The sequence below is a fragment of the Aethalodelphis obliquidens genome, unplaced genomic scaffold (assembly GCF_003676395.1).
Source record: "Aethalodelphis obliquidens isolate GAN/ISIS:26980383/991018 unplaced genomic scaffold, ASM367639v1 scaffold28, whole genome shotgun sequence".
Taxonomy (NCBI): domain Eukaryota; kingdom Metazoa; phylum Chordata; class Mammalia; order Artiodactyla; family Delphinidae; genus Aethalodelphis; species Aethalodelphis obliquidens.
Window position 1 is genome coordinate 16,313,005 of NW_020837972.1, and position 72,089 is coordinate 16,385,093.

A 72,089-nucleotide genomic window follows, 5' to 3' on the forward strand; every position below is an offset into this window, starting at 1 on the left:
AAGCCCACCTACCCCAGGAGTTTTAAACTACATGAGTCAATAAATTCCCATTTTTGCTTAAGTTAGTTTGCAGTTGGTTTTCTGTCATTTACAATCAAAGGTCCTAACGGACAGATGACACAGAGCTGACTGACAGAAAAGCTTTTCCACTAAGCTCCCTGCCAGATGATAAGCTGCCTACACCTTAAGGCTCCCAACCAGGCCAAACTGTCAGGCAGCTGCAACTCCCCTGACAGCCTTCACCTTGATGGTTTGGCAGAAACAAGAACTTCCAAACTCATTTTTAATTTCTTTTTTTTAATTTTAAAGGAAAAAAAATCAAAAACAGGGAAGGAAAGGGCTTAAGAATAGGATGAAATGAAGGAAAGAAACTGACTAGTACTTTTAACACAAGCATCACATCACTACCGTGGCAGCCATAGTAGTTGTAGATACAGTAACAGTGATGACTAGTCTTCTTTATTGCTGGCCAAGTGCCAGGCGTTATTCTAAGCACCTTGCATGTATCACCTCATTTAACCATCACAATAAACTTATGAGTTAGTTACTATTATCATGATCTCACCAATGAGGAAACTGAGGCACAGAGAGTCTGAGTGACTTGCCCCAAATCACACAGCAGTTTGGGAGGGCACAGGTGTGAAATCAAAGGCTCCTAGAAAGGGGGGCACATCGTGATCAGGGGTACAGCCCTTCTCCTTAGCTGGTGACCTTGAGGATAACAATACCTACCCCACCTACCACACAGGCCCCTGCACACAGCAAATGCTCCCTAAACAGAAGCTGTTGCCAAGAAAGCACTTCAAGGGCTATCAAATTCAAGCCCCTCAATTGGCTTTAATTTACATTAAAATAAAATTTTTGTTTCTAATCACAACCTGCCAACTTAACTCTTTTCATCTTCCCTTCTAATTCTTATCCATATGCATCACTTTCTACAAAATTAAAAGCAAAGTGTGCACATAATTTCGCATCCTTATTTGTGTCACAAGAACTTTGCACGCACTCTCACAGCTTTCATAATCAATGCACTAGGGCTCCAGAAGGAGTGGCTGAGACCCAGGGAGGTGAGACAACCTCTCCCAGGCAGCCCAGCAGGTTCTAGGCTAGGCCAGGGCATGACCCCTGACCCCTGCAGTGTCCCCTTCAGCCCTGGATGCTGGCGGAGCAAGAAGCTCCACTGCCTTAAGAGTTCCTAGGGAGCTACTGTTGGGTCAATCATGAAGTATCACGGAGAAGCGGCCCGCATCACACACCCGGTACCTAAAGCCAGGTGTGCACAGGAGGCCCCTGCCTTGAAGAGCCAGTAAGTGTGAATGGGTGAGTGTGGGTGTGGATGTTGGGGGTATTTAGAAAAGGGAGGTGGGGACCATCATACTTCCTTCCTCTTCTCCTACTGAATCCATCCCAGTCTTTCACTGAACCTAAGGAAGAGGCTGGGAAACAACTGAAATTTCAATTTTTAATGAAAAGAAAAAGACTTTGACTCCAACATTCTGTAGCTTGACAAATCAGAGAGGGAGGGGGCTGGCTGGGAATCCACAGGCATCCGGGCCTCGCCCACTCACAGCCCTTCTCCTCCTTCTTCCCTGCTGTTTGGAGGTGATGCTAAATCTAGCTGCTCCCTCCCCAGCCTCCAGCACAAAGCAACCCCAGGCAGGGCCAAAGAAGGGCTGGGAGCTGGCTCCCGGGGTCCAACCCTGTCCCTGACACCTGTACCCAGAGGGCAGGAGAACTGTCTGGGAAGAATCTAAATAAAATCTCTTTCTGCCAGAGGTCTTAACGGCAAAATCCCAAAGTAGCTTGAGAAACCCATAAGGGAGGTGTCCTTTCCTCCACACCCTGCCCACCACCCAAACCACTGGTTCCCCATTTAAACTTCTCCAGCAGAGGCTTATCTCAGCCACCTCCCACAACGTCCCTTCCCCACCCACTCCCACTCACTTCCTACCTCATGCCCAAGCAGAGGGGCAAGACCTTGGCCTCTCCCCCCATTTCCTTGGGGGACCATCAGTCGCTCCTCTCCAGGTTGGAATTAGCATTTTTATCTCTGCAACCGCCATCTCTCAACTATTTACAGAAGCCAACGGGATAAAAAGGGACAACATAAAAATAGTTGCTCAGCAGCTTTCAGGATGGGGTGAGGGTAAGGGCACAACAGACTCTTCCAATTTTCTTTCTCTCCTTTTCAAAAGGGAAAAATGCTACAATTGTTCATCTTTTCCAAAGCGATCCCCAACAGTTCCAGACCCCTCACCCAAGAGCTCCTAAGGGACAAGGACCAAGTCCCAGTGTTCCTCGGTTCCCAGGGCAGGGCTTGTCACCAGCCCCTCCCAAAAGTGTGGGTTCAATGAAAGATCATCAGGGTTCCAGAGCCAGCGGCCTGCTCTGTCCCGTTTCCATCACCTCCTGGTTCTCCTTCCAGCCGTCCAAAACCATGAGCCAGTCAAAAACAAAACAAAACTTTGGGTTTTTTCTCTATCCTTAAAATGGTTCATAATTGAGGGGGAAAATTCAGCAGCAACACTACGCACATGACTGAAACTGAAAACACTGGCAGCTAAAATAGTTCCTTCACCATTTTTGTCACTAGCATGCCCCAGCAGGGAATGCCAGAGCCAGAGGTCTTCCCTATGAAGTCTAACAGCGCTCACCTCCTTTTAAATATGCCCCTCTTTTTGGTTTTATCGGGGAAGGGATCCAATCAGGGAAGAAAGAAAAAATAATCATTCAAAATCTTATTTTCCTGAGAGCACAAGCATTTGGAAATCATTTCCACACCATAACCTCCTGGAGAATGTGGATTCCACTCCATGAGAAAACGGGCACCGTTTGGCATCATAAGGAGGCCGAGGGAGACGTGAGAGCTCAGGATTAGAAGGTATGTCAGGAAACTATACAGATCTCAGGGGACTTGGGCCTTGATTTTCTCAGCTGTAAAATGAAGTTGCAGCAACCCACCTAAAGGGCAGCTGTAGAGTCAATCTTCTATAAAAGTGCCCAGCACGTGGGCTTCCCTGGTGGCACAGTGGATGGGAGTCTGCCTGCCGATGCAGGGGACGCGGGTTCATGCCCCGGTCCAGGAGGATCCCACATGCTGCGGGGCGGCTGGGCCCGTGAGCCATGGCCGCTGAGCCTGCGCGTCCGGAGCCTGTGCTCCGCAGCGGGAGAGGCCGCAGCAGTGAGAGGCCCGCGTACCGCAAAAAAAAAAAAAAAAAAAGTGCCCAGCACACAACATGGCTCATAGATGGTGCTCTCTTTAAAAAGACCATGTTCTCCCTTCTTCTCTGCCCTCCACTCTTCCCAGCCATCAAATGGGAGGGGTTGAAGGGCTGGAATTTTCTAGACTTCCTCCTAGTTCAGTTTTCACGCTGCTCCATTTCCACGTCCTTGGAGGGCATTCCTGGCAAAGCTATCAGGAGACTGAGTTGACTCCATGCCTGGCCACAGGGTTCAAGCACCAACTGTCTGGTGAGGCCTTCTCTACTTCATGGATTTACTTACCTGGAAAAAGGTCTCACAAAATATATACCAATAAAATCACATGGGACCTACATTTAACAGAAAAGGATGAAACTGAATGAAATCCAGGCTCTCCCTGAAAATCACACTTGTAATACCTGTGAGGTGATCTGGGAGGCGATAGGCTAAGACGGAAGCTAGGATTCTCGTGGAGGAGCAGGTGGGAGCGGCGTTAAGGGAGTCTCGAAAACCTTGTTCCAGGAAGCTCGTCTCCAATTGATTTTGGAGAACCTTCCTTCCATCACCCTCTCCCTGCAAATTCAGTGACAACACAGTGTTTTGTGCCCAGAGGTTTATTAGTTGGGGGCTGTGGAGACAAAGGAATGGTCAAAGTGGCCTTAAGAAGCTCTTATGGCAGAAACAACCCAAATGTCCACCAAAAGATGAATGGATAAGCAAAATGTGGTATTATCCATACATGGGAATATTATTCAGTCATAGAAAGGAAGCACTGATATATTCTACAACATGGGTGAACCTTGAAAATATTATGCTCAATGAAAGCCAGACACAAAAGGTCACATATTGCTAACAGGTCAGTAAAGTTGTAACAAGCACAGCCTGAAAGAAGAAAAGTCACTTCCAAAAGGGAAATGCAATTTCCTCAGTCTTCCAGGAAAGAAGGCACAGAAGTGAGGCTGAAGGCCACTGCAGCACCATGGAGCCAGTGAACCCCACATCTGGGCTCTCTAACCCAGTCCAAAGAGGAGGAGCTACTGGGAAAGCAAAACATCTGCGAAAAATAGCAAAACAAGGCCCTCTGACCAGAAGGAAAATCTGAAATAGCATTTGCCCGAAATCCCCGGGATCAGGAAAGGAAATGGGAACCATATGCTTCTCACAACCCAGAAGGCGGCATGTTGTGGAGGTCACAAGTGATCCTGAACGAGCTATTTAGCTTCTCCAAGCCCTTCCATAAAATGGGTTCATGATGGGGTAAGGGTGATTCTGCGGCCCACTTTAAAATCTGAGCCCAAAAGCCTTGAAAACAGGCTTGGCCTGGCCCTCCCGCCTATCCCTTCCGCCTGAGAGAGGTGCTTCCCCACCCACCAGCCCATCTTGGATGCAGTTCTCAAGGAGGGCATTCCAGGTCACTCCAGAAAGTTCCCTCTGCTAGGTCATCCTGTCCTAGTCCCTTCCCTCCTACTCCCATCCAATCTCCACTTTTCAGCCCATCCTTCAAAATTCAGTACAAACGATACCTCCTTCAGGAAGCCTCCTGGATTCACACCTGCCACAAAGGATTTCTCCGGAACCCCCACTGCCCTTTGCTTCCTCACTCCCACAGCGCTTATTCCTCCTGGTATTTCTCAACAGGAGCACTGCTGGCATTCAGGGCAGGGCAATTCTTCACACCTGCTGTGAATCTGGCCTGCTTGCAGGATATGCGGCATCCCCAGCTCCTGCCTAGCAAAAGTCAGGAGTGCTCAGCGTCATTTTGACAACCGAAATTCGCCCCACACTTCTCCAAACGCTCACCAGGAAGGTGGAACCACCCCCGATGAGAACTACTGCATAGTTATTAGTGAATATATTTGTCTACCAGCCCACTAACAACCTGGAAACAAACACAAGCCCACGTCGATCAGCCACACCACCATGGCTCCTTAGGTTGTTTTAGCAAACATTTGTGGGCTCCCCAGGAACCTGAGGGCAGCCTTGCAAAGGCCTCTGCTCTAAAACAGGTGGTAAAGTGCAAAGGCTTTAAGACCTGACATGCCTGGGTTGGCTGTGTGATCCTGGACAAGTAACTTAACCTCTCTGAGTCCTTCTATAAAATGGGCTAACTCCTAGCAATACGGCAGGATTGTTTTTAGCCTCAATTTCCTCACTTCTCCGATGGAGATAAAAATCTCTGCGTCACAGGACTCTGGTAGGCAGTAAATGGGATAATGCCTGCAACACATAGCACAATATCTAACACACAGTCAGAACTCAATAAATGTTAGTTATGAACATTATTATTATTATCATCCAAGTTAGGGCCCCATCAAATGATGGCTATTACTTTTTATTACAAAAACACATTGTGTGCTTTCCCTACAAATGGCTGCTTTCTATACAGGAAGAGTTTCAGACCAGCAATCTGGAAAGAAGTTACAGGACCCACCACGAAGCTGCATTTTGCATAGCATGCACACTGTTTATTCTTAAAGTGTATGCTTTTGTGAGGTGGTTTGTGGGGGAGGGAGGGCTATCTCCCCCAAAGGCCTACCCTTGTTGCTGCCCCTGCCTCCCCCTAGGAACAAGGGAGTCTTTCCGGACAGAGCTATCTTACTCTGTCTCCTGGGGGCAGAGCCAGGGGAGGGGGAGTGGTAAATGACAGCAAAGCTCTAAGGCACAAGAAGTTTCTGTCTCCAGGACTGTGGGACTTCCAGACTGAGGAAGGTAAAAGTTGCCTCACCCCAGGCCAGCGTGCCCCTCTTACTGATGGCACTGAGATCCCCGCCCCCCAAGCACCATCCCTCTGCCCCAACCTTCGCGGGGAGATAGGAGGGGCTTCGGTGCAATCTCTTCAGCGCCAAGTGAGAGAAGCAGGGCCGCTGGCAGAGCTGTGAAAACACCCCGCTTCCCAAACTGGTCAGTGCAGCGGGTGGGGAAGCCAGGAAAAGCTCAAGGCTGGAACGGGTGGCACCCCAGGCACCAAGACCCAACGCTGAGCGGGGCCGGGCCCAGCATCCCCGCGAGCCCAAGAGTCAGGCGGAGGGTGCCGGTGAAGGCAGCTCTCCGCGTTCACAGTAGGCAGCGGCCCCGAGGTGAATTTAGGTCAAAAGGACCAAGCCTGTGAGGTTCCGGCTGAGAGAAGGGGGCGGGGGCAGAGGGCCGACTGAGGCGAGGCTAAGGGACCCCGGTCCCACAGCTGCTGGTCTAGGGTCCTGCCGCCAGGTGTTCAACCCACCACGGCCCAGGTGTGCCTCCAAGACAAGAGGGGAGCGGGGACGGGGGTGCGCAAAGTCCGTTGGCCCTCTCCTCGCCTGCGCGCCCTAGCTTTCCCCACCTGTCAAACGCGAGGAGGTGGGCCTAGGCCGCCTCCAAGATCCTTGACTGCCCCGGCCCCCGGTAACAATGGTTCCAAACTCCGGGACCGACCCTGCCCGGCCCAGTCGAGGGGGCCACCCCCAGGACCCCGGTGCCCCGAGGACGCGGGGGAAGGGGCGCCGGGGGCCGCGTCCCCACGTGGCAGGGCGTGGGGCGGCGCACGTGGGGTCCCCTAGGTGTTGGGAACCTGGAGCCGGCCTCAGGGCTTTGTCTGTAATCCTGGCCGTGGTTCCGCACCCTGAGAGGGCGAGGGCTCCGGGGCTGCAGCGGCTGCGTCCCCCGCCCGCGGCCCAGCTCCCGCCAGCTCACCTGGGCTCCACGCCGCCGCCGCCGCCTCCCGCGCTCTGCGCCCCCGGCTCAGCTCCGCTGGGCTCGGCACGGCCGCGCGCTCCTCTCCGCGGCCCCGGCGGGTGCGCGGGGGGCGGGGGCGGGAGGAACCGCGGGGTCCGGGCTCGGGCGCGACGCTGCCGCGGGCTGCGCAAAGATTGGCTGCTGCCGCTGGGAACCTCGGCACGGAGCCGCCCGCGCCCGCCGCGCGCCCCCGAGGGCTCGGCCCCGCGCCGGGGAGGGGAGGGAGGCGGGAGCGGCGGAGACGAAAGTAGCGGCGCGGCAGAGGGAAGGGAGAAGAAAGGGGAGGAGGCTGAGGTGGGGGGGAAGTGAGGCCGGAACGGGAGCGGGGTCGGAAGAGGTAGCGGACCCGCGAGGAGGACAGAGACCTTGCTGGGGCGCAGGAGCGCGGGAGACTGCGCTGTAACTTTGCCCCCGCCCGCGGCGTCACCTGCCCCGGTTCTCCCCGCAGCGGCCGGGGCACCCTTGGGCAGGCCGGACGCGCCAGCTGCGCTCGCTTTGTTTAGTCAAATGCAGGGACTGCAGGGCGGCGTCTGAGCTGCGGGAAGTTCCCCAAGCCTGCGAGTCACCCGTAGCCCCGCCTCGAGGCCCGGCTCCCGTCTCCCGGCTGCTGCCCCTCCCAAGCCTGCGAGTCACCCGGGGCCCCGCCTCGAGGCTCAGCTCCCGTCTCCTGGCTGCTGCCCCTGCACCAGGCGCCCGGCGGTGGATGCGGCCTGGATTTTGGGTCACCACCCATTCGCGGAAACCCCCTTCCGCACCTGCCTCCCCATAGACCGCTGTTCGGGGCTCGCCCTAAAAGCTGGGAACTGTGTTCCTTTCCCAGCGCCCTCTCCACCCGGATGTACCAAACTACAGGAAACCCAATGAAGTTCTGGCTTTCCTGAAGACTACTTAGATGCTTTTTTGTGACATACATCATATTCTTCCCAAACATTCTACCCCTTTGCCGCCCTACTTTGCTGGAGCCCTTAGAGTGTGTTTAGTGTCCCAGCTGGGTAACAGCACTCGGAGGAGGGGCGAAAGAAGACCTCACAAGGGCTGCCTGACGCCGCAGTCCTTGGGTGGTTGCAAAGCTCAGTCCTGAGTCAAGGGCCAAATTAATTAAAGGTTCGAAGTCCCTTTCATGCTGCAGGGGCGCTCACAAGCAATTCAGAGTGTTCCGCTAAGATGACCGCCCCTTCTGATGTTTTTCAACATGGAAGCATGTGTTGGTAATAGTAAAAACCTGGGAACAACTGTCTTAAATGTTCATCAGGGGAATGGATCAATGAAACGTGTTATAGCCATTTGATGGGATATGATGCAATAGTTTAAGTGAATGCATCATATCTGTTTGTACAGACATGGGGAGAGCCAAAAACAAAATGCTGAGTAAAAGAGTAAGTTGCAGAATACAGTCTATACTGTTCACAGACCAAAGCTTCCATACAAGGGCTTTAAAAGTCAAAGGGGATGAGTGCAAATGACAGTCTGCCACAAAGACAAGGAAGAATAGAGATGGGGAGCATAAGGAATGTTGTAAAGTTTTATGCCTTTCACTGGTAAATGGATTTGAAGCAAATGGCACAAGGTTAATTAACAACAGTCAATTCTGACTAGCAGATGCAGACTTCTGTATTTTTCTATATTTTTCTATTTTCTCCAAAAAATGTATTTATTGTGGCTGATGGGGAGCATTTTGAACAGGTCTGACTCTGTGACAGGGGTCGGCTAACTTTTTCTGTAAAGGGCCAGATAGTAAAAATTTTAGGCTTTGCAAGCCATACTGTCTCTGTTGCAACTACTCAACTGCCATTCTAGCAGCCACAGACAAAAATAAGTGAATGGGCATGGCTGTGTTCCAATACGTATTTACAGACACTGAAAGTTGAATTTCATGTAATTCTCACATGTCACAAAATATTATTATTTTGATTTTTCTTCAACCATTTAAAAATGTATAAACCATTGTTAGCTAGTGGGCCATATAAAAATAGGTGGCATGCCAGACTCAGCCCCTGGGCAAAAGTCTGGCAACCCCTGCTTTAAAGAAACCAAAACAGATACTGATCTTTTCCTGTTGCTTATTAAAATGCGCAATTCTGTATGTTTACATTGTTACTAAATTGCCTGTTTTATTACAACACTGTAGCTAACACAGGCAGACACTTAGATATATTGATACATACAGCTATGTAAAGAAGCCAGTTATGTGAGAAAGGTTAAGAAAGTGTCCATTCAAATCCAAACTCAAGCCCAAGACCCACTGCTGTCTGGAAGAATTTCCTGAAATGCTGTGACTAGGCCCTCCTTGACCTCTCCCCTCTCTGAGCTCCTACAGCAAGGACTCTTCCACTTATTTGATGCTCAGCCACCTTGTCTTCTTTAGTCTTTACTTTTCACTCCTGCATTGACTTGCCAATAGAGTTATTCATTCCTGGAATACAGATAGATACCACACTGAAACATTTGTTTACCTTCAACACTGCGGTAGAAAGCAGTGACTTTGGAGTCAGACCTAACTGAAATCCCAGCTTCGCTAGTTACCAGGTCTGTAAGCCTTGGATGAGTGTCTTTGGGTTCATCAGCTGTCAAATGGGGATAAAAACCGAGCTCACAGGCTCGTCTTGAGGTTAAATACGATACTGTGTGTAGGGTCCATTGATGGATAAATGGATAAAGAAGATATATTTATACACAATGGAATACTAGTTGGCCATAAAAAGAATGAAATCTTGCATTTGCAACAATGTGGTTGGAAGGTATTATGAAGGTATTATGTTAAGTGAAATAAATCAGAGGGTGAAAGACAGAAACAATATGATTTCACTCATATATATCTAAAAAACAGAAGAACAAAACAAAACTCTTAGACACAGAGAACACACTGGTGGTTACCAGAGGGGAAGGGGACTGGCGGTGGAGGAAATGAGTAAAGGGGACCAAGTGTATGGTGATGAACGGTGACTAGACTTTTGGTGATGATTACCGTGGGATGCACACAGACGTCAAATCATAATGCTGTACACCCGAAACATGCAATGTTACATAACAATTTTACCTCAAAAAAAAGATAATACTTCAGTGCTGGCACTTAAGCACTCAAAGGTGCTAACTATTAATATACTTTGCACAGAGCTAAAAACCCCATCAATTATGTGCCTTTCTTATTAAAGTGAATTGGAACAAAGCAGAGAAACCACAATTGCCTTTCACTGACATTCAGCCCCTCTTAAGATAGGAGTCGTCCCATTCAAGGGAACCGTTTTCTTCTTAGAGATATGAAAATAAAAATTGGCTTTGCTTTTTGAGTTTTTCTCCTCCAAGAACACCAGAAAAACCTATTCTAGGCAAACAGCTCTTGTTCTCTTGACAACACAGATTGCCAAGAAAATAAGTAAACAAAGCATCTGAATCTTATTTTTAAGAAAACTTGGATAGCACGGGGGGGGGGGGCGGGGGAGGATGAAAAGCAAGGCTTTCAAATTATCTCGCCCACTAGCACAGCATCATAAACTCCTGCCAAGACTTTGTCTTTTCCTTTCTGAACTGTTCTGTGTTCTACTCACGTTGTCCACTGGAATGTTCCACCTCCCAAATCTTGAACACCCGGATAGAGACAGCAGGATTAATCACACCAATGTGATTTATTCGTTGAATTCGTTCCCACTCAACAGGACAGTAGAAAATTGCTGGGATAAAAAAAGAGAAAGAGAGAAAGAAAGAAAGAAAAAGAAAGAAAAGAAAGAAAGAGAGAGAGAGAAAGAAAGAAAGAAGGAAGGAAGGAAGGAAGGAAGGAAAGAAGGAAAGAAAGAAAGAAAGAAGGAAGGAAAGAAAGAAAGAGAAAGAAGGAAAGAAATAAAGGAAGAAAGGAGGGAGGGAGGGAGGGAGGGAGGAAGGAAGGAAGGAAGGAAGGGAGAAAGAAAGAAAGAAGACCCTGAGAAGTTTCTTGTTTCTCCTCAACAGGCAGTGAGATTAATATGTTTGTTAGTCCCAAACATAAACAGCAGCATAAAAGATGTCAGCAGGAGCACAGATGAAGTTCTTCATTTGCCTTCGCTGTATTATGAGGAAGAAAAAAATCAGTGTGACCACCCCAAAATGACAAAGTTTAAAACACTCTAAACAAGTAGAAGTGTTCAAGATACATAGGTGAACACAAAGGCAGCCTGGTGATGAGAGAAAGAATGTAGGTTGAGGAAGCTGTCACACCTGCACTGAATCCTGACTGGTCCTCCCTGCTGAGGGGGCTGACAACTGATTTTATCCATTATATTTTCAACAAACAAAAAGAATGTTCCCCCAAACAGTAAAGTACTTTTGAAAACTCTGGGAGCAGACAGCTCTAGGGTAATGCACCAGCAAGGTTGGATTCCCAGCCCTGCAACCTACTAACAGTGTGAGCTTGGGTTGTGAGTGACTTAACCTCCTTATGCCTCAGTTTCTGTCTGCTAAATGGGATTATTACTATTGCCTACCTCTTAGGACTGTTATGAAGATTAAATGTATTAATATTTAATGAAAATAATTTAACACTCTGTAAGTGTTAAGCTGTTTGTTCCCACCTGCCCCAGGACTGGAAACACTCAACACCCAACCTGCTGGGGAGGGTTTCCATCACGGCAAGCCACTGGCGTGGGTCATGACCCCACTCCTCTCTTCCCCTTTGAGGATCTATCCTCAGGCCTCTGGTATAGACCCAAATGCCCATTGGTTATTTACTTTTAGTTCCCTCCTCACCAAACCCCTTCTCCATTTAACCAAATCATTGATTCTTAAACCCCTACATTAAACCACCCATAATTACACTGTTCTGATTCTTCCTTCTCCCACCAAATGCTCCACCAGGAAAAAAGATAATTAGCTGTAATCCAGACAGTTATGAGTTTTTGGGTCACTCTGATGTTTCCAACTTTCCATTTAACCCACTATTCCTTCCTGAAGAAGCCAGGCTCCAGCCAACAAATCTAAGTCACAGATGGCAGGGAGCCTCAGACTCTTCATATTAGCTTTGGATGCAGGCCTGGCAGGGCGAATGTGCAGCAAGCTGAGAGCAGGGTCAGGCAGGAGACTTCACGGGCATGCCAACTGTGCAGTCAAACAGGGCTGTGTGTTTAGAAGGGCCCCGTACCTGGTTTAACGCTCCACTTAATATAGGCCTCGGGACTTCCCTGGTGGCGCAGTGGTTAAGAATCCGCCTGCCAATGCAGGGGACACGGGGTCGAGCCCTGGTCCAGGAAGATCCCACATGCTGGGGAGCAACTAAGCCCGTGTGCCACAACTACTGAGCCTGCGCTCTACAGTCCGTGAGCCACAACTACTGAGCCAACGTGCCACAACTACTGAAGCCCGCACGCCTAGAGCCTGTGCTCTGCCACAAAAGCCACAGCAATGAGAAGCCCGGGCACCACAACGAAGAGTAGCCCCCGCTACTCCACTCGCCCGCGGCTAGAGGAAGCCCGCATGCAGCAACAAAGAGCTGACACAGCCAAAAATAAATAAATTTTAAAAAAATTATATATATATATATATATATATATATATATGCCTTGTAATTTTACTTTGCACTGGGCCCCACAAATTATGTAGCTGGTCCTGGTCAGGTGTAATGATGTTTAGTTTTTATGTCACCCCATCTCTTGAACTTTCTTACACTGAGGCAGAGTAAGATCACTTCTTAGACTGGAAGGAGCTTAAGTACATTGACCAAAAATGACATCAGATTAGAGAATATATGGGAAGAATCGAAAGAAACTGATTAATAATGGTTACTTCCTGGGAGGAAGAATTACATCTTACTATACAGCCTTTAACAATATTTAATTTTTACCATCTACATATATAACCTTTCAAATAAATGTAAGGAAAGATTTTTAAACATCAACATACTAATTAGTGTCTTTATCTCCACACTGAGTCTCTTATTTTCAGAGCAGCTGTCTTTGGCCAGCAAACGCACCCTAATGAGTGGGAGTTGTTTTACACTGTTTCGAAGAGCTCTGGGGATAAATTATTTCCCATCCGAAGGTTTAAATTTAACAGAGAAAGAGCCACTGATAGAAGCTGCAAAATTTGGTTGGTTCCTAGTTGCTGTTTTGGATTTGAAACACGGGGATTTTTCTGTGAACACTGAAGGGTAAGATAAATACACAAACAGAGCAATAACTGGCTTCTGCAGGGTTGAGATATGTAAATTAGTGTATATTTGAGTGATAGCATCCACATACCTCTGAGCTTCAGACCCTTTCTCAACTTATAATCACCTCGTTCATGATGAATTCCTTATCATCATCCCTGATTTATTAAGTATAGAAAAAATATACCCATGCAGAAGATATGAGAAAGCCAACACCCAGAAAGTGACTGAAACATGCTTCTTGTCATTGGTCCAAAAACCATAAAAAGATCTTTCCCATCTTAATCTCCAGTCAGGGACTGACATGTGCTTGCAAGTACACACAGACCCAACCCAAGCACCAGTCCAGCAGAACAAAACAGGGGAGCTTCCAAAGGAAAATCCAAGCCTCCGAAAAACCTGCACCAAACCCCTCAAGAGATCTACCAATACCCAAAAGAGCTCTTGTCTGAGCATAGGTGCAAAATGAATTTACACACTGGTGGAGAGTGTGCACAATTGCTAATAAGATATTGGCAACTTTGCCCAGAGAGAACATAATCTTTAACACTTGCACTAAGTTATTAATAAACCAGCCACTTATTAACAGAATGTTGGTATCCTTTGCTATCAAAAGAAATAAAAGGGAAAACAAAAAACAAATATGTATATTTTAGCAACAAAATAAGACAAACTAATCAGAATGCAGTTTATTGATAAGACAGATATCAAATACATCATTTATATGGAGGGAGGGAGTATGAACAAGTCCAAAATCATCTAGTCTGCACAGTGGTCCAGTGGGGATGTTTTCACTAGAGAAGATTTATCAAGGGCACCCCATGAAAGGGCAGGTCCTGATGCAGCTGCCGGAAGAGCATCGCACACCGGTTCCTCTCCTGGGTCTTCCCCAGGGTGTGGTAGAGTCTGGCCTGGAAGTAAACGACGTCTCTGATCTGCTCTTTGCAGTCGACCTTTGCAAAATAGTTCTTGGCTTCACTGAGGTTCTCAATGGCAGCCTCAAGAACTGATGGAAAATGGGGAAAATACCACACATATTTAACTCAATGCTTCACATATAGTTTTCAAAGCTTAATATCTATTTTTATTGATTTAACATATACCAGAAACTTTTACATTCTACTCTTTGAGAAGAAACAAACAAACAAAAAAACACCACTAAGTCTTTAGTACTGATTTCCAGCCTCACACCTAGTTCTGTAGGGTTAAAATAACAATTCACTTGCCCTCAACCTTCATGCAAGTATGCAAGTGAAAGCACTTTAAATGCTGCATGAAATTATAACATATATTTGTGAACACTCAAAACTTAAATACTGTCCCAAGTTTAATGTCTTTTCTTCTTCTTTACAAGTTTTCTGTAATAGTATTACCTAACAATCTTTGTATGGTTTCCTACCTGCTGCTTTCTTCAGTGGCTCATAGGAAGCTGCTGAAGCCACCTGGCACTTGGCCACCAAGAACATGGCACGGCCTTTGTCCAGGACAGCCCCGTCAGCCAAGATGGGCTCAATGGCCATATGGAGAAGACTTAAGGCCTGTTCTGGGATTCCAAGGATGAGCTGAAAAAGAAACATCATGGTGCTATACACACCCACACCCACTGCCAACTACAGGAAGGGCTTCATTTCTGGCTCTTCTCTTCTGAACGGCAATGTCTGGCTTACTTTCTCCCTGACATGTACTATCTTTAATGTGCACCACACTCTTAGAAAACATAATGTGTGACAATCGGTTTCAGGCTACAATAGATAAGGGAGGGAGTAGTTATTTACATTATAGAAAGGTTTCTGTCTTTACAAAAATCTTTTACATTGATGATTCAAAAAGGTTGAACTAGTTGTATAAGAATCACTAGGAGAAAAGGAACTACTTTTAAAAAATTCAAAAATATATAGTAAAATAAACAAGGGTACACTAGAAACATCCATTTAACAGAAAATAAACAGTAATGGAGGAACAAGAAAAGATGTAAGACATATAGAAAAATATAGCAAAATAGAAGTAAATCCTTTCAAATCCATAATTAAATTAAATGTAAATGGCTTAAACTCTTCAATTAAAAGGAAGAGATTGGCAGAACAGATTTTTGCAAACATGATACAACTATATGTTATCTATAAGAGACTCACTTTAGATTAAAAGACATAAATAGGCTGAAAGTAAAAGGATAGTAAAAAAAGATATTCCACGCAAACAGTAACCAAAAGAGAGCTGGACTGATTATACTAATATCAGACAAAATAGACTTTAAGTCAAAAACTGTAATAAGAGACAAAGAAGGACATTATATACTGATAAAGGGCCAATTCATCAAGAAGATACAACAATTATAAACATATATACACCAAACAACAGAACCCCAAAATATATGAAGCAAAAACTGACAGAACTGAAGGGAGAAATAGTTCAACAATAATAGTTTCAGAGTTCAATACTCTACTTTCAATAGTGGATAGAAACTTAACAGAAGATCAGCAAGGAAATAGAAGACTTGAGCAAGACTATAAACTAACTAGCCCAACAACAGCAGAACACATATTCTTCTCAAATGTACATGGAACATCTCCCAGGATAGACCATATGTTATGCCACAAAATAACACTCATATTTTAAAAGGTTTAAATCATACAAAATATCTTCTCTGACCACGTGAAGTTAAATTAGAAAACAGTAATAAAAGGGAATCTGAAAAATTCACAAATATGTGGAAATTAAACAACACACTCATAAATAGTCAAAGTGTCAAAGAAGAAATCACAAGGGAAATTAGAAAATACCTTGAGATGAACAAAAACACAACATACCAAAACTTATGGGATGCAGAGAAAACCTATAGGATATGGTGCTCAGAAGAAAATTTATAGCTGTAAAAGCAAACATTAAAAAATAAAAGAATCTCTGGGGCTTCCCTGGTGGCGCAGTGGTTGAGAGTCTACCTGCCGATGCAGGGGACACGGGTTCGTGCCCCGGTCTGGGAAGATCCCACATGCCGCATAGCGGCTGGGCCCGTGAGCCATGGCCGCTGAGCCTGCATGTCCGGAGCCTGTGCTCCGCAACGGGAGAGGCCACAGCAGTGAGGGGCCCGTGTACCGCAAAAAAAAAAAAAAAAAAAAAAAAAAGAAAGAAAGTGAAAAGACAACCCAGAGAATGGGACAAAATATTTGCAAATCATATATCCGATAAGCGTCTAGCAACCAGAATGTATAAAAACTCTTACAACTGAAAACTAAAATTAGACAACCCAATTTAAAAACGGGTAAAGGACTTGGACATTTCTCCAGGAACATACACAAATGGCCAGTACTCACATGAAAAGATGCTCCATATTATTACTTATTAGGGAAATGCAAGTCAAAACCACAATGAGATATAACTTCACACTAATAAAATGGAAAATAACAAGTGCTGGCAAAGATAGAGAGAAAGTGGAACCTTCATACATTGCTGGTGAGAATATGAGATGGTATAGCCGCAGTGGAAAACACTTTGGTGGTTCCACAAAAAGTTAAACAAAGAACTATATGACCCAGCAATCCCACTGTTAAGTATACCCAAGAGAAATGAAAACATATATCCAGAAAAAAACTTGTACATCAATGTTAAGAGCTATTTATAATAGTCAAAAGGTAGAAACAACCCAAATGTCCATCAACTTATGAATGGATAAACAAAATGTAGTGTATCCATCCGATGGAACAGTATTCCATTAGAAGGAATCTAGAACTGACTGACACATGCCACAACGTGAATGAATCCTGAAAACATGATGCTAAGCGAAAAAGCCAGACACAAAGGCCGCACACTGTATGATCCCATTTATATGAAATATCCAGAACAGGCAAACCCATAGAGACAGAAAATAGATTAGCGGTTGCCAGGGGCTGGAGGGAGGAGGAAGTGGGGAGTGACTGCTTTAGAAAAAATGGGCCTGGGCTTTCTATTTGGTGTGGTGAAAATATTCTGGAATTAGACAGTGGTGATGTTTGCAAAATAATGTAAATATTCTAAAACCACTGAACTGTATACTTTGTGTGTGTGTGTGTGTGTGTGTGTGTGTGTGTGTGTGTGTTTTGCAGTACGCAGGCCTCTCACTGTTGTGGCCTCTCCCGCTGCAGAGCGCAGGCTCAGCGGCCATGGCTCACGGGCCCAGTCACTCCGCGGCATGTGGGATCTTCCCGGACGGGGCACAAATCCATGTCCCCTGCATCGGCAGGCGGACTCTCAACCACTGCGTCACCAGGGAAGCCCTGAACTGTATACTTTTAAATGGTAAATTTTATGTTATGTGAATTTTATCTTAATTAAGAAAAAAAAATCACTGGGGAAGCTGGTAAGGAAAATAGACTCCTAGGCTCCTCCCCTAGAGATTCTGACTCTGTAGGTTTGAGGCAAGGCCAGATATGCAGATAGTTTTTAAATCTCCCCAATAATGCTGATGCATGGTTTGGGGAACCTCTGCTTTAGTTAGTAAATTCCTCCAGTAAGTTCAAAATTCATTCATTCAATAAATATTTATTAAAAACCTACTATGTGTGGATCCTATTAGGTACCACAGGATATAGCAGGGAAAAAACAGTCCCTTCTCTCATGGTCTTTACATTCTACAGGGGGAGACAGAAAACAAACATAAAATACAATTTAACTTCCAAAACCTTTCAATGAACACATGACTTCCTCATTTCCTTATTCATTCTCTTGTTAAATCAAGCACAGCTCTGGGCAGCTAAGTCATTAATATGATGCAAATGTCCTCAATGAAGAGGCGCATCCTCCTTAGTAAATACACAGCTCGGTAAAGCCAGCACCACTGGGAGGTGTCAGCTTGTCACCAAGTTCACAACTCCAGACTTCCATGGAAGGCTTGCACAGTGACACTACCTTCCCAGATTTCAATGTTATGAAGCAAAAGCTCATTACTACGCTTTTCAAAACCAAAGAGTAGTAACAGACTCACCAGTTCTTGAGCACAAATATGTGCTATAAAAACAGAGATCAGCTTACCTGGGCAAAAGCCAAGTTCAGCACTGTTTCAGAGGCCAAATGCTGCAACCGGTACTCCTTGGAGAGAGCCAGAGCCTGCAGGAGCACAGGCAGCGCGATGGTAGGGGAGGAAGATCGCCAGTACAGCTCTGCCACAGACAGCAGGACACTGCCACAAAGAGGAAGACATGGGATGACAATAACCAGCACAAAGTACCACCTAGGTAAGATGCACAAAAGCCCTCCCTTACCTGATCACCATTTCTGTATTCCTGATTTTCTGACAATGAATCAACAATTTTTGTAAAAGCTTGTGCGCCTCTGACATTTGGTTCTGAGCTTGTAGTACAGTTGCTTTTCTGACACAGAAACAAAATAAACACAAATGGTTATGTGATGTTTTGCAAGGGTTGTAAGTAGAGTCACTTTCAGGTTTAGAATCTCTATTTCCTCAATTAGACTGTAATTGTAACCTCCCAAGGGGAATAACTGTGTCTGATATAATTTTTCTTAAAAGAGAAAAAAAATTGTGTGTATGTGTGTGTGTGTGAGCACATGTGTGCACACACACACATACATGTACACAAGAAAAAAATCTGGAATTATAGATAGCATGTTAGTGATTATCTCTGGGTACTACTTAACTTTCTCCATTTTGTTTATTTGTATTTTCTAATGGTCTGTAATAAATAGGTAATAAATAGAAAAAAAAGGTTTTTTCCTAAGCTAATCAATTAAGTCACACACAAAACAAATAAGAATAAAGCCATTTGAGAACTACTTCATTCTGGGGTTGGAGTTTTCAAAAATTCTTACCTGTATACACCCTCTATGCTATTAAGAGCTGTGATTCCTGTAACAATTGAATCAGCCAAATGATATTTGCCATCATTCATTGCTCTGTCAAACTGTATTTTTTGATCACACAGCATCCATAACTAGTAAGAAAAAAAACACAGTTAAGAACAGAATGGCAGGGGCTTCCCTGGTGGCGCAGTGGTTAAGAATCCACCTGCCAATGCAGGGGACACGGGGTCGAGCCCTGGTCCGGGAAGATCCCACATGCCACAGAGCAACTAAGCCCATGCACCACAACTACTGAGTCTGTGCTCTAGAGCCCGCGAGCCACAACTACGAAAGCCCGCGCACCTAGAGCCTGTGCTCCACAACAAGAGAAGCCACCCACCGCAAGGAGAAGCCCGCGCACCACAACGAAGAGTAGTCCCCACTCCCCGCAACCAGAGAAAGCCCGCACGCAGCCAAAAAAAAAAAAAAGAACAGAATGGCAGATGTTCACCTCATTATTCAACAGAAATATAAAAGTATTTTCGCTTGCTTAACAAATATCCTTACAATTCACACACTTTTTTTTTAGATTAAAAAATTTTTTTTAAATATTTCAAGTCTGTGAAAAAGCACTAAGAATAAAATAACAAAACATGTATAGCAACCATCAACTTTGTCAAATCACAACATTTTGCTTTACTTGCTTTGGATACTATTGCACATTATCGAGGTACTTTGCAAATTCCATTCTCCTCTTTCTGTTCTCAAAGGAAGCATTTGATTTGTTGGTTATCATTCCCATTTTTTTTAAGAATTTTTTTTAATGAGTGATCTATGATGATTGATTATTCATTCATTCATTTATTTACCGCACGGCATGTGGGATCTTAGTTCCCCGACCAGGGATTGAACCCACACCCCTTGCATTGAAAGCGAGGAGTCTTAACCACTGGACCACCGGGGAAGTCCCCCAATCATGTTTTTATACTTTTACAAAATATTTACTTATCCTTAAACAATATATAGTATGAAAAAAAACAATATATAGTATGATCTTACATGTTTTTAAACTTTGTATAAATAAATAGCATCATACTGTATGCATCCTTTGACAATTTGCTTTTAAGCTCAACATTATTTTGGGGAGGCTTACACATGTTAATACAAGTAGTTCTAGTTCATTCCTTTTCACTGATGAATAGTTTTCAATTGTACGAATATGCAACAACTTATCTATTCTCGTGTTGATGGGTATTTAGGTACTTCCACTTTCTCACTCTTCTGAACAGTGCTGCAGCAAACACTCCCCTACATCACCCCCTGTGCTGTGCAACAGTTACCCTGGGTGTACAGCAAGCCATGGGAAAGCTGGGCTGTAGGACATATGCACCTTCTCCTTAACACAGTGCCCATTTGTTCTCCAGATGGGTCACACCAGTTTACACTCCCCGCCGGTGGTGTATGACATGACTCATTGCTCCACACCTTCACCAACAATTGGTGGTGTCAGATATGTTACTTTTGGCCAGTCTGATGAGTATGAAATACCTCCTTATTTTTTCATTTGTATGTCCCTTGATCAACAGTCAGGCTGAGCATCTTTTCATCTCTTTATCAGCCATACATGTTTCTTCTAGAATGTGAGTTAAATTGTGTCTTTTTTTTCTTTTTACTGTGCACCTTCTTAAAACATGCCTAGAACAGTAACCGAAACCGCTCCATCACATTAGCACTACCACAGAACCACGCGTAATTCTTTTTCCCCACAGCATCCTTGGGTGCTAGCTTCTATTTTGTTCGCTTACCACCTTTCCGTCTGGGTACTCTGAATTCAGATCACAGCCAGCAGCAGTGAGATCCCAGCACAGCTCATAAGCAGACGGGCATTCACACCATATCTAATGAGGTGGGGCCAGCAACCCATGTGAACGGAAGCCCCCCCACCCCTGGCTCAGGGACCAACAGTAGGAGATTCCCAGGCCATGGTCTCTCATGATTTCAAATTCCCTAATTTAGTTAATACTAAACTTGGTAAGGGGAGGAAGAGAAAGAGGCCCCTCGTAATAGTTTTCTTGGCCCCATCAGAGATGGAAATTGGTGCAAAAAGGAACAGAGTGCCTAGGACTGCTTTATAAAGTTCATTCCCTCTGCATACATCTTGCCAAAAGGTTATTCAATTCTGGGAGGAAAAGGTTAGAGCTGCCAAGTAGGAGAAAACAGAGTGACAAAACGGAGACCTAATTCTTGATCTATCAAAGGACACTGACGATTTCTTTGCTTATTCCCATACAGTTAGAGGTATAGGGAATACTAATTTAAAACCACGAAGACAGGAATGAAAAAAGTACCCTACTTTAATCTTTTCTCAGAGGTTATTCCTCAGCCTTCTGGAACGCAGTTTACAGAGTCTCCTATGTTGACCTCAAAGCACGGACGTCACAGAAAGGAACCAAGACACGAGAGGCTGAGGGGAGACTCTAAAATACCCTATTTTGACAATAATACAGTAAAAATGGTATTTTCAAAAATAAATCGATGACACACAAAAGGCAGGTTACCTGGGCATGCTGACTGTTAGGTGGGAATCGCTCCTTCAAGTGCTTTAACACTTCTGAAGCTGCAGCGAAACAGCCCTAAAATAGAAAGCCACGATTTGTTTAGCACGCCTGTGCTGACACCACACCTGCGATCCCACTCACAGGACATGAGTGTGACTCACCTGTTCTTGGTGCAGCAGCCGGATGACCCTAGGCAGAGACTGTCAAATATCAAGGGGCCATTTTTCTTAGGCTCTAATGTATTTCACTTGTACATTAAAAAAATTGTTTTTTAATTACACCTGTAATACATGTTCACTCTAGGAAAAAAACTTACGAAATACATGTGAACGACGAGAAAAAGGCAAATTACTTTTAATCCCACCAAAGATAATCACAGCAATTTCTCGGCACATATCCTTCTGAACTTCTCATATTCACATGAATATAAAACATATAAGTATTCCAAAAATAGGTATACATACCATTTTTGTAAATTGCCTATTTACCACATGGTAGGTACTCAATGAATGAATGAATCTTTTCAGTGTCAACAAATAAATCTATACATCACAGTATTTTATTAGGTAAATAAATTACAGTCCAATCAAAATAATCTCCGGGCTTCCCTGGTGGCGCAGTGGTTGAGAGTCCACCTGCCGATGCAGGGGACACGGGTTCGTGCCCCGGTCCGGGAAGATCCCACATGCTGCAGAGTGGCTGGGCTCGTGAGCCATAGCCGCTGAACCTGAGCGTCCGGAGCCTGTGCTCCGCAATGGGAGAGGCCACAACAGTGAGAGGCCCGCGTACGGCAAAAAAAAAAAAAAAAAAAAAACTCCTAGTTTGTGATATTTTGATTGTTTCCAATTTTTTCCATTTTAAAAATGCTAGAATGATTATCTTGGTGGATACATCTTTGCATACTTGTCCAATTATTTCCTTAGGATAATACCTTAGAAGTAAAATTGCTGGGCTAAATGGTAGGCACTTTTAAGCTTTTTGATAGGTATATTATGAAATTACCATACAGAAATGTACCAAGTACTCTTTTTTTTTTTTTTTTTTTTTTTTTGCAGTACGCGGGCCTCTCACTGTTGTGGCCTCTCCCGTTGCGGAGCACAGGCTCTGGACACGCAGGCTCAGAGGCCATGGCTCACGGGCCCAGCTGCTCCACGCCATGTGGGATCTTCCCAGACCGGGGCACGAACCCGTGTCCCCTGCATCTGCAAGCGGACTCTCAACCACTGCGCCACCAGGGAAGCCCATACCAAGTACTCTTATACCAGCATTCTACACCTTTCTCCTCCCCTGATATTTAGCTTCTTTGCCTATTTGTTTGATGAAACTGGTTATTTCACTGTGTTAATTTGAATTTCTTTAATGACTAGATTGAAATTTTTTCATGTTTTATAATCATTTATGTTTTTTCTGTGAATACATGTTCATGTCTTTTTTATACTCTTATATTGCTAGAATGTCTATCTTATTAAGCCCCCAAAAGCTTTTCAATTTGTCCCTATCCTTTGGTCAGGTAGTATATCTTCAGTCTATACAGAAGCTCAGTTAGACCACAGGTGAACTTCTATTTGAAGTGAATTAAGTCGAAAGTATACTGAATTATAATAAAAGATCATTAATCTTTTTATTCTTGTGATTTTAACTGGCCAGTCTTGCCAATTATTTTCATGACTACCATACGGAGTTGGGCGTGTGGATCTAGATGGCTGTCAAACCTTCAGGCCAAGTAGAGAGAACAGTGCACACGGCAGCACTCCCCCAAAACATTCCTATTGTGACCTGCCATTTCCTGAGGCTGGGAGAGGAATGTGACACGATGAACCAGAGTCATGCAGAAAGAGTAAAGGGGGCCGGATCTCTTAGCACTTCCTCTGGGCTGCAGGAGGAAGCTCACAAACAGCAGTTCAGACCCCATAACTTCCTTCTAGGTTCACCCAAGCCCCAGTCACTACCACAGCAAAGTGCAGCATCCAGTTTATCTAGAGATCAGTTTCAGGACACAACTGGAAGCACAACACAAAGGAAATAAAAGAGCAAATAGAAATTCATGATAAAACTGCCTTCTCCGCAGTTGGCCAAGCTTAATTTCATAGGTGTAAGTCTAACCTGTATAATTGAAAATGCGACAGTCATCAGCTCAGTGGGTTTATCTACATGGTCAATGTTCTGACACTAGAAAAGTCTTTCTAAGGCAGGTTGAGAAGAGGTGGGGAAAGAGACTGAATTGAAATAAAGTGGCCACTGACTGTCTTCTAGCTGTACAATTAGAGGTCTCCTAGCACATCCACTGGAGCCAGGCAACAATGGCGTCAGCAGGTCTTTCACATAAGCCCGGAGATGGAAAGATTAATACAGACCCAAAGAGCATGGTATTACCCCCAGAAAAAATCACAGAACTATTAACAACTGAACTTGGAGAAAGCTAAGGCTAAAGAATTGAGCCAAGACCAGATTTTTGTAAAGCGGTTCTCCATTCCAGGAGATGAAGAAATAATTTCTACCCTACATCACTCAAAGAGAACCAAAGGGAAGTTATTCCACTCTTTAAGCTTGGGGTCAGTGGGGAGAATCCTACTTGAAAAAGTCACAAGGGGACACTTTAAGTGGGTGGATTGTATGGCATGTGAATTCTATCTCAATAAAGTTGTTGGGGAAAAAAAGTCAACGTGAGGCTCGTACCAAATGCCTCACTGAATGTTCACTGACTCATTATCACAAACGCTCCACTTAACCAAGGCACCAGCAGAGGAAGAGAATCCACGTTAAAGAGGTTCCAGAACCATTAAGAGGGGGGAAAAAAGACCAAGAAAGTGATTAATGTGCAACATTCCTGGAGGAAAGCAAACAGCAAGAGCAGCTGGTCTGCTGTTTTAATGTCAGAGAGCTCGGGCGCTGCTTCCCAGATACAGGAAGATAGCAGCTGATGGAGGTGCAGGCAGACGCCACCAGCCAGAGCCCATCCATACCCTTTGTTTACACAACCACTTAGAGGATTGTAAAATGCTAAAGTATGTCTAGTAGAGGGAAGTATTTATAGACTTCTGAAACGGGTGGAAACCACTCAAAGATTTTAGGATGCAGATTAAGGAATACTGAGTGTTACGACGCAACCTAACAATCATTATTATACCACAAAGAGGTGGAGAAAATAATATGATCAAGGAAATGTGCTTATAGCAAGGCAGCAGTTAGTTAGTTGGAGGGCTTTAGACAAGAGCTTTCCCTGACCTTTTCCCATGGAAGAAGATACTTTTGAGCAAAGGGGAAAGGAAGCCTAGCGCATCATGAGAGACCCTTTAATCAATCCTCTATAAAAAGAATCGTGTGAAATTACTTGGGCTGTAAGTAAAGGTAATGCCCTATTCCAACTGTCTTTCTTTGGAGTCAATCAGACTTGGGTTGAAGATCTGACACTGACATTTAATGGCTGTGGGTATGGGATTTAGCTCCCTGGAGCTCAGTTTCTTTTCTGTGAAATAGGGGTGATGATAAAGCTGACCTTACGAGGCTACTGTAAGGAATCAGGAAGATGATACATGTAAATCGCTAAGCATAGGGCCCGGCACAGGACAAATGTACAACGAACCTTGGCTATTGTCATCTTAGCTGTACTCTTATTATGTTCTTCCCTTTCCCACAAACATACACAGCTCTACTACCCTAAATTTCAAAGACTCCTTTTTATTCCATTTGGTACATAGAAACAGCTGACCTCTCACTCTCTTCCCTGATGCCGAAAGAGATCCCAAGTTCAACAAACCTTGCAGACTCCACACCCAGTCCATTTCTACTGGTGGGATTTCACCCTTCCAACCACTTGCATCCAACCAGACCCGTCCAGTGCTTTTCTCAAGCACTAGAGGACAGAAATGGCGGGGCCTACATGGCTCCAGAAGCACAGGGCCCGGCCACCTGCCCACCTGCTCCGCGTGCAGCTCGGCGAGGTGGCCCAGCGCCACAGCAAACGATTCCGTGTTGTTCTGCTGCACACCTGCGTTCACCGACTCTAGGCTGTTCATGCTCAGCAGCAGCTGGGCTTGCTGCAGGGCCATGGTGCTGGGGAGGAGACACAGGAAGCCCCGTCAGTCAAGAGACACAGGCTGCCCTCAGCCACACCCTACAGTTACCTTGGGTGGAAACAGGAGGAAGCAGGCTCTGGCTTCCGGGGAGCAGCTGCCTCCCAAAGCCAGTTCTCCTGTCCTCGGGACGAGGAGAGCAGAAAAGCATCCTGGATGTGCAGCCCCAAAGAAAACGTAGTGGTTACAGCACAATTGGGAGCTCCAAGCTCCAGACCGCCCCACTGCCTCTAATTTTCCCTGTGGTCACAGTATGTTAATTAGTTTTCACGGGTAAATTCAGACCTGATGCCATCCTGGCACTGGCTGCTCTGACAGTGGAAGCAGTGGCTAGTGTCTGCAGCTGTTTCAGACCACATCGTGCCAAAAATTATTTCAAGTACAAAAACAAGACTGATAAAATAGGCACTTCCTTTCATGACTGAATTCCTAGAAACAGCATATTGTCTAGGTGAGGTAGCTCCAGGATTAAAAATCTGGTTCCGAAGTTTACTTCCAGGCTACAGGAGGCTAAATGGGAGTTACACACAAAGCTGGAGACAGTCCAGAGGATACACCCTGGGCAACGGGGAAGCAACTTTCTTTACATAGCAGCTTTTGGGTTAAGGGGGTGCTCGGCTTGAGTGAGTGTGGCCCATGCCTCCTGGCCAACAGGAAGAGAGGTTCCCATCTCAGAGTGCAGGGGCATGGTGCTTGGAGCCAGAGGACCTGGGCTTGAGTCTGGGCTCTGTCACTTGTTAATTCGTTTGTGATCTGGGGCAGATCAGATTTGTGAACCTTGTCCTATGCATCCTGGAATGGAGATCACCCCCCAGTTACCTCCCAGAGCTGTTGGGAGGAGTAAATAAAAATGCGCATAGGAAAAATCTTTGCAAAGTCTGTGCAAAGCAGAAAATGTTTTAAAATTCTAAAGCGCTTTCTTTAATCCCCTGTACAAACAACCTCCATCCATTTGGCCTTCACAGAACCCATTTGCTGGCTTCTGCTCATCTATAAAAGGATTCGTGCCCTCATAGCCTTGAAGACCCACCTGCGGCCGTAGAGTCTCCAGATGGCTGTTTTCTGTGCGATGCTGATGTCGATGAGCTCTGACAGGCTGTGTTTCCAGTGCAGGAGGTCGGAGTCCTTTAGTGCATCCATAAGTTTGTTTGCGGTCTTCCCAGCAAAAGCTCTCTGCTGAACTAGGGACTGTATTCCCAGAGAGGCGAGGTACTAAGGGGACAGACATACGCACGACTCATGATAGAGATTACGTGACAAAATTTTGTTTTGCTCTTCAGAAATTTGGCATATTTCATTTCAGCACATGCACGATGATAGCACTATTTAAAAAGAAAGTACCTGTAAGCCTGACCCTGACCCGTATGCGATATGTTCCTGAAAAACTGGGGATGGAAGAGAGGGTAATAGTACAATGGGAAGAGCCAGGGCTTTGAAATTAAATGGATCTGGACTTAAGCACTGCCACTGCCATTTACCATGTGACCTGGGGCCAGTCACTTAGCTTCTTAGACAAGCCCATCTGTAAAATGGGCATCACACCCATCATAAAGAATTATTTTAAGGATTAAAATTAAATAGTATATATCAAACAGTGTTGGGCACATTATGTGGTAGGAGATTAAGAAAGGCTGCTTATTATGAGCATAATTATCTTTTCATTAACTTCTGGTATAATTTTCAAGGATGAAAGCTCAACTAAAAAAAGTCCACTTAAATCCGTAACAAAAATTGTGCTTAAGAAGTCTATCATTTATTTTTAAATTTTTTTTAGACAGAATAAGGTTCTTTGAGCAATAGTAATCTAGATTCTAACAGTCATTACTATTTCATGTGTAGAGACTATGCCCTTTCAATGCCCCTCAGTATTTGTCATCGAGGAATATAATTCAGGTCCTTCCCTGCTACTCAAAATGAGAAAGGACAAGTCTGCTGGTCAGGTTTACTGGTTCCTGGCTTTGTTTATTATTTCAAATAAGGATCAGCAAACTTGTTCTGTAAAGGGCCAGATAGTAAATAGTTTAGGTTTTGCAGGCCACAGTTGGTCTATGTCGCATATTCTTCTTTGTTTTTTTTCCCCCAACTATTTAAAAATGTAAAATCCATTCTTAGCTTGAGGGCCATACATAAGCAGGCAGTGAGCCAGATCTGGCCCATGGGCTGTAGAGTTTGCCAATCCCTGGTTTAAAAATAAGCCTTCCCTAAAAATTTTCTAAATAAATATGTGTAAGTTAGTGTTGATAATAAACTAAACAAAGATCTCATCAAGTTGACAAATGGAACTTTCACAGATGTTATTAGGATAAAGGGAGCAGAGAGAAACCCATCAAGAGAATTTAGTGGTTTAATAATTAAGGTCACATGAAACTACCAAGAATAAAACCATACCATTTGTTTAAACAATCTCACAGAAAGATGAGCCTTACCGGTAACCCAAAATGTACAGCTTTCTTCACAGAATGTTCTAGAAGAACATAGCTATCGGATCTCTTCTGTCCCAGCACATAAAGCCAGCTCTGGCAAGAGAAGTCATCAAAATGTATCATAACAATAATAATGGCTAATGTTCTGTTGAAAGCATCAGCATGGTTGTAAGAACAAATTAACAACAGACAAGATAAATCCTCTAAAATACACTTTCACAAATTATAAACCTAAATGAAACCCATCAAACATATTAAAACCATCAGACTGAAATAATCAAGCCATTTATCTTCTTCACCTCTGAGAGCAGTGAGTGGCAAATGTTCCAGAAAAAAAGCATGAAGCCCCCATATGGCCTGTAACTGAGAAAGTGAAATGCTCAGGTGGTTGCTGAAGTCTGTGTTCTACTTGTGCTTGGTGAAGATGCTTTGACAGGACCAGGTCTTATCCAGTTACCAGTATTGCAAACACCTTTGTTAATGCCAACACTTGATGCGGCAGTTTTGCATGGCAAGCTGCATTAAAACTTGTAGACAAGAAATGCCTCCAAAGTAAAATGGACATCAAGAATTAAGAAACATAAATAAACATGGGTTGCCTTTCCTGAATTTCCCTGACCCCCTAACTAGTTTCCCATCACTGCTGAGGACCTCCCAATTCAAACGGGGCCTTTCGAAAGCCAACTCAACCCAAGGGCAGAACTTCCAAGACAGGAAGGTGGCCTCACCAAGCAATGCTGGAGACACACGTGATCGTTGGACTCCTGGGCAATCCTAATCGCCTCCTGCAGGGCAAGCTCTGCCTGTTGACTAATGACAGACTGAACATTAATAACTCATTAACAACCACAAACATGTACAAGCAACAGTAACAGGAAGTCATCTGTACGGTAATTCACCAGTGTGCACGCCTCTGGGTTGGAAGTTGAAACCATGGGCTTATTCCCTCAGAGGCACTCCCCTCCCCCAGCGGTAAGAAACAGTAACAGTGGAGATACAGAACATGTCCCTTCTAAGGTGGACTTCTACTAAAAGGGACATGAAAGAATGGCTTTTCTTCATCCCAGCTCCTAAGATTTTTTTTTTAGTTGTCTACTGCTGAGGGGAGGGACAAGGAGAGGATGTAAGATTTTACTTTCCATTGCCTTCGCTTCTGCATCATTTGAAAATTTTTTTTAACTATGGGATCTGATACTTTTATAATTTTTTCAATACTAGTTTTTAAAAGTATTTTGAGGATTTTCCCTTCTGAGATGTCTTCTTTCTGCTCATGTGGTTCCCCTCCCTCCGGGATGTGTCCCCCAACCTCGCAACTTCTGTGGAAACTCAGCCAACTGTTCTTGGCCCCACTGGGCCTTCGCTTCTGAAAAAGCCCACAGAAACGCTACCTGCCTGCGGTGCTTAATTAAATACTACTGTGCACCACCCTCTATTTATTTAATCTGTGTTAGTTTTATTTCTTCAACCTGCAGAGGGCACAGAAGTTCTATAAATACTGGATCACTGAGGATCTCAAAAAAGAATCAGAAATTCTATGGGTAGCACTTACATAGGGAAAAATTAATGTCAAATTTTCTATCAACACGAGCAATAGCCTCACACAATCAATTGACAGCTGAATTCTTCCTCAATAATTACCTGTTTGAATAAAGAAACCAGATACATTTTTACCTATTTTACATTTCTTTTAAATCCCTTTTAATGCTGAGAGGCACCAGAATATAAGCTATTTGAAAGCAGGAAGCATATCTTTACACACAGGCCCTCAATAAATATCAGTTGATTTAATTTTGTTGAACATCTGATGACCAAATAAATAATGTTACATTTAGAAAAAAGGTTTTTGGGCAAACTGTATAGATAGTATGCTAAAACAGGACTAAAGAAAGACTATTTTTCTCAGGTAGGAAGAAAAGGTAGATTACCAACACAGAAACTTTAAAGTTTCTGGCAAATCCTTAAAGAACCTATGGTTTTCCATTGCTGCTAATCAGAAAAGCCTCTGATAAAAATTTTCAGTAAAAGAGCAAGAGGCAAGCTGGTTGTAAGGTCTGAAATGCATTGGCTGTCTACCATTCGCAAAATGCCAGAGCAGAAAGATCTGTAGCCTCTAAACAACAGCTTCCTATGTCATTCAGTGTAAAAGCCAAAGTCCTTACTCGGGCCTACAGGACCCTAACCTCTCTGACCCCTGCCACCTCTACAACCCCGTCCTCCTCTATCCCCCCTTACTACAGCACTCTAACCGCACTACTTGCTCCTCCTCAAACATGCCAAGTAAATCCTGCCTCAGGGCCTTTGAACTTGCTGTTCTAGCTAATAAGGACACTCTTTCTTCAGATAATGCACAGATTACTCACTCCCTCAATTCCTTTAAATCTCTATTCAAATATTAAGTTAATAGAGGTAAGGGAGGGCCAAGTTGCTACCTTACTATTTAAACAGAAAGTGACAAATTGACAAATAAGTGATTTGTGTGTATATCTGGAAGAAGAGTGTTACTTATGAAAACAATAGTACTCCCCATCATCACTCTCTAATCTCTTATCCTGACCTATCACTACCTGATTCATTATAATTATGTTTAGTGCTGTTTATTATTTATCTCCCCCACTGTAAGCTCCATGAGAACAGGGGTATTTTTTTTCCTCTTTTTTTTCACTCCTGATCCCCAGCACCTAGAACAGTGCCTAGTACATAGTAGATGCTCAATAAGCAACTACAAAGATTTTCAAGAAATCTTCACAATCCTATTAGCTAAGTGAGAAAGATTTATACAAGCCCATAGCTCCAGGACTAAAAGTAAAGAAGCCTGGAGTTGAGTAAATCAGATATTAATTAGTAATTAATTCCATACAGTTAGCTGCCTATCCACTGATAATATTGTAAATATAGAGAAATTCATCAACAGATTAATTCCTTGTATCTAGCAGACTGCATACAAATTTCCAAACCCTAGGGCAAGCTGTGTGTAACACAGAGATAGGTTACTGGCAAATATTACAAATGGTGCTGCTATTTATTATGAGTACATAAAACATGAAAGGCCCTGATCAAAGAGGTTATTAAAGCTGGGCAGAAAAAAAGAAGTTGACTCTTAAAAGATAATATGGAATCTCACAAAATCATGAAGTTCAGAGTAGCCTTAAACATTTTTTGGTTCAAGTATCAATCTGACACTTGGATTCCCTTAATGTCACCCTTGCTGCACACATGAGCACTCTGCTGACACCTTTCTCAGAGGGTTCCATACAAGGAAACCTCCTCCTTATAAGGAGCAAAAATGTTTTGCCCTTTAACTTGCACTTACCAGCTCCCTATCTTCTCTAGTAGTCACACCCTCGATCAATCTAAGCCCTTTTCACATGACCTTCACTACAGGAAGATGTCAAACACATGCTTGGCTAAATCATTTCTTTTCCAGGCTAAACATTCTCACATCCTTCCCACACTATTTATACGACATGGCTTTGAATGCCTCCAGTGAGACTGTCCCCCCCACAAGCTCCAGCTTGTCTATGTCCGTTTTAAAATGTGACAACCAGAAGTTAATAGAATTTCCTGGTTGTTGCCTGGGCCATAGAGCAAGGGGTAGAAGTCTCAGTTCTTGAACTTGGAACACTATACTTCCATTAACACACTCTAGTCTCTATTCAAAGATGCCTGTGGCAGAAACCATATTTTTCTTAAATGGGAAAAAGCCACAGGGGAGGCAGAGAGACTCTTTCAATTAGTAATTTCCTACCTTTTCACCATTATTCACATTATTTCATTATTTCCAAAATAGCCTCCATATTTTGAAAGCTTTTATCCTCTTAAGTCTTTACTAAATAATAACTGATCAATTTCCAATTTTTATTTATTAAAATCACAGGCATATCTTAGCGATGGCATAAGTCATTGTCACGCACTGAGCTGCCTGAATTCCAACCAAAAGCACAAACGTGACGTTCGGTAAGCCACGCAGTCTTTTATGCAGTAAAGATACAACTTCCTAAAAAAAAAAAAAAAAAAAAAAAAAAAAAAAGATACAACTTCCTTTTGGCTTTTTGAAATACTGAAAATAACTTTTACATCCCCATTATTACCTCTGAAAAATCCTGTTGGGAATCTCTGGCCTAATGACCTAATTTCCTTTTAATTCAGTGGCCGTTATTCTTAGAAGTAAAGAAAGAAAGAGGCCGTGTACTTGGATGGTAATGCTAAATAGTGACACCAGGGGGCAGACTCTTTAGGCAGAAGGTTTTCATTAACTTCTGTTCACTGCAAAAACCTTCCTTCTTTAGAAGTTATTGACAATTCCAGGTTGAACAGGCTCTTTCTTTTCTCCTTTTCCTTCTTCTTTTTTTTTAAATACAGCATATTAAAAAGAAAATACATCTCAATTAACATTTGAGAGATAATTTCTTCAATTTCCGCATGAACAAAAGTCTATAAACTTACTAGTGACCAAAGCGGCAGTGCAGGGCAGCCAGGTTCAGAGCAGCGTATCTCAAGCTCCGGCCATAGCCCTCTTCCCCATTACTTTTGCTTTCGGCTCCAGTAAGAATCAGGCGGTCAAAATAATGAAGGAGGCTGTGTGTTGAACTGAAAACATCTTGGACCCGGAGGTTGTTTAAGTAGCTGAGGTAGTGCTAAAAGAAGAAACAATCAACATATTTTAAATGCTCTGCTTCCTCTTGTGTAATATTAATTCAGAGAGTTCCACTGGCTGCAAACACCTGTGTATCCCCTACCATTTTAACAAGATGGTCATAGTTTACCTTAATCTTTTCCCCACAGGCAGGGTTAAATAGGCTTAAGGTACATTAGCTGGTTTGGGTACACTTTCCCCCCAGAAGGTGTACCCAAACGAAAAAAGGGAATTCCATTAGAATTTGTGTCAGAGTTTTATCCTAAATATTCATCCACTATGCCACTGGTTATATTAGGATCCATGGGTGATACGTGAGGATGGAGGGGGAATCACCTAGCTCAGGCATTAAGGAACAGTGTGAGTACAAAACTAAAGATCTTAAAACTTGAATTCAGAGCTTCCCTGGTGGTGCAGTGGTTAAGAATCTGCCTCCCAATGCAGGGGACACGGGTTCAAGCCCTGGCCCGGGAGGATCCCACATGCCACAGAGCAACTAAGCCCATGCGCCACAACTACTGAGGCTGCGCTCTAGAGCCCACGAGCCACAACTACTGAGCCTGCATGCCGCAACTAATGAAGCCCACGCATCTAGAGCCCATGCTCTGCAACAAGAGAAGCCACCACAATGAGAAGCCCACGCACCACAACAAAGAGTAGCCCCCGCTTGCCGCAAATAGAGAAAGAAATCCCCCCGGGCCAGTAGGGGTGGAGGTGGGAGGGAAAGCTTTGCAACGTAGGCTGAGTCCTTTAAGTGCCAACAACATGATTTCTTTCCAAGAACCTGGGTCATTCGGCCAATCCTCATTTGCACGACTACTCAATAGGAAGAACAGTCTTGTCCCTGCTTTCCAACTTAGCAACAAATTCTGGAAAAGACTCACCGCTTCAGCAAAATCAGGATTAAATTTCAACAAGTTGTTCAACTCTTTCTGCAAAGAAGCTGGAGTGAGGGCTTTAGTCTCATCATTCTTTAACAAAGAAGCCTGAAATTTAAAAATGACAACTCAGTAGAAAGAAATGGCCAATAAACATATGGACATGTATACTAAATAGCATCATCTGATTACTTTTTTTTCTGCACCTACACTCTCCTCTTGACCATGCAGAACACTGTTTCCTCTTCCTGGAATTCTAAGCTTCCCAACGACCCATCCACATAGTCTTCCATGCAAACTCCTGCTCAGTCTTCAGGGCCCAGTTTAGATTTCAGCCACCTGCTTCTATCACCTTCTAAACTAGATAAGGTCCTGTAAGTACCGACATGCTCCCACAAGCGCCCTGCACTAACCCTTCCTGCAGTACTTATCAAATTATATTAAAAGTACCAGCTGATCCCACCCCCAGACTGTAAGTGCCTTTAAGGCAGGAAGTATGTATATCCAGCCTGGCAAAGGGAGATGCACACTTGCCCTACTCCTGGTTATCTGTTTCATATGGATGGTACCAGCAATGATTATATAAAATATGTAGAAAATGACTTCTAAATTAATGATTAGTACTTAACTGGGTTATGGACTCTTCAATTTTAGCTAGACAAATTTTTCTTTATGAATAATAATAATTTCTAATTATATTTGAATTCATTATATCATTATAGAAGATTCCAAAAATATGGAAAAGCATAAAGAAGAAAACAAAAATCATCTGTAATCCTTCCACCCAGAAATAACACTATTTTTTTGTCAGTGTATCTCGTTCCAGTCTTTTTTGTGTGTGTGTGTGTGTGTGTGTGTGTGTGTGTATGTATGTGTTTATACATATATATACGCATACTTTTTTAACAAAGTTAGACTATATCATTTTATTACCTACTTTTTTCATGTAATAATATATTATAAATTTGTCTCATCATCAAATGGGCTTTGAAACTACAATTTTTTAAGCAAAAGTATTAACCCTTTGTCATACGTATTGCAACTCTTTTTCCTGTTTCGTTGTTTGAGTTTTAATTTTGTTAGAACATGTACTGACATGTAGATGTTTTTCATTTTTATGCTGAAAAATCAAATGATCTCCTACGTGTTTTCTTCCACAGCTTTTCTGTTTAGAAAGTTCTTCCCCACCCAGAGATCAGTTAAAAGTTAATATGTAACATTCACAAAGGGATGGACAGGATGAAAAGGCAGAGGGCTATGTACCAGATGAAGGAACAAGATAAAACCCCAGGAAAACAACTAACTGAAGTGGAGATAGGCAACCTTCCAGAAAAAGAATTCAGAATAATGATAGTGAAGAAGATCCAGGACCTCGGAAAAAGAATGGAGGCAAAGATCAGGAAGATGCAGGAAATGTTTAACAAAGACCTAGAAGAATTAAACAACAAACAAACAGAGATGAACAACACAATAACTGAAATGAAAAATACACTAGAAGGAATCAGTAGAAGAATAACTGAGGCAGAAAAACGGATAAGTGACCTGGAAGACAGAATGGTGGAATTCACTGCTGTGGAACAGAATAAAGAAAGAAAAAATGAGAAGAAATGAAGACAGCCTAAGGGACCTCTGGGACAACATTAAACACAACAACATTTGCATTATAGGGGTCCCAGAAGGAGAAGACAGAGAGAAAGGACCCAAGAAAATATTTAAAGAGATTATAGTTGAAAATTTCCCTAACATGGGAAAGGAAATAGCCACCCAAGTCCAGGAAGTGCGGAAAGTCCCATACAGCATAAACCCAAGGAGAAACACACCGAGACACGTAGTAATCAAATTGGCAAAAATTAAAGACAAAGAAAAGTTATTGAAAGCAGCAAGGGAAAAACAAAAAATAACATACAAGGGAACTCCCATAAGGTTAACAGCTGATTTCTCAGCAGAAACTCTACAAGCCAGAAGGGAGTAGCATGACATACTTAAAGTGATGAAAGGGAAGAACCTACAACCAAGATTACTCTACCCAGCAAGGATCTCATTCAGATTCGATGCAGAAATCAGAAGCTTTACAGAAAAGGAAAAGCTAAGAGAATTCAGCACCACCAAACCAGCTCTACAACAAATGCTAAAGGAACTTCTCTAAGTGGGAAACACAAGAGAAGAAAAGGACCTACAAAAACAAACCCAAAACAATTAAGAAAATGGTAATAGGAACATACATATTAATAACTACCTTAAATGTGAATGGATTAAATGCTCCAACCAAAAGACACAGGCTTGCTGAATGGATACAAAAACAAGACCCATATATATGCCGTCTACAAGAGACCCACTTCAGACCTAGGGACACATACAGACTGAAAGTGAGGGGATGGAAAAAGATATTCCATGCAAATGGAAATCAAAGGAAAGCTGGAGTAGCAATCCTCATATCAGATAAAATAGACTTTAAAATAAAGAATGTTACAAGAGACAAGGAAGGAGACACTACATAATGATCAAGGGATCAATCCAAGAAGATATAACAATTATAAATATATATGCACCTAACATAGGAGCACCTCAATACATAAGGCAACTGCTAACAGCTATAAAAGAGGAAATCGACAGTAACACAATAATAGTGGGGGACTTTAACACCTCACTTACACCAACGGACAGATCATCCAAACAGAAAATTAATAAGGAAACACAAGCTTTAAATGACACAATAGACCAGATAGATTTAATTGACATTTATAGGACATTCCATCCAAAAACAGCAGATTACACTTTCTTCTCAGGCGCGCACGGAACATTCTCCAGGTTAGATCACATCCTGGGTCACAAGTCAAGCCTCAGTAAACTTAAGAAAATTGAAATCATATCAAGCATCTTTTCTGACCACAACGCTATGAGATTAGAAATGAATTACAGGGAAAAAAACGTAAAAAACACAAACACATGGAGGCTAAACAATACATTACTAAATAACTAATAGATCACTGAAGAAATCAAAAAACACCTAGAGACAAATGATAATGAAGACACGACAATCCAAAACCTATGGGATGCAGCAAAAGCAGTTCTAAGAGGGAAGTTTATATTAATACAAGCCTACCTCAAGAAACAAGAAAAATCTCAAATAAGCAACCTAACCTTACACCTAAATGAACTAGAGAAAGAAACAAAACCCAAAGTTAGCAGAAGGAAAGAAATCATAAAGATCAGAGCAGAAATAAATGAAATAGAAACAAAGAAAACAATAGCAAAGATCAATAAAACTAAAAGCTGGTTCTTTGAGAAGATAAACAAAATTGATAAACCATTAGCCAGACTCATCAAGAAAAAGAGGGAGAGGACTCAAATCAATAAAATTAGAAATGAAAAAGGAGAAGTTACAAAAGACACCACAGAAATACAAAGCATCCTAAGAGACTACTACAAGCAACTCTATGCCAATAAAATGGACAACCTGGAAGAAACGGACAAATTCTTAAAAAGTATAACCTTCCAAGATGGAATCAGGAAGAAATAGAAAATATGAACAGACCAATCACAAGTAATGAAATTGAAACTGTGATTAAAAATCTTCCAACAAACAAAGGTCCAGGACCAGATGGCTTCACAGGTGAATTCTACCAAACATTTAGAGAAGAGCTAACACCCATCCTTCTCAAACTCTTCCAAAAATCTGTGGAGGAAGGAACACTCCCAAACACATTCTATGAGGCCACCATCAGCCTGATAACAAAACCAGACAAAGGTACTACAGAAAAAGAAAATTACAGACCAATATCACTGATGAATATAGATGCAAAAATCCTCAACAAAATACTAGCAAACAGAATCCAACAACACACTAAAAAGATCATACACCATGATCAAGTGGGATTTATCCCAGAGATGCAAGGATTCTTCAATATACACAAATCAATCCATGTGATACACCATATTAACAAATTGAAGAATAAAAACCATATGATCATCTCAATAGATGCAGAAAAAGCTTTTGACAAAATTCAACACCCATTTATGATAAAAACTCTCCAGAAAGTGGGCATAGAGAGAACCTACTTCAACATAATAAAGGCCATACATGACAAACCCACAGAGAACATCATTCTCAATTGTGAAAAACTGAAAGCCTTTCCTCTAAGATCAGGAACAAGACAAGGATGTCCACTCTCACCACTATTATTCAACATAGTTTTGGAAGTCCTAGCCACGGCAATCAGAGAAGAAAAAGAAAAAAAAGGAATACAAATCGGAAAAGAAGAAGTAAAACTGTCACTGTTTGCAGATGACATGATACTATACATAGAAAATCCTAAAGATGCCACCAGAAAACTACTAGAGCTAATCAATGAATTTGGTAAAGTTGCAGGATACAAAATTAATGCACAAAAATCTCTTGCATTCCTATACACTAATGATGAAAAATCTGAAAGAGAAATTAAGGAAACACTCCCATTTACCACTGCAACAAAAAGAATAAAATACCTAGGAATAAACCTACCTAGGGAGACAAAAGACCTGTATGCAGAAAACTATAAGACACTGATGAAAGAAATTAAAGATGATACCAACAGATGGAGAGATATACCATGTTCTTGGATTAGAAGAATCGATATTGTGAAAATGACTATACTACCCAAAGCAATCTACAGATTCAATGCAATCCCTATCAAATTACCAATGGCATTTTTTTTACGGAACTAGAACAAAAAATCTTAAAATTTGTATGGAGACACAAAAGACCCCGAATAGCCAAAGTAGTCTTGAGGGAAAAAAACAGAGCTGGAGCAATCAGACTCCCTGACTTCAGACTATAGTACAAAGCTACAGTAATCAAGACAATATGGTACTAGCACAAAAACAGAAATATAGATCAATGGAACAGGATAGAAAGCCCAGAGATAAATCCACGCACCTGTGGTCAACTAATCTAAGACAAAGGAGGCAAGGATATACAATGCAGAAAAGACAGTCTCTTCAATAAGTGGTGCTGGGAAAACTGGACGGCTACATGTACAAGAATGAAATTAGAACACTTCCTAACGCCATACACAAAAATAAACTCAAAATGGATTAGAGATCTAAATGTAAGACTGGACACTATTAAACTCTTAGAGGAAAACATAGGAAGAACACTCTTTGACATTAATCACAGCAAGATCTTTTTTGATCCACCTCCTAGAGTAATGGAAATAAAAACAAAAATAAACAAATGGACCTAATGAAACTTAAAAGCTTTTGCAAAGCAAAGGAAACTACAAACAAGACGAAAAGACAACCCTCAGAATGGGAGAAAATATTTGCAAACGAATCAACGGACAAAGGATTAATCTCCAAAATATATAAACAGCTCATGCAGCTCAACATTAAAAAAGCAAACAACCCAATCAAAAAATGGGCGGAAGACCTAAATAGACATTTCTCCAAAGAAGACATACAGATGGCTAAGAAGCACATGAAAAGCTTCTCAACATCACTAATTATTAGAGAAATGCAAATCAAAACTACAATGAGGTATCACCTCACACCAGTTACAATGGGCATCATCAGAAAATCTACAAACGGCAAATGCTGGAGAGGGTGTGGAGAAAAGGGAACCCTCTTGCACTGCTGGTGGGAATGTAAATTGATACAGCCACTATGGAGAACAGTATGGAGGTTCTTTAAAAAACTAAAAATAGAATTACCATATGATCCAGCAATCCCACTACTGGGCATATACCCAGAGAAAACCATAATTCAAAAAGACACATGCACCCCAATGTTCACTGCAGCACTATTTACAATAGCCAGGTCATGGAAGCAACCTAAATGCCCATGGACAGACGAGTGGATAAAGAAGATGTGGTACATATATACAATGGAATATTACTCAGCCATAAAAAGGAACGAAACTGGGTCATTTGTAGAGACATGGATTAATCTAGAGACTGTCATACAGAGTGAAGTAAGTCAGAAAGAGAAAAACAAATATCGCATATTAACACATATATGTGGAACCTAGAAAAATGGTACAGATGAACCGGTTTGCAGGGCAGAAACTGAGACACAGATGTAAAGAACAAACGTATGGACACCACGGGGGGAAAGCGGCGGAGTGGGAGGGGTGGTGTGATGAATTGGGAGACTGGGATTGACATGTATACACTTATGTGTATAAAATGGATGACTAATAAGAACCTGCTATATAAAAAAATAAATGAAATTCAAAAAAAAAGTTAATATGTAGTTCCTCCTGGTCTAATTATAACCTTAAATGTTTATAGTTAAGCCTTTAATCCACCTGTAAAGTACTGAGGTGCAAAGATGAGGTGAAGATCCAGGTCTATTTTCTCCTCTACAGTTAACCAATTGTCTAGATGAGTTTTTCAATCTGTTTAGTATTCATCTGTAGGAGTGATTCTATCACCTGCATCTAGATCTAAACATTACATCTTTCTGCAGAAAGAAAATTAATAACAAAAATAGGGAAAACTAGAAAAGTAGAGCAAAAATCAAAATTCTATGCTGAAAATAACATGGGAGAAAAACATCCAGCTTATATTACCAAAAAAAAAGGAAAAAGTATGGCTCAAAAACACCAGTAAGAAATGTCTGGGGTAAAAGAGTAGCGATGCTTGCAACTTGAAATGTATCAAAAAATAAGATGAAATGGTGGCTATATGGGTAGATATATGATAAACGGAGCAAAATATTAATTGCAGGATCTAGATGATGGGTATATGGGTATTCACTATATAATGCTTTTCAATTTGTATTTCTGTTTGAAAATGTCCATGATAAAGTGTTGGGGAAAAGGGAAGTGGGTCTTCTAAATCACATTTTTGGGCTGTGTTAGTCACACACCATTAATAAATGAACATGCATTATGACCCTAACAGAGAAATAAAATCACACAGAAAATAGGAAGGGACACATAGCTACAACTGCATTGTTAGTAAGAAAAAATGACCAAGAATAAGAATAATGCTGCTTCACTAATAAACCTACTCACATAACAAACATATGTCATGACATATAATGTCACAGGATTAAAAAAAAATTCATGACCAATTACAGAACATACCTGTTGAGAAAGAAAAAATTCTGCTTGTTTTTGGGACAGAGGCCCACTGCAAGATACCTCCTCTTCTCTGGAAAAAAATAATAATAATAATAATAATGAATTACACAATAGTGAAAATGATAATGCTTTACAAAGTTAAATAGATTCTTCATCAGAAAAGTTTAAAAACTTTTAAAATTAATTCCCTCTTCTCAGGAATAGAAAAGACATGCTTAAAAAGTGATGTTGAATGACCTGCCGAAGTTCACATGATATAATTACGGACAGATGTAGACTTCGACTGTACATAGCCTCCAGCATGATCTTTCTAAAATGCAAGTCTATCGTCCCTGATTTAAAGCGCTCCTGTGGTATCTCATCACCTTCCAGAATAAAGTCTGCACTGCTTAGCAGGTGCTCCTACCTCTCTCCTCTGCCTTCTCTTTCTTACCCACACCCCAGTCCTGATGAACTCCTTACAATCTCCTATCATGCCAAGATGCCCCCCTGCTTCCTCAACCTGCAGGGCCCATTTTCCATCCACTGTTGCACTGTTGTATCATCCGTCATTCAAGAATACCTCAAGTGTCATATCCTCCAAGAATCTCTCCTGACATCTCTCATTTGAGCTCCCACTGTCTCCCAGAGATAGGGATCACTGCATCTAGCACTGCCACACTGGCTGTTCTTACTTATATTTGTATATGAACACCCAGTCCCCCAGGCACACAATGGGCACTCAGAGTTTGAGAAATGAATGAATAAAAAGTCTCTAACTCCTCGCTACACATATAAGATGGTGCTGTATTCCAGAACAAGAAAAAGAGGTGTTATCTAAGAAATAACCATTTGCCTGGAAGTTTAGATCACACAGAACCAACAAATAAGAAATAAACTGATATAAATCTAGACTTGAGAAATCTATACATGCACAAACAGTCTTACTTTTGAGAGCAAAGTATGAATAATACCCTTTTGCCACATGACTCTGAATAAATGGCTTCTCTATACAGGATTACAATAAGTAGAAAAATCAATATTTACTCATCAATAATATTTTTATAAGCACTCTGTGTCTAATACAGCAGTTCTCAAACTGTTTCATGCAAACAATATGTAAATAGGTATTCCGAAAGAAAACGAAATGCTGCTGAGGTTAAATCACTTGGGGAAAGCTGTACACCCTCTCTTCCCTGGGAGATTCATGATACACATGAGAGAAATCCAACAGAGAGACACTTTATTCACTTTTGTTTAATGTACCATTTACCAAACTCATCTGAATGAAGAATCCTTTCCTCACATCTCTCAAGAAGCACTGGTGTTCCACAGAAAACACTTTGGGAAGAGCTGCTCTGATATTCTCTTGGTTACATTTCTGATACAAAGCAGCAAGCATATCAGATTCTACAGGTATCGGAGCTGCCAAGGACCAGCCCTGACCAGCATAACAAAGATCAGCGAAACAACAGTGACCTGGAGGGAAATGGAAAGAAAATTCACAGGCCAAGTTCTCAAATGGAAAACAGCTAAATGTCTGGGCAATAAGAAGCCCTTTTCTCTTAACATACCCTTCGAAGAAAGTAAGCCCAAGGCTTGAAATAAATATGACTGTACACAAAAAGGCTAGAGACAGACAAGGATCTGAAAGAAATGGGACGCACCACTCCCGGTCCCACCCTCCTCTAAGGTCCATGATGCTCACTGTTACCAAATGCTTTATTTACTTAAACCCTTCCCCCAAAAAAGACTTGAAGTAGCTTATAACACAGGACACAAGAACAATAAGGTTAATAAAACAGAAAGAGAAAACCAGAATCACATAAAACGAAATTGCTGCAAATTAAGGCAAACACATTTGCTATAAATGAAGATCAAGTTTGGCTCTGGCTTCCATGGTGGCAACAGTGGCCGACGTGAACAAGCTTGGAAACAGCAAGTAAAAATACCATGGCCCAAACCATCCTTTTACTGACTCCTTCTTTGCCTCCTCAGGACCTCAAACACATGCCAGAGAAAGTAACTCTTAAAAAGCCACAAAGGGGGACTTCCCTGGTGGTCCAGTGGCTAAGATTCCATGCTCCCAACGCAGGGGGCCCAGGTTCGATCCCTGGTCAGGGAGCTAAACCCCGCATGCCGCAACTAAAAGCCTCGCATGCCGCAACTAAAGGTCCTGCACGTGGCAACAAAGATCCCGAGGGCCACAACTAAGACCCAAACACAGCCAAATAAATAAATTAAAAAAAAAAAAAAAGCCACAAATGTATTCAACTTAGGAAGGGGGTTACTCCTTTAGGAAAAGGACTCAAGTATACCTTGTTTATGAATCCCATTACCAGTTGAGACAGAACTTTAAACTTACAAGTGCTATACATCAAAGGCATTTAACCTGGGTCCACGGATGGGCTTTAGGAGCCCATGAACCTTGTAAAAATGCAAAATATGCATTTTTAATGTGGGGATAGTACATGGCATTCATCAGATTCTCAAAAGGACTCTGGAAACTCCTCTATAGGGCTCAAATCACCCACTATAACTGAAATTTTTAAAATATAACATAGGATTAAACAATCAACAAACTGGGGTGTTTAGGTACTTGCAATGCGTAAAACACAAGTCTAGGTCCCCCAAGAAAATGTCTTAATGGGCTTACAGTCTTGGTGAAGGTTAAGACCAGCGCATGTGAAAAGATGGCAATAAACAATAAATACCAAGAATTAATATGATCTCTGCACTTAGAAGAGGGAGAAATCACTCCAGCTGAAGTGGTGAGGACCCTGAAAGTTGGCAAGGAGTGAAGAAATGACAAGGAAGGAAGAAGGCATTCCAGGAAAGGAAACCAAAAGATGCAGAATGGGAAAATGCCTGGCCTGTCAGAGGGATACAAGCACACCTGGCTGGCTGGGGTAAAGGATCCAAGTTGAGGAACAGAAATTAAAGGTCAGAAAGGTCAACTGTGGAAGGCCTCAAATGCCAGGCTGGGAGACTTTGTGAATCTCTGGAGACTTCTGAGCAGGGTGATGACAAGACAAAAGCAGGGGAGGGGAAGGACTGAGATTGGGAACAGTTACTAAACACCCAGGAGGCCATGAGGACCTGAACCCTTCTGAGGTGTGTGACCGGAGAGGTGATCCAACCCCTCCTCCCGACTTGTGTGCTCAGGCCACACTGTCCTCCGTCTGTCCGTCCAATATGTCAGCTTGTCCTGTCTTGGGCTGTGAGTCTGCATGTGCTCTGGCAACTCTTCTCAGGGCTGGCTCCTTCATCACCTAGCTCTCAGTCTTAAAGGGCCCTTCCCTGACAGCACCCCACAGTTATTCTGTATCCCTGTGTCCCAGTCATTCCTTTCCTGCACTGACACTCTCTGAAATTACATTAGTTGTTAACTTAGTTACCTCTCGATTACCTGACCCTCCCACATAACTCCATGAGGACAGGGACTTTCTCCTCTGCGCTGACAGCATAGCAGCTAGCATAGTGCTTGGCACACCAGAAGCACTGAATAAGTATGTGCTGAATAAATTAATGAATTTGGGAGATTTATATTAAATCACTGGCAAGTGAAGAAATGCCAGAGAACTTCTACTTTTGTTAGGTCTTTTTAGAAGCACAGAGAAGGTGTAGTTCCAGCAGCTTGCAGACTAGTAGCCTCCGCTGCAAACTCACAAGGTGTAACCCTGTAAGCCCCCCTCTCTTATTGCAGGAAACAAATGCTGCCCTGTAGCAACAACGAGTAAATGAAAAGCTGAAGCTAAATGTCAGTCTGTACTTTCTTCTATAATTGGATTTTTAAAAAACACCTGATAAACATTCGTTCACTGAATATTCCCTCCCTTCTAAATTAACAGGTGGGTCCCCCTTTTTCAAACAGTAGTTATTTCATTGTAGGATGGGAGATTTGCAAGCTAGTCAATGTTACTCTGGGCTCTCTAATTTTAATACAAATTTCTAGGGCAAGAAAAATAATTTCCCTGAAGAAAGCAAGACCTAAAAACATTCCAATAACTAAGAAAGGAAGGGAGGGAGGGAGGGAGGGTAGAAAGAAAGGAAGAAAGGAAGGAAGAAAATGAAAGGGCTAAAGTGAGAAGCCTCTCATAATGCAATAAAACACTAGAAAAGAGCACAAAAAGAAAAAAATGAATTTTCCTTTTTAAAAGAATCAAGAAATGTATGTAAATATACATCATGAAATTTTAAAAATCCTATAACAAGTCAAAATCATTTCTTTTTGGACAAAGAATTATAATACTTAAGTAGAATAATATTTAAATAATACATTTCTTCTATTTCAGTGATGAAATTCAGTTTACTAAATGCACACTATTTTCTGAAACCATACACCTTAACAGTATACACACTATTATTACACACAAATGAATTCTTAGATTAGAATAAAAACAAAACGATGCAGTTAGACCTAATTAAATCAGATTAATTTAGGAGAAAGTCAAACCTAAATAAGAAAAGTCTGAATTTTAACATTTCTGAAGAACTGACATTCTGCTACTTTAAGCATATAAAGCAGCTAGGACAAAGATTACATTTTTTCCTGGAACCCTTCCTCAGGGGAATTAAACAAAAGAGAAATTAGAGAAGAAGAATAGTGAATATTTGTCAAATGTTTAAAGGCACAGTTGTAAACACTTCATATAGATTTATCATTTAATTCTCAAAATAACCTTCTGAGGAGGTGACATGAGCCCCATTTTACAGATGAGAAAACTGAGGTACAGAGAGGGTGACTTGCCCAAGGTCTTAAGGGAATAAGTGGAGGAGCCAGAATTCAAATCCAGGGGTCTGACTCCAGGGCCAGACTCAACCCTACAAGGTTCTGCCTTTCCACTAGATGAGAAGCCTCTTTGAGCAACTCTGAGTTTCTGGAAGTACTTACTGGTCCTACAGTCTTCTTGCTCCCAGAGTGTGCTGAACAAATCACATAACTGTACAAAGGCCACTCATAGGAACTGCAGGGAAATATTCTCTGGCTACACACACAGACCTCCGCAGCCCTCAAGGGGGTTAGCCAGCCTACATGGGGCAGGTGGGGCTTACTTCTCTCAGAGCTCTGAACACATCGTTACTTGTAGTGATCTGTTTGGGTGCCAGTCTTCCTCACCAGACTGTGGGCTCCCTGAGATCAGGAAATACAAAAGACACACACACACACACACACACACACACACACTTTATATGCTTTTCCCTCCAAATATAAGTAGTCTATTTGGGAGGTGATCCCAGGTAACAGCTGGGGAGAGGGGATGTGAGACAGTGAAGGGAAGTCAATACAAAGTGTTTTATGGGGCCAGTTACCAGTGTGGGCGATGAATGATGTGTTCTGATTCTCTGCATTCATTCATCCAACACATATTCACAGACATTACAAGCCAAGCACTGAGGAAAATGAAGTGAAATATGACAGAGAAGGGTCTTAGCTCTTGAAGGGGTGCAAAGACAAATACAAATGAGTCTAAGTAAATAAATGCAAAAAGTTACTTAGTGAGGAGAGCTATGGAAAAAATAAAGAAGTTGGAAGTATTTAGGATGAAGGTTACTTCAGACATGTGGTCAGGAAAGGCCTGTGTGAGGACACGGGAGCTGAGATCTGAACAGTGAAAGGGAGTGAACGGTGAAAGAGAGTGAGCGAGGTAAGAAGCCAGGGAGAGCCTGCGAGGCACCCTGAGGCAGACCTCGGCTTGGTATTGAAGAAACTGAAAGCAAGCCAGAGCAGACAGACTCTGACAGTGAATGGAAAGTAAGGAGAAAGAGGTAGGGAAGATGACAGGGGCCAGATCATGCAAGTAATGAGGCCACAGTAGCTCAGATTTCTGTCTAAATTCCATGTATAGTCAAGGAGGGTTTGGGGCATAAGAACACGTGGTGTGATTTACATCATAATGGTTCCCTTGGATGCTACAGGAAAAACTGATAGTAAGGAAACAAGAGTGGAGGCAAGGAAAGCAGTCGGGAGGCTAGAGCAGTCATCCAGGAAAGAGATTCGGTGCTTAGACCACAGGGGAAGCAGTGGCAATGGACAGAAGTGAACTAATTCCAAACATATTGAGGAGGAAGGATTGGCTGCATCTGCGGAAGGACTGGCTGCAGGGGTGAAGGAGGGGGAGGACACAGGGACATGCCTAGGCTTTGAGCTTAAACAACTGGGTAAGCAGTGGCACCACATCCCCAGGCTTAAACTTTAGCAGGCATTCAATAAATTTTCACTGAATTAATCAATTGTTAATTCACTGTGATATAATGAACACTACCACTCAGGGTCCCAGCAGAAAACAAATGGCATATTCAAATGGCGTAATTTGAGAAAAGTTTAATAAAGGGCCAGTTACAAAAATAGGGGCAGGGGATGGATAAGCCATAGCGGGTAATAAAGTTCCCAGGGCTGGTAATAGTGGGGCACCTTCTGCACCGGGCCTGGGAAACCTCCCCAGTTACTAGACCCCCGAGGTATGCAGAGCAGGCCACCTGACAGAGGCTGTGACCCTACTGCCAGCCCACTGTGACCCCGAAGGAAGGGAGCCAGTGAATCAACACCTTGACCTCACTCTCCTTGACCCTCTGGATTTCCCACCAGTGCCTCTCAATCAGAAGTTAGAAGGCAAGGAGATTACTGATGCAGCCCGTAAGGGTGAACTTCCTGGATCTGGAGGGACAAAAAGATGACAGCCAGCACATGAACTCTGGATGAATGAGTTCATCCAGAACGAGGATGAATGAGGATTTACTGCTGGATGAATGAGGATTTGCTGCTCCCGTAATGATGCTATTTCACAGGAAAGGGATTCCCACCAGAAAAACCCAACTTACCTTATAGATACATCAAGTTCTTCTTTTTCCATTTTTCTTTCGCTCTCCTCTCTGCTGGCCGGCTCCATATCAGCATCCTCCACTGTCTTTTTCTCACCATTCTGGAAGTACTGCTGAAGGGCAGTGTACAGTTTAAACACTTGACTGAAAGAAAGCTTACTGTAGGCCAAGATCATGTGACGCAGAAATAAACCTATGAAACAAGACAGAGAGGAGGTAAAGGCATTAACTTGAAATCCACGCTACAAAAAGTTGATGACTATTTGTTGCAGTTCTTCCTCCAAAATAATGAAAAAAAAAAGACACTTGCAGTTGCTGTTCCCCTCCGCATAGAATCTTCTTTTACCACCTTTTACGAAGCTGACTTTCTCTTTATATTCAAGCCTCAGTCCTCCCACCCGCACTCCACTCTTTATCCAGCCAATGTATCCTTCCGTGACTGTTACAACATCTGAAGTGATTCTATTTGTTTATTTTCTACTGTCTGCCTGCTCCTCTGCCCACAACCACAAGAAAGCAATCTCCATAAGAGGAAGTTTCCAGTCTCTCTTAAAGTCCAGAGCCTGGCACATGGAAGATCAATAAATAACTGAGGGTAAGTAACATAAAAACTACCAGGAAAAAAATGCCAGATGGATGGAGTATGACTATACTGCTAACAGCAAAGCGTCAAGAAACTTCATATATACCCTTGCCTTATAAACTATATCAGTAATCTACTCTTACTTACCTCTCTTCATAAAAGTTTAGCTGGTGACCCTGACTCAGTCGTACAATGTGGACAAGTGAGCAGAGGACTGTGAGAAAGAGCTGAGGAACCCTAAAAGGCTCCACGACCAGGCTAATACTCTGATGACAGTAGACAAAACAGAAGATGCTTTTCCACAAGACAATTATTTAAACACAGGTCAAAATGGCAAGGCGATGAATACAAACTATAACATGTCCAGCATCCCCACTGTGTGTGCTCAGATACAGCAGAGTAACGACAGATGTGATTTAGAGAGCAGTTCACTTCAGTGAAAATATTCCCTGCTCTCCTTAGAAGAACTTCATACCTACTACACTCGTTTTGTGAACCTCTGGTTCAGTTCCAGAAAAAGAATCTGAAAGGTCATCAAAAAATTGTTCCATATCCTTCAATTCGCCTTCAGCCATCAGTTTGATTCTGAACAAGAAAAATGAGGTGTGCATTTTAGGAAGGCCCTTTGAACATCTTCCCACATTTCATATTCCACAATCACCTAAAATAAATCTATTTTAAAAACAATTCAGAGATTCATATAAAATGGTGGCACACAAAACATATTTGATAATCCAAAATGTCACTCCCATATTCTGAAAAGCATCATTGCTGATGTTTTCTTGATTATAAAACTTCTCAAAGTTACATATCAGTCAGTAAAAATGAAATTCTCTGCAACAGCTAAAAGGAGCAATGTAGATCTGTACAGAATAATAAATTTTTAAGCAGTATGTTTAATGCTATCCATTTTTCAAAAAAAATAAATACATGTACTTAAGAAAACAACCTAGAATAATAAAGGTTTTTTTTTAAGGAATTAATCACCATGTGCCCTCTTCTAATTTTTATCTACTTTGACATCTTTTCATATATACAGAAGAAAATGAAGCTTACCTGATCTGTACTGAATTTGCCAGCTGAGGACAAGATTCTTCAATTAACTTGTAAAGTTTAGACAGCGTAATATCTGGGCCCTGGGTAAAGGAGAGATAGAAAGGTTACAGAAAAATTTTAAAGAGTTGGAGATTGATAAACATCTGCAACATGAATTCATTTATCAACCTCTCTGCTTTACAATCATTCCAAATATGAAATCTCAAATCAGGAAGAGAAAAAAACCTATCTGCATAAAACGCTAAAGTAATACTTCATATTTGCATAGCATTCTCTTTTAGTTGGAGGAATGACTTAAATGCAAAAAAAGCGTAGGATCTGTAGTCTGAGGTTCCTTCCTTCTCAGTGTTGCAATCATGGCAAAGTTGTAGCCTCCCTGAGCCCTAGTTTCCTTCATCAGTGAGATGGAGATAATAATAACCTCCCTTGTTTGTGGCAAAGATTAAGTAAAATAATTCAAATTGTTTCGTAACCTGGAGAACATTATACAAACACAGGGGTCCTATTTTCCATAAACATAATCTCATTTGATCCTCCCCAAAACACTGTAAGGTAGGCAGTCATACTATGTGTCCAAGTCCATAAAAGGTACCATTAGAGACAGAGAGTATGCAACCTCAGCTATCAAGAAGGTTACAACCTAGCTGAGGTTTAAAACTAAACACTGAATATTTGGGGAACAGTAAGTTCAGTAGGTCAATTTTAGATGTGGATAACACAGCAATCCCACTTCTGGGGCAAGTATGTTCCATGTGCATTGTTTGAAATGAAGAAAAACTAAAAAGAACCTATAAGTCCGTGAATAAAGAGTTCATTTTTAATTTACAAATTTTAATATTAATTAAAAGCATGAGTTAAATTATGTTTCTTTTCTTACTGTGGAAAACAATGCAGTCGTTAAAAAGAATGAAGTGGATCTACTCAAATATGCTGACAAGAAAAGATCTCCAAGACTTGTTAAGTGAAAGGAATAAGCTGTAGAACAGAAGTAGCATTCATGTAAAAATTAAAAAAGGGAGAAATTAAATTAAAAGGATACATGTATATATACTTATAATCATATACAGATACACACAGCAAAAGGTCTAGAAAGATCCATTCTGAACTGTTGCTCAATAAATAGTTGAATGGGGCTTCCCTGGTGGAGCAGTGGTTAAGAATCCACCTGCCAAGGCGGGAGACACGGGTTTGAGCCCTGGTCCGGGAAGATACCACATGCCACAGAGCAACTAAGCCCGTGTGCCACAACTACTGAGCCCGCACACCATAACTACTGAAGCCCGTGCTCCTAGAGCCCATGCTCCACAACAAGAGAAGCCACCGCAATGAGAAGCCCGCGCACTGCAACAAAGAGTAGCCCCTGCTCACCACAACCAGAGAAAGCCCACGGGCAGCAATGAAGACCCAATGCAGCCAAAAATAAATTAATAAATAAATTTTATAAATAAATAAATAGTTGAATGAAGGAACATTAACTGTGATAATCTCTGAGAAGGAACAGGATTAGAGGGCCTGCAGAAGAACCATAACCTTTCACTCCATCAATTTTAGCATCATTTAAAGTTTTTACAATGAATCTTCATGTATTAGTTGAGTAGTTAAAAATTAGCTAATTTTTAAAGCCAAACAATAAGCAAATAAGTAAAGGCTAGAATTTTGCTAGACGAATTCTATATATACATTGATTAAAACTACACAGTAGTGGGAGTTCCCTGGTGGCCTAGTGGTTAGGATTCCGGGTGTTCATTGCTGTGGCCGGCTTCAATCCCTGGTCAGGGAGCTGAGATACTGCAAGCCATGCAGTGCAGCTCCGCCTCCCGCCCCCCACCGCCAAAACAAAACAAAACAAAATAAACTACACGATAGTTAGCCAGGCAAAAAAACAGGAGAATCCAAGACACAAAAAACAGCAAGAACAAAGGCAGAAAAACACATGAGCTAAGACACCAGAATTATTGTTTTGTTTCTTTTCTCTATCAAATTTTTTAGTATTATGACTTTTATTTGAATAATGGGGAAATGCACTTATAATAGTAATGTAGATAGGACTGGGAGCTGCAAGTTATGGGGAACCCACTACTTTTATTTAACTAACTGGGCAAGCCACTTAACCTGTGTCCTCAGTACCCCTTCTCCCCCTGCCCCAAAAAAGGTGATGGATTAAAAAAAGCCCTTTATAAACTATACAGTACTAGGCTTTGGGGATACAAGGGTGAACAAAAATAGGACAAAGTAACGCCCTCATGTAGGTTACAGTCTAGTAGGGGAGAGAGACATCACTCATATAATCACACAAATAAATGGAAAAGCCACAACTGATATAAGGGAAAGTGCATGCCCTATCCCTATGAGATTAAAATGAAAATAGCGAAAATTGACTGAGCATTTACCATGTGCCGTACACTGTAAAGTGTTCCCATGGATCTTCTAACTTAATACGGCCATCACATGACAGTTTCTATTATTGCTTTCATTTTACAGAGAGAAAGCAAAGACCCAAATAAGTTATGGAACTTGCCCAAGTCGCACAGTGGGTAAGTGGTGGAGCTACAACCTCAGTCTGCAAAATGAAATAAAACATGTAACGTGCTTAGTACACAGTAAGTGTTCAATCAATGTTGGCTGTTACTTTTATGTCATTGTTACCACTTATTACCGTCTTCTGGGGTACAGAGCCTGTAGCTGTGTCTCCAACGATCAGGCCTACATGTAGCCTCATTCTACAGAAGACGGAGGATCTGAGAAAATAACTCTTCTCCCAGTCACTCAGCTAATAAATGCTGGAGCCAGATATAAACCTGCTCCCCAAAAATGAATGTAAAGTGACTGGTCCATCGTTAAGTACTCACTAAGTGTTAGCTGGTGGTATTAACTATATTTTTCGCGATCCTACACGGCAGAGAGATTGTCCGATGAACCCCCGTGCCCCCAACCAAGGAGTTGTCCGGCACAGAGCAGGTGCTTAGTAAGGGTTTGCTGAATGAGCAGGAGCCCCTCACCTGCAGCAGCGGCAGGAGCAGCTGGTTGAGCCTCCGCCGCTCCATGAGGCTAACGGCGCCCTCGCCAGTGCGGCCCATCTCGTTCAGCAGCACCAGGACCGCGATTTTATACGGCGTCACCCAGTCCTTGATACCGAACACGTTGGCGTGCACCACCCCATTGGTCATCATGGGGTTGAAGTAGAGGCTCTCGTGGACGCTGGCCATGGCGCCCCAGGACTACGTCCAGGAGCCTTGGTGCGCACCGCGGCCAGGTTCCCGCTCCGAGCACACCACCAACCGCCCTAGGCCTCCGCCCGCCGGCGCCGTATCCCAGGAAACTGGCATCCTCCCGACGGCACGCCGTCGGCCAATCAGAGAAACCAGACCAGAGCACGAGGGAGCGCCACAGCCAATCAAAATGCCTAGAAGTACTGTGGCGGGTGGGGCAAAGGCGGTGCACCTAAAGACTGAGTCCCTACAGAAACTATTGCGGAAGGAGAGCAGGTTCCCGGTCCACGTGGACTGGCACCGAGTGAAAGTGAGTCGAAGCTTTCGGGCAAGGTCTGAACAGCCAAGAGGGCTGCCCAGTATGTTCATTTAATTTGAAAATAATTAAAATTAAATTCAAAAATGATTGCATTTAAAAGCAAAGAAGTTAGGAATTCTTTGGTGGTCCAATGGTTAGGACTCTGCGCTTCCACTGCAGAGGCTCGGGTTCCATTCCTGGTCGGGGAACTAAGATCCCGCATGCCGCGTGACACGGCCGTAAGTAAATAAATAAATAAATGTAATGGCAAGTCTGCCACTGAGAACAACAACAAAAAAAGCAACGAAGTTAAACTTGCACCTTTAAAATTTGTATTTTATTCATTATGCTAATTTTTAAATTCAAAGTTTGGAAGTTTCATTTAGCTCTTTTTTTAATGCGCCCTGACAAAACTTATATGTGCCAGAGGAAATAGGTAGGAGGATAACACAAAAATAACAGTGGTTATCAATTCTCTTAGTCACCAGATATTTTGTTATCATCTAGTACGTGCTAGGTACTTAACTAGACGCTGGTAAAATAGTGATGAAAGAGACACTAGTCCAGACATAGACAAGCCATAAACAGGGACAACCACAGTAAGACTCCACACCCACTAGGATATCTGTAATAAAAAAGATGGACAATAACAAATGCTGGGGGCTTCCCTGGTGGCGCAGTGCTTGAGAGTTCGCCTGCCGATGGAGGGGACACGGGTTCGTGCCCGGGTCCTGGAAGATCCCACATGCCACAGAGCGGCTGGGCCCGTGAGCCATGGCCGCTGAGCCTGCGCGTCTGGAGCCTGTGCTCCGAAACGGAAGAGGCCACAACAGTGAGAGGACCCCGTACCGGAAAAAAAAAAAAAATTTTTTTGGAAAGGATGTGGAGAAATTGAAACACGCATTCATTACAGATGGGAATGGAAAAGTTTGACGGTGCCTCAAAAAGCTAAACTTAGATTTGCCATACGACACAGCAGTTCCACTCCTATGTACATACCCAAGAGAATACGAATATATATCCATGCAAAATCTGTACACAAATGTTCACAGTAGCAGCATTCACAATAGTCAAAAGATGGATGCAACCCAAATGTACATCAGCTGATGAACGGATGAACAAAATGTGGTATATCCATATAATGGAATATTTTTCCTCCATAAAAAGGAATAAAGCACTGATACATGTTATAACATGTATGAACCTGGAAAACATTTTACTAAGTGAAAGAAGGCAATGCAAAAGACCACACATTGTATGATTCCATTTATATGAAATGTCCAGAATAGGTAGATCCACAGAGATGAAAGCAGAGTAGTGGTTTCAGGGGTTAGGGGGTGGGGGAGAAAATGCAGTACTGCTTAATGGGTATGGGGCCTCTTTTTAGGGTGATGAAATTGTTTTGGAAGTTAGATAGAGGTGAGAGTTGCACAACATTGTGAATGTGCTAAATGCCACTGAATTGTACATTTTATTTTATTTATTTATTTGTTTCTGGCTGTGCCGTGTGGCTTGTGAGATCTTAATTCCCCGACCAGGGATTGAACCCAGGTCCCAGCAGTGAAAACGCTGAGTCCTGACCACTGGACTGCCAGGGAATTCCTGAATTGTACATTTTAAAATGATGAATTTTGTTATTTGTATTTTACCTCAATTAAAAAAATTGAGTTGATTTATCTCATTTTGCAATCATTATGACTGCATATCTGTGTATTTATACGTGTAGAGTGTTATTGCAAATGAACCCGGCTGGGTTAGGGAACACATGGAAAAATCTGTCTCTTTAGTTCCTTCTTGCACGTACAAGATAGAGCCATACGGTCAATTTCCACTTTTTAATTGGTTTATCAGGTACATATTAATACTTACCCTTGTTATCCTGATCAGGATATATAGAACGTAAGTAGTTTTTCAGTAGAAAAACTGTAATAAAAGCATAATAGTTTAACAGCTTTAAAAATCACTATCCTGGGAATTCCCTGGTAGTCCAGTGGTTAGGACTCGGCGCTTCCACTGCAGGAGGCACAGGTTTGATCCCTGGTCTGGGAACTAAGATCCTGCATGCTGCATTGTGTGGCCAAAAAAAAAGTGTCAAAATAACTTTAAAAAAAATCACTATCCTACCTTCAAATTAAACTGATATTGAACATTAATATGACACTGAATCTATTTTAAAATGTTTACATAACCATATATTTTTCAGATTATAAAGTAATTCATGCTTGTTGTAGAAAACTTGGAAAATATAGGAAAGGAAAAAGCAGAAAAGGCAAAATTACCTATCATATCACAACTGAGTGATAATTTTGATGTCACCTCAGTATATTTTCCTTATCTTTGGTCATTGCTGAATCTCCATACATACAGCAGCATCTGGCATATGATAGCCATACGATAAATATTTGTTAAATATGTTAATGATTGGATCTTTGTTGAAAGTTAAACCAAGCAAATTTTACCATGAAATTAATTAAAGTATGTGTATAATTTTGTTGGCTTGATATCTTTTAATTTTCAAGTTTGCAATACTGAGGAAAGTACTACAGACAGATCCAAATCACAGAGCAGAGGTGGATACTCTAGGCCAAGAAAGAGTCTCTTTAAAACCATCCAATAAGAATTCACTTCATTCACTGAAACATTTTATTACTTGAATATACTCAGCCACATCTCACATAGGAAGGCGATCTCCTTTGCTGATTTGAAAGCTACATTAACTTTTACTAGCCTCTGGTACATAGTTTGGATTGTCAAGACTTATTCTTCCCCAAAGCTGAGCTCATCAAAAGTAATGGAGAAGTCTTTTGATGGTGGATAAATTTTCCAGTGCCTGAGGGGAGAATGCTAATGAAAGACTGGTGGAAAAGACTCAACAGTCTAGATGCCAATAAGAATATTCCTGATTCATGGTAAGAGGTCAAAATATAAACATGAATAGGAGTACAGAAGAAGTTTATTCCAGCCCTCACAGGTGACTTTGAGAGGTTCAAGACTTTAGTAAAGGACGTCACTGCAGATGTGGTAGAAATAGCAAGAAAACTAGAAATAGAGGTGGAGACTAAAGATGCGATTGAGTTACTGCAGTCTCATGATAAAACTTGAACGGCTGAGGAGTTTCTTCTCATAGTTTCTTTTTTTTTTTAGGTGAGGCCACGTCACCTGGGCCTGAGATCATATGGTTTATTAATTTTTTTAAGATTTATTTATTATTTTTTTTAGAATTTTATTTAATTTTTTATACAGCAGGTTCTTATTAGTCATCCATTTCATACATATTAGTATATATATCAATCCCAATCTCCCAATTCATCACACCACCACCGTCCCCCCGCAGCTTTCCTCCCTTGGTGTCCATACGTTTGTTCTCTACATCTGTGTCTCTATTTCTGCCCTGCAAACAAGTTCATCTGTACCATTTTTCTAGGTTTCACATATATACATTAATATACGATATTTGTTTTTCTCTTTCTGACTTCACTCTGTATGACAGTCTCTAGATCCCTCCACGTCTCTACAAATGACCCAATTTCGTTCCTTTTTATGGCTGAGTAATATTCCATTGTATATATGTACCACATCTTCTTTATCCACTCATCTGTCCATGGGCATTTAGGTTGCTTCCATGACCTGGCTATTGTACATAGTGCTGCAATGAACATTGGGGTGCATGTGTCTTTTTGAATTATGGTTTTCTCTGGGTATATGCCCAGTAGTGGGATTGCTGGATCATATGGTAGTTCTATTTTTAGTTTTTTAAGGAACCTCCATACTGTTCTCCATAGTGGCTGTATCAGTTTACATTCCCACCAGCAGTGCAAGAGGGTTCCTTTTTCTCCACACCCTCTCCACCATTTGTCGTTTGTAGATTTTCTGATGATGCCCATTCTAACTGGTGTGAGGTGATACCTCATTGTAGTTTTGATTTGCATTTCTCTAATGAGTGATGTTGAGCAGCTTTTCATGTGCTTCTTGGCCATCTGTATGTCTTTGGAGAAATGTCTATTTAGGTCTTCTGCCCATTTTTTGATTGGGTTTTTTTAATATTGAGCTGCGTGAGCTGTTTATATATTTTGGAGATTAATCCTTTGTCCATTAATTCATTTGCAAATACTTTCTCTCATTCTGAGGGTTGTCTTTTCGTCTTGTTTGTAGTTTCCTTTGCTTTGCAAAAGCTTTTAAGTTTCATTAGGTCCCATTTGTTTATTTTTGTTTTTATTTCCATTACTCTAGAAGGTGGATCAAAAAAGATCTTGCTCTGATTTATATCAAAGAGTGTTCTTCCTATGTTTTCCTCTAAGAGTTTTATAGTGTCCAGTCTTACATTTAGGTCTCTAATCCATTTTGAGTTAATTTCTGTGTATGGTGTTAGGGAGTGTTCTAATTTCATTCTTTTACCTGTAGCTGTCCAGTTTTCCCAGCACCATTTATTGAAGAGACTGTCTTTTCTCCATTGTATATTCTTGCCTCCTTTGTCATAGATTAGTTGACCATAGGTGCGTGGGTTTATCTCTGGACTTTCGATCCTTTTCCATTGGTCTATATTTCTGTTTTTGTGCCAGTACCATATTGTCTTGATTACTGTAGTTTGTAGTATAGTCTGAATTCAGGGAGTCTGATTCCTCCAGTTCCACTTTTTTCCCTCAAGACTGCTTTGGCTATTCGGGGTCTTTTGTGTCTCCATACTATTTATTTATTTAATTTATTTTTGGCTGTGTTGAGTCTTAGTTGCGGCACACGGGATCTTCGTTGAGGCACACAGGATCTTTCATTGTGGCACACCAGCTTCTCACTAGTTGTGGCATGCAGGTTTTCTCTTCTCTAGTTGTGGCATGTGTGTTCCAGGGTGCGTGGGCTCTGTGGTTTTTGGCACGCGGGCTCTAGTTGAGGCACGCTTGCTCAGTAGTTGTGGCACGCAGGCTTAGTTGCCCCGCAGTATGTGGGACCTTAGTTCCCTAACCAAGTATCCAACCCACATCCCCTGCATTGCAAGGCGGATTCTTTACCACTGGACCACTAGGGAAGTCCCTCATAGTTTCTTGAGATGCAGTCTACTCCTGATGAAGATGATGTGAAGATTGTTGAAATGATGACAAAGGATTTAGAATATTACATAAACTTAGTTAATAAAGCAGTGACAGGGTTTGAGAGGATTGACTCCAATTTTGAAAGAAGTTCTACTGTGGGTAAAATGCTATCAAACAGCACTGCATGCTACAGAGAAGTCGTCCGTGAAAGGAAAAGTCAACCAACGGGGCAAACATCACTTATTTTAAGAGATTACCACAGCCCCCTAACCACCCTGATCAGTCAGCAGCCACTAGCAAAAAATTACAACTCACTGAAGCATAAGATGATGGTTAGCATTTTTTAGCAGTAAGGTATTTTAAAATTAACGTATGTGCATTTTTTAGACATAAGGCTAACGCACACCTGATAGACTACAGTATAGTGTTAATATAAGGTTGTTTTGTTTTGTTTTTGGCTGAGCTGAGCAGCTTGCAGGATCTCAGTTTTCTGACCAGGGATTGAACCCAGGCCACAGCAGTGAAATCGCCGAATCCTAACCACTAGACCGCCAGGGAATTCCCTAACATACGTTTTACGTGCACTGGGAAACCAAAAAAATTCACATGACTGGGACTTCCCTGGTGGTCCAGCAGTTAAGATTCTGAGCTCCCAGTGCAGGGGGACCGGGTTCAATCCCTGCTCAGGGAACTAGATCCGCATGCTGCAACTAAATATCCCTTGCTCCACAACTAAAGATCCCTCACGCCGCAACGAAGGTCCTGCATGCCGAAACTAAAGACCCGGCGCAGCTAAATAAATAAGTATTTTTTAAAAAACTCACGTGACTCAGTTTTATTCTGATGGTCTGGAATGGAATCTGCAATATCTCCAAGGTATGCCTGTATTACAGAGGAGTTAGTGATGATCAAAAAGAATGTTAAATTACTCCCCAAACTTAAGCCTTGGTGTTAGAGAGCACTTTCATCAGCTGTGATATAAAAGTTAGGAACGGTGCCAGTTTGAAGGATAAGGTGGTGAATTTCTTTGGTTTTACTTGAAGTGTCATTTGGTCTCAGTGTCTGCAGAAGAAGCCACGAGGACAGCTGTATAAACAAGCCTGGAGACACCAGATGGGTCAGGTTGTATGAGGATCTCCCCCAGAAACCTAGACATACTGTAATAGAAAACTTGCCTGGGGACTTCCCTGGTGGTCCAGTGGTTAAGGCTCTGCGCTCCCAACACAGAGGGCCGAGATTCGATCCCTGGTCAGGGAACTAGATCCCGCACGCTGAAACTAAAGATCCCAGTGCCACAACCAAGACCCAATGCAGCCAAATAAATAAATAAATATTAAAAAAAAAAAAAGAAAACTTGCCTGACCACCCCAGCTGAAATGATTTCTTGGAGCAAGTCTTCGACACTCATTTGGCACCAGTGTGTTCATTTATTTATTCATTCCAAAATATTTTATGAACACCCTTTGTTCAGTCTCACTCAGAGTGAGGTGGGAGTGAACCATATCTGAGGAATGGGCAGGGAGTAGAGAGGATGTGCAGATGAGGATGGAGTGGAGACTCACACGAAACCGAGGGACTTATCCCCAAAGATTTTGGGATACCTTCAAAACTATACACCTGATTCCTGATATCTCTTGCACAAATGATAAGTATTCTGCTTCATGCTACACACACACACACACACACACACACAATCTCAGTATAATATTAAAACAGGAAAAATACATTTGGCAAACAGGTGCCAAGTGCAAGTCTTGGAGAGATGATTGAATATTTCGTTTTTTCCCCTGTTGATAATGAACCCATTTTGAAATGTAAATTTCAACTAATCTCTTAACTCCTCTACAGCCACTCTAGAGTAATAGGGAGGAAAATGGTAAGTTTCAGATTTGATTCTTCTTTCCAGGTACAAATTATCCTGAGAACATAAATTACATGATTTACTTTTTTTTTTTTTTCCAGAGAAAGCCTTTAAGGAGGAAATTAAGAGGGAAAACATCATGCTAGTAATTTTCTACACATAAATATTAGTTATTAAATAAGCATTGAGAGTAGAAATATGTTAGGGGAAAGAAATAATTTGAATATTATTTATGCCCCCAATATATTAAAGTGCTTATAAAACCTGTGACAAGGCCAAAATGAAAGGAAAAACTAACTTTTTGCTTAAAAAAATTGAGATGAAGTTAACCACCTTAAAGTGAACTATTCAGTGGCAGGTAGTACATTTATAATGTTGTGCAATCCCCCGCTCTACCTAGTTCCAAAACACCTTCATCATCCCTAAAGGAAATCTCATACCCATTAAGCAATTTCTGCCCAATCCTCCCTCCTCTCAGTCCCTGGAAACCACATATCTGTGGTTCTACCTCTGTAGATTTATCTATTCTGGACACTTCATGTAAATGGACTCATTTAATAAGTGATCTTTTGTGTCTGGCTTCTTTCAGTTAGCATGCTTTTGACGTTCAACTGCGTTATAACATGCATTAGTACTTCATTTCTTTTTATGCCTGAATTAAAAATATATATATATATATATATGTATATACATGTACATCTCACTGTTTATCCAATCATCAATGGATGGACATTTGGGTTATACATAACTTTTGGCTATTATGAATAGAGCTGTTATGAATGCTCATGTATAAACATTTATTTGAGTACCTTTTCAATTCTTTTGGGTATATCCCTAGGAGTGAAATTGCTAATTCTTTTTTTTTTTTTTTTTAACATCTTTATTGGGGTATAATTGCTTTACAATGGTGTGTTAGTTTCTGCTTTATAACAAAGTGAATCAGTCATACATAAACATATGTTCCCATATGTCTTCCCTCCTGCGTCTCCCTCCCTCCCACCGTCCCTATCCCACCCCTCCAGGCTGTCACAAAGCACCGAGCCAATATCCCTGTGCCATGCGGCTGCTTCCCACTAGCTCTCTACCTTACTACGTTTGTTAGTGTGTATATGCCCATGACTCTCTCTCGCCCTGTCACAGCTCACCCTTCCCCCTCCCCATAACCTCAAGTCCGTTCTCTAGGAGGTCTGCGTCTTTATTCCTGCTTTACCCCTAGGTTCTTCATGACATTTTTTTTCTTAAATTCCATATATATGTGTTAGCATACGGTATTTGTCTTTTTCTTTCTGACTTACTTCACTCTGTATGACAGACTCTAGGTCTATCCACCTCAGTACAAATAGCTCAATTTCGTTTCTTTTTATGGCTGAGTAATATTCCATTGTATATATGTGCCACATCTTCTTTATCCATTCATCCAATGATGGGCACTTAGGTTGTTTCCATCTCCAGGCTATTGTAAATAGAGCTGCAATGAACATTTTGGTACATGACTCTTTTTGAATTTTGGTTTTCTCAGGGTATATGCCCAGTAGTGGGATTGCTGGGTCATATGGTAATTCTATTTGTAGTTTTTTAAGGAACCTCCATACTGTTCTCCATAGTGGCTGAACCAATTCACATTCCCACCAGCAGTGCAAGAGTGTTCCCTTTTCTCCACACCCTCTCCAGCATTTATTGTTTCTAGATTTTTTGATGATGGCCATTCTGACTGGTGTGAGGAAATTGCTAATTCTTTAAACTTTTCTCACTGCTCATAGAATCCAGCGTAGCCCAACCCTGAGGTGCTTACTGAGGGTGCCTATTTTGGGGGAAAAACAAAGCCATTAGCAGGGTAAAAGAACTCTACTTATTAAGAAGTGGAGTCTGATATATTCATCACACAGTAAAAATAAAAAGATCTTAATGGGGAGTTCCCTGGTGGTCCAGTGGTTGGGATCAGCACTTTCACTGCTGGGCCGGGTTTGATCCCTGGTCGAGGAACTAGGATCCTGCAAGCCACATGGCACAGCCAAAAATAAATAAATAAATAAAAGCAGCTTAAAAAAAATCTTAAGAGATGTATATACAATATGTTTTAGAAGGTATTTGAAAATATGGCTATCTAAGATTTGACAGTTATAGGATCTACCTTTTCATATTCAAGAGTCAGTTCCAAGCCAGTTCAGGCTGAAGGCCTATTTATCTGTTACAAGATTCATCTGTCCTGAAGCATATAGACACTGCAATATTTGGTTTGATGAAAAAATGTTAAACCCTACCAAAAGTAACAGAAATGCAGTCAAAACAAGAAAGATGCCATAATTTAGATACAATATTAGCCAAGATTTAAATAAATTGATAAATAAGTGCTAATTAAGGTGCAGGGAATCAGGGCCTTTCTTTACAAGACTGGTAAGAATGCAAATTGATACAGTATGTCAGTGGACGTATTTAGGAATGCGTATCAATGCCTTAAAAAATGATTATATTCTTTATTCTATTTTTCTCTTTCTGGGTATTTAACCTTAGAGAATAACCATGAATACTCATGATGATTTATTAATGTACTGTTCATTGTAGTGTTATTATAATGAAAAAGTGAGAGCTACCTAAAGTTCATCAATAGAAATTAGACATAAGTTATGGTTCACACATAGGAAGAATACACATGCAACCAAATTATTTTGTAGAAAATATTTAATGACTTGGAATAATGTCCATGATATATTTTTAAATAGAAAATAATACGTGTATACAATACCAAATTTCTAAAAATGGATATACATGCATAGAAAAAAGTTAGCTTCCCTCCTCTATAAAATGAGGATACTAATTAAGCATGCACCTCATGGAATGGTTATAAACATGAAATTTAATGAGACCATTCATATTCCAATGCTCAGCATAGTGTCTAGCATATTTAAAGGATTCAGTAAATGTTAATTATTGCTATTGTAGTTGTCAAAGGCTATACATCAAAATGCTAGTCTTAGTTATCTTTGGGTAGTAGAATTATGAGTGATTTTAATTTCGTTAAATATGCTTTTCCATATTTTCCACAATTAATGTGGTTTTTTTTTTTGTATGCAGGGGAAAAAAAGAAGGAAAGAAAACATTAAAAGAAAAAACATTGACTCTCTCCAAGCAAGATAAGTCTGCTTAAGATAATTCTTACTTCCCTGCCAGAGTGATTTGATAGTGAATAAAGATTTTGATATTTTCGGAAAGGTATCCTAATCTTTGCTGCCTTCTCTTTTGATAAGAGTAGAGATGAACAGTGGTATCAGACAACTAAAAATAAATAAATTAAAAGCTTTCTATTAGGCTAGCTCTGCAGGCTATTTCTATTCTTAGATATGAAATAAAATTTGGAGAGCAGTGCTTTAGAGGTTGGGCAAGAATTTTAAAAAGCCAGGGATTACAACAGAGGTCACTCATTTAAAATCAATCAAAGAATCAAACTTGGATTATGTCATTCACCTGCTAGCATTTTTTTCTTTTTTTTTTTGCGTTACGCGGGCCTCTCAACGGTCGTGGCCTCTCCCGTTGCGGAGCACAGGCTCCGGACGCGCAGGCTCAGAGGCCATGGCTCACGGGCCCAGCCGCTCCGCGGCATGTGGGAGCTTCCCGGACCGGGGCATGAACCCCCGTGTCCCCTGCATCGGCAGGCGGACTCTCAACCACTGCGCCACCAGGGAAGCCCCTGCTAGCATTTTATTTTATTTTATTTTTTTCCTGCTAGCATTTTTTTATAGCAACCCTTTGCCTAACTTAGAAACTACACATTACTCAGCCAGGCATTTGAAGCCATTTCAAAGATAATTTTCAGAGTGAATTAAAACTTTTTTTTTTTCTTAATCTAAGTTTTGGAGTTTCCAGCTTTCTACTTTGGGACTTTAAGTTCACACCCAGAGCTAAAAGTGTCAAGATAAAATTCCAAGAACTGTTCTTTGGGCATCACTACCACATATATAGTTAAAAAGAAAACTTGAGAAGCTTTCAGAGAAGGATTCTTCTATGTAACCCTTAGATATGGTGGGAAATTCCCTGCCATGGGGTTGGGTGTGATTGGTCCCACTCTCAGCCAATGGATGTCTCCTACTCCTCAGCCATAGTGATTGGTTTAGTGATGGGCACATGACCCAAGTTAGACCAATCAGATTCAGTTCCCGGATATTTATTTAAATTGTTTCCCACCAAGCAGAAAAGAGAAAAGGGTGAGGTCTGGGAGCTGGAGGATGCCATCTAGAGATTTAAGTGGGAAAACCAGCTTGAAAATGAAGCCCACATGAAGAATGTGGAGGTGAGAAATGATGAGAAATAAATCATGCTCTGGTGCCAGTGTGAGAGCACTAGATTAAGCTCAGCCTCTTGCTAGATTAGCCTGTTTAGTCGAGTTACTATCTCACAGCATTTTGGGGGTGGCATATTGGGGTCAGTTACCTGAAACTAAACAATCCTGATTCAGGAGGAAAGAATATAAAAGTCAAACAAGATCTTAAAAAGATCAAAAAGTCAAAACCAAGGTCTTAATCATAATTAAAAATACAGTAGATTATAAGTAATTTAATATCAAATGCGACTCTTTAGTACTGTAGTCATGCACATATGTCTTCAATTGTGGCTCGTTAGACAAGATGCTGTATCTCAAATAATATAATATTCCTTTCTTAAATCTACCCTTTTACCTTGTTTGTAACTTAACCTAGGATTCATCCTGCTTCACAAGAAAGTATTTTTTTTCAAGTGTCACATGATGAAATAACTATTTAAATAAAAGAGGCCATTCTAAATCAAGAGTTACCTGGAATTAGAAGAGATAAGAATCAAGTAGAATTGAGTTAGTTGAAACAAAAAAATCTTCAATTCAAGGTCAAAAGAGCTGTTTGGGAAATCTTTCCAATAGTGCTCAAAAGAAAAGGCTGTTTAAACACAGATGTGGGGGGCAGTGGTTAAGAATCTGCCTGCCAATGCAGGGGACATGGGTTGGAGTCCTGGTCCGGGAAAGATCCCACATGCTGCAGAGCAACTAAGCCCACGAGTCACAACTACTGAGCCTGTGCTCTAGAGGCCATGAGCCACAACTACTGAGCCCGTGTGCCACAACTTCTGAAGCCCACACACCTAGAGCCTGCGCTCCACAACAAGAGAAGCCACCGCAATGAGAAGCCTGTGCACTGCAACAAAGAGTAGCCCCTGCTAGCTGCAACTAGAGAAAGCCCACACGCAGCAACGAAGACCAAACGCAGCCAAAAAAAATTAAATAAATAAAAAATTTAAAAATAAAATAAAATAGAGACAGATGTGGGGACTTCCCTGGTGGCACAGTGGATAAGACTCTGCACTCCCAATGCAGGGGGCCTGGGTTCGATCCCTGGTTGGGGAACTAGATCCCACATTCATGCCACAACTAAGAGTTCGCATGCCACAACTAAGACTCGGTGCAACCAGATAAATAAATAAATAAATATTTTTTTAAAAAAGAGCTTTAAAAAAAATACAGATGTGTGTTAGGGAATATCATTCGAAATCGTGATCTATACAAAATTACTACAAGCATCATGACCCTAGGAAGTGTAAGGGTGGACAAAAACTGACATTTCAGGGAACAATTATGAGGCACTTATATATTCTTATATGATTATCAATGAAGGTAATGGTGAAGAGAAAAAGATGCTAAGCCTGAACTTGGAATTTTTCAAGACGACTCTCCTTATCTCAGCATCTGAGTATCTCCGTCTCTGAATGTTGATCTTGTTGAGGTTTATGAGTTGAGGATGTTTGTATTCCATTGTGTCTGTCCAGTTTGTAATGTGGATGAGCGTCAGCCTGTCTGCCTTGGATTGTAAATTGTTAGGGAGAAGAGGCAAGGCTTAGCTAGTTCTCTCTGTGAATCATTTAGCACGGCAGAGCACCACACGCAATTAGAGATTTAATAACTGTGTTTCTTAAGGCCTTTGGAAGGAGGTTTAGTCCCATTTATTGCTTTTTTGATCCTGCTGGCACTTCTTAAGACTGTGGGGAAAGTCGACTTGATTTACATTGTCAGCCTGGAAGCTTCTGCTGAATGTGATGACTGAGGCGTATCGGTGATATCTGTGGGTGAATGTCTGTGTGGTGTAATAAATATATTTGGTCTTTATCCCCAGGTTCCTGGCACAGAGCCCTTAAAACCCTTGGGATTTCATGATTGATAGGGGTGTCTTTTGTATTCATAGGAGCCCCTTTTGAGCACACCTGAGTTTATGCTAATGAGAGGACTTGGGGTGGGGGTCCCTAGATGGGGCTGGTCACCAGAGAGATCAACTGATTAGAGGGTAGGGATTTTCAGCCCCATCTACCAACCTTTGGGAAGATTGGGAAGGTACCCCTGCTTCCATGGGGACAGACGCTCCTGTGCTCAGGACCCTTCTGGACCTTGCTCTCTGTACCTCTACATCTAGCTGTACATCTGCATTCCTTTACAATATCCTTTATAATAAACTGGTAAATGTAAATAAATGTTTCCTTTAGGTTTGTGAGCCATTCTAGCAAATTATCTGTCCAGAGGAGAGGATCATGGGAACCCCAATTTATAACCAGTACAGAAGTACAAGTGACCACCTGGACTTGCAATGGGCATCTGAAGTGGAGGCAGTCTTGTGGGACTGAGCCCTTAACCTGTGGCATCTGATGTTATTTCCAGGTAGACAGTGTCAGAATTATGTTGAATCTGTGGGACCTCCAGTCAGGGTCTACTGAAAATTGGAGTGTTGCTTGACGGTGTTAGAAAACACTCCAGTCTGAAATGTTATGTTTTCACATTTTTGTAGTTGTTTGATGTGATACTATTATACATATTTGGCAAGTTGATTGAAATATGTTTTAAAATTTGATTCACTTTAGTGTGAAATTCAAATCTTGTGGAATTCAAAGTTCTCTCAAATAAATGGAGAATTACAAAGCTTTATTTTGACTTTAGCAACTGTTATTGGGGATGGAATGCTTAACCCTTGAATTTTAACTTAAACAAGAGAAGGCTCTCCTTACCAGCACAGGTATAAAACCTGCACAATGGCCCAGGAAGACAAGGCACTTCTATTTTCTCCACTTGTTACTGACTCGGTACAATAACATTTAGTTTTCCTTTATTTTACCTCATTCTATATGCTAATAAGTACTGTATGAGGTTTAATAAACATCTACAAAAGCATTTAATAATAAAAAAGTTTTTCTTTTTTAGATTTTTTTTTATGTGGACCATTTTTAAAGTCTTTATTGAATTTGTTACAATATTGCTTCTGTTCTATATTTTGGTTTTTTGGCCACGAGGCATATGGGATCTTAGCTCCCCAACGAGGGATGGAACCCACACCCCCTGCACTGGAAGGCGAAGTTGTAACCACTGGACTGCCAGGGAAGTCCCAATAAAAAAGTTTTAAAAAAATATCTAAGAGGGCTTCCCTGGTGGCGCAGTGGTTGAGAGTCTGCCTGCTAATGCAGGGGACACGGGTTCGAGCCCTGGTCTGGGAGGATCCCACATGCCGCGTAGCAACTAGGCCCGTGAGCCACAACTACTGAGCCTGCGCGCGTCTGGAGCCTGTGCTCCGCAACAAGAGAGGCCGCGATAGAGGACCGTGCACCGCGATGAAGAGTGGCCCCCGCTCCCCGCAACTGGGGAAAGCCCTTGCATAGAAACGAAGACCCAACACAGCAAAAATAAATTAAAATAAATTAATAAACTCCTACCCCCAACATCTAAAAAAAAAAAAGTTTAAAAAAAAATCTAAGAAAGCAGGGGTCAGGAGCACGAAAAAAAAAATCTAAGAAAGCAGAGAGCCTTGATTTTGAGTTCTTCTAAATCGGAATTAATGTTCTCACTAAGCGTGGGGGGGTTAGCAGGAGTGAAAAGTAGATGGTGAGATCAAGAGAACAGCTGAAGTTAGCTATGGAACAGAAAGGAAATATTATTCCAAAAAGTTTGTAAACATTGTCGCAGGTAATGTTGTTATTAAAGTTAGCAATGTTAACCCTCAAAATATCCAGATCAATCAACAATCACTTCTGTTTTCTATCCATTCTATCAATGTTCCATTTGTGGACCCTCATTTAATGAGGGCTTATTATGTGCTAGATTTTGAAATGTTTAAAGAAGGTAGACACAGTCATGGCCCTCATGGAGCTTACAGTCTATCCAGACAAGAAAGTTACACAGTGGGTTGCCTTGCTGGTGGGAGAGGGTGTTGACTAGAGAGGAACACAGGGGAACTTTCTGGGGTGATAGAAATGTTCTGTATATTGTGGTTGGTGATTACATGGGTGCATGCAGTCACCAACACGCTGGGTGAAACACTTAAGATCCATGCATTTTTCTATATCTTAATTGTACCTCAATTTTGAAGCAGAAGCAGCCACCCCCGCTCCCCAAAAAAGCAGTTACAATACAATGTGACAAATGCTTTGACAGAGTGAATGTAGAGTGTTATGTGCACGTACATTAGGGTACCTGGCCCGGTGTTAGGGGTTCAGAGAAAGCTTTCCTGAAAAACTATGCAGAGCTGGTATCTAAAGGTTGATTAAAGATAGCCAAGCGAGGAGTTCCTTCAAATAGAGAAATTGCATGTGCAAAGCCCCAGAGGCAGGAGAGAATGTGACCCATACTGAACTGTGCAAGCAGTTCATTATGGTTAGAGTGGAGGTTGTGAGGTGAGGTTGGTGGGAGGTGAGGCTGGAGAGATGAGCAGAGCACAGAACAGGAAAGGCCCTGTAAAGCTGTTTTAACAAGTTTGGATGTTATCATGAAGCCATGGGGAAGCCCCAAAGGATTTTCAACAGGAAGAGACAAGGTCCAACTTACAGTATAGAAAGACAGTTTCTCTTCGGGGCAGAGAATGGATTGGAAGTAGGCAAGACTAATAGCAGGGAGGCAGCTGCGATAAAGTAAGAGCAGTGGCCTGAGCATGGGTCATGGCTGAGGGGTGAGAGAAGTGGATGGAGTTGAGTGGAAAGTAGGGGACAGAATTGGCTGGATATGGGATTTAGGGAGAAGTCAAAGTCAAGGATGACTCCCAGGTCTCTGATGTGGAGCCATATGCCAAGACAGGGACCCAGGAAAAGGAGCAGAGGTGGGAGGGAAGTGAGTAGGCAGATTGGAGGGACATGGTGCAGATGTGCATGGTCTCAGGAGAATGGTTTGCAGATCTATATGTGGAGTTCCTTAGAATGACCGTGGTGGCTGGAGTCACAGGGCTGGCTGGGGCCATTCGGGGAGAATCTGTAGAGTGAGAAGCGAAGAGACTCACAAGACTTTTAGGAACACCGGAGTTTGAGGGTGGGCAAAGGAGACTGAGAATAAACAGCTCAGAGAGATGGAAGGGAAACCACAGGAGGGGGGGACAAAATATCCAAGGGAAGAGAGTGGAGGTTCACATCTGTGACTTTTACACCGGTACTTCTCGATGATTTTTGATTGTCACAGCCTGGGGGAGGTATTGCCACTGGCATTAGTCGTTAAAGGCCAGGGATGCTGCTAAATATACTACAATGAGCAGGAAATTACCCCCAACAAAGAGTTTTCAAGTCCAAAATGTCACTGGTGCTGAAGTTGAAAAACCCTTGTTAAGATGTTCACATTATTCTCTATTTATTACAATGCTACCCATAGCATTAACTCAGAACTGTATTTCCATGTAGCTACCAATGTATATTGTGCTAGGTACTGTTTAAAGCATTTTTAAAAACAAACACACATATAATTAACCTTCACAACCTTATGAGATGAGTACTATTATTATGGTTATTCTTCAGATGAGAAAACAGTTTGAGTGACTTACCAAAGGTCACACACCTCAGAAGTGGGAAATCTATAATTCAGATCTGAGCTTTCTGGTTTCAGACTCTGGACTCTTAACCATGACCTGTATTTTCTCTCATTTATGCAGTCTGTATTTCCTTCTGTATTAACTATCAGTTCATCTCTTTTAATCAATTATTGAGTGATACATGAGTATTCACCTTATATATTTATATTTGGGGATTTTCCAATTATCTTTCTCTTACTGATTTCTAGTTTAATTCCACTGTTTTCTGAGAATGGACATTGTATGATATCTACTGTTCACATTTGTTAAGGTGTGTTTTATGGCCCAGAATGTGGTCTGTCTCGGTGAATATTCTATGTGAACTTGAGAAAAATGTGTATTCTGCTGTTGTTGGCTGAAGTAGTATGTAGATGTCAATCATATCCAGATGATTTATGGTGTCATTGAGCTCAACTATGTCCTTACTGATTTTCTGCCTGCTGGATATGTCCATTTCTTAAAGAGGGATGTTGAAAGCTCCAACCATGATAGTGGGTTAGTCTCTTTCTCCTTGCAGTTCTATCAGTTTTTGCTTCGTGTAGTTTGTCAATGTTTTGTTAGGCGCATGCATGTTAATAATTGTTATGTCTTCTAGGAGAATTGGCCCTTTGATCACTATGTAATGCCCTTCTTTAGCCCAGATAACTTTCCTTACTTTGAAGTCTGCTCTGTCTGAAATTAATAGAGCTTCTCCTGCTTTCTTCTGATTAGTGTTAGCATGGTATATTTTCTCCATCCATTTACTTTTTTTTTTTCAAAATTTATTTATTTTTGGCTGTGTTGGGTCTTCGTTGCTGCGCGCGGGCTTTCTCTAGTTGCAGCGAGCAAGGGCTACTCTTCGTTGTGGTGCGTGGGCTTCTCATTGCGGTGGCTTCTCCTTTTGCAGAGCATGGGCTCTAGGTGCGCGGGCTTCAGTAGTTGTGGCTCGCAGGCTCTAGAGCACAGTCTCAGTAGTTGTGGAACACGGGCTTAGTTGCTCCGCGGCATGTGGGATCTTCCCAGACCAGGGCTCGAACCCGTGTCCCCTGCATTGGCAGGCGGATTCTTAACCACTGCGTCACCAGGGAAGTCCCAAGATTTTTTTTCATGTGGACCACCTTTAAAGTTGTTATTGAATTTGCCACAATATTGCTTCTGCTCCATGCCTTGGCCTTTTGGCCGCGAAACATATGGGATCCTAGCTCCCTGACCAGGGATTGAACCCGCACCCTCTGTAGAAGGCAAAATCTCAACCACTGGACCGCCAGGGAAGTCCCTGCTACAGTGTTCTTTATCTCTAGCATTTTGGGAGTTTTTTCTTAGGATTTCTGTCTCTCTGCTTACACTGCCCATCTGTTCCTGCATGCTGTCTACTTTATCCATTAGAGCCCTTACCATGTTAATCATAGTTGTTTTAAACTCCCAGTCTGATAATTCCAATACCCCTGTCATGCCTGGTTCTGATGCTTGTTTTGTGTCTTCAAACTGTGTTTTTTGCCTTTTGGTATGCCTTGTAATTTTTTCTTGATAGCCAGTCAGGATGTACCTGGTAAAAGGAACTACTGTACATAGGCCTTTAGTGAAGTGGTGATGAGTTGTAGGGAGAGGGGAAGCCGTCTATAGCCCTGTGATCGGGTCTCAGGCTTTTAGGAGGCTGTGCCTCTGGGCTGTGAACTTCACAAGTGTTTCTCAGTTTTTTTCTCCCACCTCCCGCAGGACGGCTAGAGTGTGTTGGAGTTGTGTGTTTCCCTGCCCCAAGTCAGTTAGGCTCTGATGATACACCAGTGGGTTGGGCTCTGGTTAACTAGTTTGTCCTGAGGACAGGCCTTGTTAAAAACAGAGTGCTCTGGCTATTTCAAAGTGGTTCCTTCTCCTTGCCAGCAGTCTGAGGAGATTTTTCTTTGATATTTACTGTGGGAACCTTGTCTAACTCCTGGAAGTGAATCTCACGATATTATGGGCCCCCCCCCCATGACTGGGTTTCCCTGGAGTCTTAAACTCTCAGAATCAATTATAGTTCAGGTTTCCCTGCTCAGGCACTGTTGCCCACTGGCCCCCTCATCTCCTGAGTCTCTGCTCTGGGAAGCCTCCTTGTATTCCCTTGTCTGTCAAACTTGGGGGCAGTGGTTTGCTTTGTGCCCTCTCCTCTCTTGTGGATTCAGAAAGAGTTGTTGATCTGTCAGTCTGTTCTGCTTTTCACTTGTTAGGTAGGACAGAGTGGCAACTTCTAAACTCCTTACGTGCAGAACTGGAAACCGGAAGCTCTGTTTATAATATTTTGATAGCTGTCTTAGTGCTCATCTTATATATTTCTCTATGCTCCCACTTCATTTTTTGATTATTTTACTAACATATTTTGGTTTAAAAGTCTTAAGTGTTTATATATCCATAGATCCATAGATATATAAATATCCATAGATCTTGCCTCTGATAACTTCCGCGTTGCTTATAATCCTAAACCTATTTCATGTTACATCTGGGGTAAATAAAATAATGCTTTCTCTTAGTTTAAAAAATATATATGTTTAGTTCTTTGTCTGATGTAGGCTTTATTGTAGATTGGAGTATAAGATTTGTTCAGGCACAATTCCCAAAATCCACCTCAAGCAAAGTTATCAGACAGCTCCAGAGTCTGAGGCCTGGATTGTCTGCAAACTTAGAGCATAGATTGATCAGATTTTTCCTAAGTTGCCAGTAAAAAGCATGAACTTGGAAACGAGAGACTTGGCTTCTGGTCCCAGCTTTGCCTGCAGGTAGATGAGCACATTTGACTCTCTGAGACGCAGCTTCTTCAACTATAAAAAGAGAAGGGGGTATAAGGTCACCTTGAAGGGTCCTTGTGGCTCAAAAATTCTGTAGCAAACCTTGAAGTTCTCATTATTAAGTCCTGAATCTCTAGGCCATAGTAAGACCCTGTTCAAGCTATACCATTCCATGAGATAACTGTTAAATAAATGGGATGGCTAAGGGTGGTGATAAAGTTAATTCATATATTGAGACCCACAAAATGGAAGCCACCCCAGGAGCCCAGCCCAA

The 72,089-nt window shown here is 41.9% G+C and overlaps 2 protein-coding genes across 9 annotated transcripts in view; both read right to left on the bottom strand.

The window, feature by feature from the left end:
- The window catches only part of CAMKK2 (calcium/calmodulin dependent protein kinase kinase 2), a 56,537-nt gene extending 49,103 nt beyond the window's left edge, over positions 1 to 7,434 (bottom strand). For 2 of the 7 annotated variants that reach the window (XM_027124822.1, XM_027124817.1), the window contains exon 1: positions 6,871 to 7,428. The gene's annotated coding sequence lies outside the window, so the exon portion shown is untranslated. Of the gene's footprint in view, positions 1 to 6,870 lie in introns of all 7 variants that reach the window. The other 5 variants (XR_003436744.1, XM_027124820.1, XM_027124819.1 and 2 more) reach the window with 5 other exon arrangements.
- Positions 7,435 to 13,688: 6,254 nt separating this feature from the next.
- On the bottom strand, positions 13,689 to 52,189 carry ANAPC5 (anaphase promoting complex subunit 5). 2 transcript variants are annotated; one of them, XM_027124825.1, is made up of 17 exons: positions 51,861 to 52,189; positions 48,862 to 48,941; positions 48,281 to 48,390; positions 47,223 to 47,415; positions 40,425 to 40,491; positions 33,365 to 33,466; positions 32,291 to 32,481; positions 28,576 to 28,657; positions 27,851 to 27,940; positions 26,455 to 26,636; positions 25,269 to 25,404; positions 21,352 to 21,426; positions 18,824 to 18,945; positions 18,259 to 18,366; positions 18,029 to 18,176; positions 14,424 to 14,586; positions 13,699 to 14,030 (listed from the first exon to the last, which is right to left on the bottom strand). In XM_027124825.1, the coding sequence occupies exons 1-17, from the start codon at positions 52,065 to 52,067 to the stop codon at positions 13,819 to 13,821; spliced, it is 2,268 nt and encodes a 755-aa protein (XP_026980626.1). In that variant the 5' UTR covers positions 52,068 to 52,189; the 3' UTR covers positions 13,699 to 13,818. The 2 variants fall into 2 exon arrangements, with proteins under 2 accessions (XP_026980627.1, XP_026980626.1); XM_027124826.1 differs by lacking the exons at positions 48,281 to 48,390; positions 51,861 to 52,189 and having other exon boundaries at positions 13,689 to 14,030.
- Positions 52,190 to 72,089: the final 19,900 nt, after the last annotated feature.

Coding starts and splice junctions, on each gene's coding strand:
- ANAPC5 (XM_027124825.1), bottom strand. CDS start 52,067: ATGGCCAGCGTCCACGAGAGCCTCTACTTCAACCCCATGATGACCAAT. Junction 21,427..25,268: donor CCGAGCTGCACGCGGAGCAG/GTGGGCAGGTGG, acceptor TTTCTATTTTAG/GGCTGTTTCGCTGCAGCTTC. Junction 18,367..18,823: donor AGCATAGAGGGTGTATACAG/GTAAGAATTTTT, acceptor TTTCTGTGTCAG/AAAAGCAACTGTACTACAAG.